The 60,963-nt window shown below is 47.6% G+C and overlaps 5 protein-coding genes across 6 annotated transcripts in view; all 5 read right to left on the minus strand.

Annotated features, from left to right (window-relative positions):
• The window catches only part of LOC129684853 (glutathione S-transferase Mu 2), a 5,511-nt gene extending 5,232 nt beyond the window's left edge, over positions 1-279 (minus strand). The window contains exon 1 of the mRNA XM_055618089.1: positions 130-279. Coding sequence (XP_055474064.1) covers positions 130-165 — 36 coding nt within the window. The 5' untranslated portion in view covers positions 166-279. The remainder of the gene's footprint in view (positions 1-129) is intronic.
• An 11,535-nt stretch (positions 280-11,814) lies between these two features.
• LOC129684852 (glutathione S-transferase Mu 7) lies at positions 11,815-17,022 on the minus strand. Of its 2 annotated transcripts, XM_055618087.1 has the most exons (8): positions 16,902-17,022; positions 16,620-16,695; positions 16,144-16,208; positions 15,778-15,859; positions 15,578-15,678; positions 14,480-14,575; positions 14,285-14,395; positions 11,815-12,446 (listed from the first exon to the last, which is right to left on the minus strand). In XM_055618087.1, exons 1-8 carry the CDS (start codon positions 16,935-16,937, stop codon positions 12,357-12,359), a joined length of 657 nt encoding a protein of 218 aa, XP_055474062.1. In that variant the 5' UTR covers positions 16,938-17,022; the 3' UTR covers positions 11,815-12,356. The 2 variants fall into 2 exon arrangements, with proteins under 2 accessions (XP_055474062.1, XP_055474063.1); XM_055618088.1 differs by lacking the exons at positions 16,144-16,208; positions 16,902-17,022 and having other exon boundaries at positions 16,620-16,689.
• Positions 17,023-26,790: 9,768 nt separating this feature from the next.
• LOC129684854 (glutathione S-transferase Mu 6) lies at positions 26,791-30,957 on the minus strand. The gene is made up of 8 exons (XM_055618090.1): positions 30,818-30,957; positions 30,475-30,550; positions 29,977-30,041; positions 29,655-29,736; positions 29,451-29,551; positions 29,221-29,316; positions 29,026-29,136; positions 26,791-27,296 (listed from the first exon to the last, which is right to left on the minus strand). Exons 1-8 carry the CDS (start codon positions 30,851-30,853, stop codon positions 27,207-27,209), a joined length of 657 nt encoding a protein of 218 aa, XP_055474065.1. The 5' UTR covers positions 30,854-30,957; the 3' UTR covers positions 26,791-27,206.
• Positions 30,958-38,086: 7,129 nt separating this feature from the next.
• LOC129684855 (glutathione S-transferase Mu 6-like) lies at positions 38,087-42,176 on the minus strand. Its single transcript, XM_055618091.1, has 4 exons — positions 42,056-42,176; positions 41,048-41,143; positions 40,853-40,963; positions 38,087-38,489 (listed from the first exon to the last, which is right to left on the minus strand). Exons 1-4 carry the CDS (start codon positions 42,101-42,103, stop codon positions 38,400-38,402), a joined length of 345 nt encoding a protein of 114 aa, XP_055474066.1. The 5' UTR covers positions 42,104-42,176; the 3' UTR covers positions 38,087-38,399.
• A 4,863-nt stretch (positions 42,177-47,039) lies between these two features.
• Positions 47,040-51,184, minus strand: LOC129684856 (glutathione S-transferase Mu 3). The gene is made up of 7 exons (XM_055618092.1): positions 51,160-51,184; positions 50,492-50,556; positions 50,129-50,210; positions 49,961-50,061; positions 48,661-48,756; positions 48,466-48,576; positions 47,040-47,129 (listed from the first exon to the last, which is right to left on the minus strand). Exons 1-7 carry the CDS (start codon positions 51,167-51,169, stop codon positions 47,040-47,042), a joined length of 555 nt encoding a protein of 184 aa, XP_055474067.1. The 5' UTR covers positions 51,170-51,184.
• Positions 51,185-60,963: the final 9,779 nt, after the last annotated feature.

The following is a 60,963-nucleotide window of genomic DNA, read 5'->3' on the forward strand; positions in this document are numbered from 1 at the left end:
AGAGAGAGAGAGAGAGAGAGAGAGAGAGAGAGAGAGAGAGAGAGAGACAGGGACAGAGAGAGTCTCAAACACCCTGAGCACACCCGCCCCTGGTCCCCAGCGCTCTCGGCTGACAGAACCCTCTCTCACCCCACGGATGTCCCAGTAACCCAGCGTCATAGGCATGGTGCTGGTGCTGTTTGGCTTAAGCGGAGCTAGATAAACTGTAACTGTGCTCCGGCGCCCAAGGACAGAAGCAGAGGGACTGGTAGTAAATCCAGTCCTCCTTGGCCCCGCCTCCTTCCCGTCCGCCCCTCCCCTGATAGGGTAGGCTCTCGCCCAGGTCTTCCGTCAGCTTCCAACCCTGAACCACTCCGCCCAGAAGACGGAGACCAATCTAAGTAGCCTTGGCTGCATGGCCCCGGGAGTAAAGTTTGGATCCGACCCCTAAAGCTTGTTGGGTGGCTCTGCATGCCCCGTCCCTGCCTGCCGGCGCAGATGGTGCCTCCTCCTTCTCCCCCATCCCCCGAAGATGTCAGTGCCTTTAGAGAGAGGCCAGATGTTGGAAATGCAACGATCCCTCCTTCGTTCCCCGCTTCTTATCACTCAGCCTGTTGCTAGCCTAAAACAGGACACCCCCAAGGAAGAGTTTAGTCCTATTGTTGGAAAGGCAGGAAGGATCCTGGCCAATTTGGAAAAAAAAAAAATGGTGCTTACAGGAACAATAAAACGGACCTATCGAAGGACAAAGAGCAGACAGTATCGAGTGGTTTCGGTGTTTATTATTTGGCTGTGTTTGCGACTCTGGACACTGAGGGCACTGCGAACCTGAGAGACAACCCCACCCACGGCCACCCCCAGCTCCCCGGAGGGCAGTAGGCTGCCATGGCTTCACCCTACCACCAAGAAGGGCTGGAAGTACAGAGCTCACAGCTGGAGCATGCTAGGGTGTGAAAGTATGTGTTCCAAGGGAACAGACACCTCTCCTGCTCCCAACAGACAAGAGGATGCTGTCAAGAGTGGATCTTTAAAGAACTGTACAGGACACAGGGGACCCAGAACCAGATCTTCAGCTGTCAGGGTTGCCAACACCCATCTATGTCTGGGCATGATAGGGAGAATCAAGTAGCTTTCAAACCACCCTTCAATGTGGGCCTTGTGGTACAACCTCCGAGAGGACAATGTCCTATGGAGAATACTGTCCTACCTGCCAGCCTACTTCCTCCAAGGCAAGGCTGCTTCAAAATCAAGAGGTGTGTGATTCATTGAGCTTTGCCCCTATTGAAGGAAATGGCAAGATACAAGGAAGAATGGGAAACAGGTGACCCAGACCCCGCAAATGAAAGGCTGCTGCAATGCGGAAAGGGTATTTGGAGAATTAACACCGGTTAGGACGTCAGCGTGAGGTGTAAAGTGGGCCTGGGTCAGGCTGAAGCTATCTCAGCGCTAAGGACAGAGGAACAGCCTACTCGGTGGATCTTTGCGAAGCTTGAAGCTCTGACACCATTTCATGGCGCTAGCGCGATTGATTAGCAGAATGCCACTAGCGTGGCAAATGCTGCTTATGTCTAGACACAGCCAGTCCTCCAAATTCAGGTCTCTAAAATGCACCTGAGTTACAGGAGGAGGATAATGCCTCAAAGTAAATTCTCACATAGCTTTCCCCAGACCAGCCATCAGCGCGTGTACACACGTATATGCATGAGTCTCTGAACCATTGTTAAGGATAATTCGGGACAGAGAATTTTTTTGTCAACCTGACAAAAGCTAGAGTTGTCTGAGAAGGGGGAACCACAACTGAGAAAACACCTCCATGAAATTGGCCAATAGGCAAGGCTGTGGGCAGTCTTGATTCATGATTGATGGGGGAGGCCCTGGGGCTGGTGGACTTGGGTGCTAGGAAGCAGCACTCCCCCACAGCCTCTGTGTCAACTCCTGCCTCCAAGTTCCTGTCCTGTTTGAGTCCCTGCCCTGACTTCACTCAGTGAGGGGACTGTAGCGTGGAAATGTAAGCTAAAATGTAAACCCTTTCCTCACGGAGCTGCTTCCCGGAGTCATGGTGTTTCATCACAGCAATAGAAACCCTAAGTAAGACAGGCCATATAGGAGCAGGGAAATATGAAATTTCTGGCTCTAGCTGAGAAAATAATTCTTAAGAAAAACTTTCATACAAATTAAAATGATAATCTTAAAAATATAAGACAAAGATCTGGAGAGATGGCTCAGTAGTTAAGAGTACTTGCTGCCCTTAGAGGTTCAATTCTCAGCACCTACATGGAGGCTCACAACCATCTGTAATTACAGTTCCGGGTGATCTGCAATACTCTCTTCTGACAGGCAAAACACCCATAATCCTAAAATAAATTTAAAATATGTTGAACAAATCCTGGAACATTACTGTTTATCCACCTGGCCTTTCCTTACTGTATTAAAAAAAAAAAAAAAGTAGTTGTCAGCATCTTTCCAGAGACTGGGTCCCATGCATAGCATTGTTCTTCTGTAGACCAGCGATTCAGGAAACACGGGGCACAGTATCCTGTTTCCATACTCTCTGAAGAACGGAGAGGAAGGCAGGGGCAGCAGGAGAGGAGAAGCCAGGCTGGCCAGGACAAGGTCTCTAAAGAGCTGAGAAAGGGGACTTAGACCCTTCTGGGGAGAGAGCTATGCTGAAGGAAGGGAAGGTTTGGGCTGGCCAGGCTCTCAAAGCAGTGTTCCCAAATACCATCACCCCCCTGAATGACCCTATACTCTGAAAAGTAATAGGAGGCGGTTAGACCAGGGACCCAGAGAACAGGTCTGAAACAAGAGGTCATAGTCAATAGTGAGCTCACAGGAATTCATCCGCAGTTGCCAGCCCCTGTGGATCTCCATGTGTTTGGTGCACAGTGTGGACATGGCTAGTTGTTCAGAGAGACTCACAGGACCATCTTTTTTTTTTTTTTTTCTGGGTAGAATGTGTCTAGGACCTATAGAGTGACCTTGGGACTGGACGTCCTAGTTCCTTCTAGATCCATAGCTAAATATTCTAACATTCTCAAGGCAAACTCACAGAAATTTCAAATAAATTAGGTCATAATTTAAGGTTTTAACATACAAATTGTTAGATATAAATAATGACAACATGAACATGTCTCCTCTGGAAATTCCTTTCCTGTCTTTGAAATATCATTTATTTAAACTTAGAAAATCAAAAACACAAAACAACGTTTTCTTAAATCTAAAAGCAAAAGTATAAATCTCATCTCTAAGATGCTGTCAAATTGAAATTCAGTAAAAGAAATTCCCCACATGCTTCAGATATTTTATGTGTCTGAGCATTTTGCTCCTGTGAATGCCTGTACTCACGTGTATGAAGTGCCCGCAGAGGCCAGAAGAGGGCCACAGATCCTTTGGGACTGAAGTTACAAATGACTGTGCACCAATATGTGGATGCTGGGAACTGAACCCAGATGGTCTAGAAGAGCAGCTAGTGCTCCTAATAGCTGAACCACCCCTCCGGCCACAAAACAAGAAACTCTTACCAATACACTTCTTAAAGGCATAGCTGAGTTTCTAAAAACATAAGCTAAATCAAGAAAGCATTAGTCTAACAACCTAATCACACAATTTTAGAAACGGTCATTTGGCCTGTCTATGCCCATATGCAGCAAGTCCAGGGGATTCTTTTTGGAGATGCCCTTCACAAACCAAGGCCACAGGATAGCCAGAGAACCCTCACTGCTGGCTAGTTAGGAGTCTAACTTGAATAAATACACTGTGATATGGCTCTCTAAATACACCCCTCCTCTGTGTATATCTTAGAAATGTAGGACTTTGTACCTTAGTCTAGAGATCCATTTGTCTGGCCGCTCCTTCACAGATTTATTGTTCACTGTCTAAAAGTACAAAAAGATAAAGCTTTAGTAATTTCTTTTGTGAAGATTCCCAAGTCCATGTAGATTCAATGAGACGTATGTGTTTTTCTCTTATATTACTTGGGATCCTAGAACTAATGGCCCCAGATGAGAATTGTCACTTGGTACCCTGTGTGTGTGTCTCACTCTGGCTGACTAGAACAGGGCTCAGCCCACCCCTAACTCCCACAGTAGAGGGCTGCTGCAGCTGAGATCCTGGGCCTCAGACAAAAGGCTGACAAAGGATGAGGCCACTGCTGGGTCTTTCTTCATTGCCTCCTGTGAGAAGTGCAGACAGAGGAAAAGATCAGCTTGTAGCTGTCTTTCTAAGCCCACTGTGCGCACTGGCCTGCAGGCTGGCAAGTTCACGGTTCCTGTTACATCAGCATTTGTTTAGACAAAAATTTGCTGTGGATCCCTGAAACAAAACAGAACAAAGAACAACAAAAAGTTGAGACCACCCCCCCTCTTGTGTTACATCCTAAGAGTTTGGTTTTATGAGCAAAGAAAACACCCTCTCCAAATTCTGCTTTCTGAGTGCACAAGTGTTCACCTGGATCTCGGCAGACAGCTGAGAGTCTGGGAGGCCTGGCGAACTGAGCAAGGCTCGGTGTCCTGCCATGCCAAACTTAAGGAGGCTATGCCAAAGAGTTTTCTCATCCTCTGTTGTCTGGCCATTTCTGGCAAACTCTCTTCACTGTATCACCTCCCCAGGGTCACAGGTGAACAGGTCTGTGGCTGGAAGCTACTGTATTTTTGTAGGGGATTGAAGGTACCACGCATACAGGCAAATGCCACCTGTAATCTCCTGTGGCAACAAAGGTCTTTTATTGTTTCAGTCAGTCCTCAAGAGTGAATTTTGTATCCTAGCTGTGACACTCTGTACCTTCTTTGGAACTAGCTCTGGCCGACTAATCAGTTCCTGCGGAAACAGCCCTGTTTACAGCCCATTTCTGCTAGCTTTATCTTGGATTCTGATACACGTTGGCAATTTTTCTTTGTATTTAGTGATTGCTCCTAACACACTGCAAATGTAATGAAAATTTATCAGCAAAATATTGGGCAGTATGATACAGAGAGGTGGCTCTTTGTCTGCCCTTTGCTCTGAGAAGTGGAGAGGCAAGGATCTCTGGGTACTTTTCTCAAACAAATCTTACCATGGTTTAAAAATGTTTTTAAAAACAGGCCATAAATGCCTCCTTAGTATGGGAGAACATTTCTGTCTCATAAAAATGTATCATAAACCCCTTTCTCAATGAATTCCCTTGGGCTCAAGAGAGAGAGAGAAAAAAATGTTTTGACTATTTTAAATTGTTTGGGTGGCTCTTGAATTTGGGGTATGATCTTCTCCCAGCATCCCTCAGTCCCTACCTGTGATTGGTACACTCTGACCTCTGCCCTGAACTTCCAGCCCAAGGGTTGGGCTTCCTCTGACACAGAGGCTCTTTATTACAGTAATCCAGACATTTTGGTTTCTCTCCCCGCCCCACCCCCGGGCTTTCCCTCTCTCTTCTCTCTCTACGTGGGCACTTTCTCTCTCTGCCCCCCCACCCCCAACCCCCTGCGTGACTCCATTGGCACCAGCCAATCCCAATCGAGGTCATGTAGCCACCGTAGGAATTCCCCTGTCTGGCTTTAAAAGAGGCCTTCAATTCTCCTCCTGCCCTCTGCCATGTTGTGAAGGTGGTGCCCCCAGCATGACGGACTTCTGCCCTTTGTGGTTTGCATGCTGCTTGAATCTGGGGTCATTTTTTTCAGCATATTCTGGACACTAACACCAGTAGTGGCTGGGAGAGCGAATTGAAAGAGAGAGAAATGCTTTTCTTTTTTCTCCTGAGTTTTAAAAGATTTGTTTATGTATTAAATATCCAGGTTTAGGGGTTGGAAAGATAACTGAGTTTGCAGTTATCTGAAACACGAGGACCTGGGTCTGAATCCTTATGACCTACAAAGATTTGAATGACTGCAGACCTTTATGAGCCAAATCCTATTGGATGACCTCTGCTTGTTTAAATTGTGTGAATTAGTTCAGCAGGTCCCGTGGCTAAGACTGTACAAGAACACACGAGCCACCACCAATAAGAGTGAGGTGAAACTCATCCTGGGCCTGGCTCAGACGCAAGGGTGAGCAGGAACGCAGGCATCTCTTCATTCTACTAACGAGCTGGTTAGTAGTAATGTTTTTGCTAGAGTTGTTTAGCAACTTTTGGAAAGCAGTTGTTAATTGCCTGTTGGCCAGTAACCCAGCTGTGCTGGGCCACCGGAAGGTTTCTAAGACACCGACAAGTGTATCTAGAGGCAGTGTAGAAAATTTAACGTTTATTGCATTTCACCAATAGAGAGGCTAAAAGATCAACATAAAAACAGGAAGGCGTTCAGTGGTGGCCCGGCTTACAGTGAGCATCTGTGAAGGGCATTTGAACCAACGGCATTGTTTAGACGTACTGGAAGGACTCGTGGGACAGTCAGACCAAGAACACATGTTCTCTCTGCCACGCCCCTTTTGTTACAAACTTGGGGGTACAGTGTGTACCCCACGAAGCCAGATTCAGCCACCTGTCCTCAAGAAATCCAAACAAGCAGATTAATAGTAAAAAGCAGAAAAATAGAACAACAACATTAATTCAACGTTCCCACATTGGGTAAAAGGACAGAGACCCAGCAACTCCTTCAAGTTCATTTTGGGGGTCCTGAAATGAGATTAAAGCTTAAATAGAGGAACAGGGATGTAATCATCTAAGCAGTATCCGCTACGGTGTGACCCCACCTGCCGCTGACTCATCTCTCGACCAGGACCAAGCATGGCAAATGGGGTGCGGACAGGTTTTGTCCTTTTCCTTCCCCTCCTCGTTACTAAACCGTTAGATTGCATTCCTAAAGCTGGCTCCCAAGGTCCATCCCTTATTTGACCACTAGCTCATTCCTGAAACTGATGTCCAAGGTCCAACTATCAAGACACTAAGGTCCAGCAATCAAAATTCATTATTTGGCTACACTGGCTAACCTGTCCAATGAGGATTTACCAGTTCACCCTAACACAGATTTTCCCTTCTTCCCCTTAAAAAGCACTCTGTAGAGCCACCTGCTGCCTGCTGTCTGCCTTTGTCTGATGCAGAGACAGCAGCTCCCACCTTGTCCCTCCAGGGCAATAAATCTGCTTTGTGCTGAGAACTTGGTGTCTGTATGCATGCTGAGCCGGCTCTGAGGCCTTCCCAACTACTACCGTCTGCAATTCAGCCTCATCCTGCAAGATGGTCCTATACATTGTTAGAAATGTGAGAAATCTTTTTTCTGGGAATCAAGCTCCCACTCTGTCTGGCCAAGGCTTCAGCATTTTCCTTCTCTCAGCAGGAGATTCCTGGAGAAAATTCCAGTTTCTGGGAGTCCATTGTTTCAGTAGTCTGAGAACCAGATTGGGGGATGCAAGTGTCTTGTTAGAATTTATCCATTTCTTCCAGGCCAGTTCTAACTTTATCATAGATTCCCATGGGGAGAGGAGTTTTAAGGGTGACACTGTTAGCTTGCTCTGTCCTTGTGTGACCAGCATTCCAAGGAACAGCTGATTTCACACACGCACAGGAGACAAGAGTCTAGATTACACCGGTTTGCCCCAGTTCCCAGTTTGCCTGAGAGGGAGTCAGTGGCCCTCCAGATAGTCCGTTATCTGAGCATCCTGGCCTTGGCCCACTTTCAATAAAGAACACGGTGTTTGATGCCCTTCTCTCTTCACTCATCGTGCGTCATCAGCTAGAAACGTTTTTGTCTTGCATGAAGATTTCTCATGTGTCTGTGGTAGGGAATTGTTAACTGGGGGTCTCCTATGCCATTAGCCTCTAGGGTGGCCTGGAGCTTCTATCACTGATGGAAGTCAAGAACATCAAAACAGTCAGCACCGCAGAGCGTTCGATCCAGTTCCGCACAAGAGGACCCCGTACGGAGTATGCTGCCTAGAAGAGATTGTGGAAGAGACTGTAGAAGCATCAAGGGCTGTGAGCTTCCCCGGCTGTTAAGTACTAAAACCTGGCAGCTCTTAATTCATTCCTTCAGCCAACACATTGCTGCCCAGTACCTTGGAATATGCTTTTTACAAAGTGCAGGAATTGTACCAGATAGTAATATATGAGAAAAGTTTATTCCACCTGAGAAACTAGAGGGCATCCAGAGAGTGACAGGGATTTCTTATAACCTGGCTGCTGGTGCTGAAGTGGAAATATATGCTGTGAGTGCAGCACAGGAAAGCTTGTTTTAAAGATAACGGAATCTTAGTTAGCCCTCCTCCAGGCCAGGTGTGCATGCAAAGCCAAAGAATGAGCCTTTCCTGAAAATGGCTTCAAAGTGTGATGTTTACAAACACAAAAAGATAAAATTTATTTGTCAAGAAAAAGATCCTATAAAAGAAAATCATAAAACAAAAAGATTGAAGCCCTTGGGTGCCTTCACTTTCTCTGCTATTTGTATTGCGTGGTTTACTTTATAGATGAGAACATTTTGTCAAGGTATGACGTGATCTAGTAGTTTCTGTTCCCTGTTCTTTATTATAGCGCGTACATTTCATTTCATCTTACACATCACACACACATAACACATAATGTATTGTGTATGAAATAGAAAATTTAAAGAAATGTGTATATCACCCATGTTCCTCTTCCTTAGATTTTGGTTAAAGCTGGCAGTACTGAGTGATAGTAATTTCTTATCTTTGGGAAGAAAAAAATACATATTTCTCCTGATAGAAAACAAATGTTAAATATGTGATGGAGTTAAACTCAGATATTGAAATTAAAACGGTCAGTGTCTGTTCACCTACTGAAGTAAAATGAAATGATCTGTGTGTGTGGTGTGTTTAATGTTTAATGTTTAGATTGGCTAAGCCCTGGGGAAATGTTGGATAAACAGTTTTACACAGAGAGGGTCATGGGCCTTGATCCATCAAGTGGAAACAAGTATAAGCAGTAACAATTAACCAAGAATGACGGGGGAAGACATCAAAGAATCATTATAAACTTCAAAGGTAGCATGAAGTGGAACGATGGACTCCAAGTGCCTTGGTGACACTTGAAAGGGGCCACATGTCTTCCTGGGCACACTGTGGATGTAGTCATAGGACAGGCACTTCATCTCCTACTCCACCACACAACTGATCTTTCCCTGTGCCCCAGACTGTATCCTTTGGGGATCATTAAAAATATGGGGAGGAAGACAATATATTTAAAGGCAACCATACTGGTGTAATGAAAGCTAAAAGGTTAGCGGTGCCCAGTAGCATGAAAAGGATTTGGAAAACTGTACTTCACCTACAGGAAGGAATACAAGAAAACAGTGAAGTCTCATATATGCATATGTAAGCAGAATGCTGATATGTCTCACTTTAAAAAAAATTACACCACAGGGACTAGAGAATGGTTTATTGGATAAAGTGCTTGGTATGCAAGCATGGCAACCTGGGTTCAGATCCCTAGTATCCACTTCTATAAGGCAGGCGTGGCCTGGGCTCTTGTAATCCCAGGGCTGGAAGACAGAGAGAAGAGGAGCCTAGAAGTTCACCCACCAGCCAATGCAGCCAACCAGAGCTTCAGAGTCATATCTCAAAACTTAAGGTGGGCAACAACAAGGAGAAGCTCCCAGTGTTAACCTCTAGCCTCCACAAGTTCACACACAAGCACTTGTACCTAAACAGACAAGTGTGCACACATCACACACACACATACACAACACCTCTCTCTCTTTCTGTCTCTGTCTATCTGTCTCTCTCTCTCTCTCTCACACACACACACACAGAGAGAGAGAGAGAGAGAGAGAGAGAGAGATTGAGAGAACAGCTTATGGTCTTGTCTTTTAGCTCTGTGTGTGCTAGGCAAATACTCTACCAATGAGCCACACAGCCAGCCCCAATGTGTTTTAAGGAAAACATTAAAGAAAGAATGAGCAGAACCTGTAGGGAGCAGAGGAAGCTCTGAGTGAGCAAAGCCCTGAATGAATGTGTATTTTCACATGGGCATAACTATGTTGGGGACTACAAGACTTTAGACCCATGGGACTAGTGGCAGAGCCATTACTCATACCCAGTCTCAAGAGGAATGGCAAAGCTTTTCTTGGGAGTCTAAGTATGTGTCTTTATGAACACTTGACCAACCGCAGCGTCCTCCTCCTCCTGGGCGTTCACAGCCTGAGGCAGCTTGATTACAGAGACCCCTCACATAGAATAGCTCACCCCCAACCCCTGTGTTCTACCTGAAAAACACACTGAGGATCCAGGTTGTAGTGTTGGTAGAACTCCACCCAATCCCAGCTGCTCTGTATGTGTCTGTTCTTTCTTTATTCCCTCGCTGCCCCTAGCTAGGGTCCTGGGACTCAAGCCACACTGATCCCAGCAAGAACATCTGTGCACATGAGACTTACCTGATTAAATCAGACATTATTAAAAGTCAAGAGAATCTGAAGTGATGTCGCTAAACAGTCGTTCAAGTTCCTGCTATGTTTAGGGCATTTTTTCTTTTCTTTTTCTTTTGGTGTTTTGAGACGGGGTTTCTCTGTGTTGCCTTGGCTGTCCTGGACTTGCTTTGTAGACCAGGCTAGCCTCAAACTCACAGGGATCCATCTGCCTCTGCCTCCCTGAGCGCTAAGATTACAGGCATGCATCACCATGCCTTGATGTTCAGAGCATTTTCTAGGTTAACACACTAGTGAACAAGAAGATATCGAAATACATGCCATTTTGTCATGGGCATCTATGGACAGAAGCACAGAATACATGTGACCAGCAAGGTTATGCAATAATGCATGTTTGCCACCGATGTGTAACTCACATGCAATGAAGGTGTACCTCTTAAGCATATATCTGTAAGTCTGATATCTGTATTCTTCATGTAGTTACCATCTAAATCTGGATAAGGAATAATCCTTAGCACTCCAACAAGTTTCTGTCAGTAAATGACCCTGCCAAAGTCAAAGCATTTGACCCAATCATGCTTCCCATTTACAGGGGAATGATGAAGAATGCAATTTCGGCATGTCCGAATCGTTATCAACATTAGTCAACATTATGTCACCAAGACTCATTCACACTGTGATGTAGAGAATCATCCCTATATTAAATTATAATATACCGTTTCATTATACGATAATGGCTTTATGGTAATAAACTACATTTTAGTTACTCATTTTCTGCTGATGGAACTGAAAACTGAGCTGTTTCCCACATTCTCTCAAAAGTCTTTAATGGCTTTTGGAAGACAAAAGCGCTCATTCTTGTTGGGAGACAGTCCTGGGTGAGAGGTCACCAACTGTCCAACACTAGCTGATATTGTCAGCATTCCAAAGTGTTTACACACCCAGCAATACACAAGTTCCATTCCTTCATAAATTACCAGCTATTGTCAGCCTGTTGGATCCTAGCCATTCGAGAGGGCCTGTGCTGGGATATTCCCATGTCCCCAGTGACTCTGCTAGTTAATGGTGCTGCTTGGATATTCACTTACAGGAAATGCCCATTCAATCCTTGATGAGTTTTGCAAGTTATCTTTCTGGATATACTGTTTTTGGATAAGTGGTCTTTGCTGAGTAGCCATGTTCTCCCAGCCGAGCCTGGCCTGAACCCATAAACCAGCTCATTCTGGAACCCTAGCTGCGAATCACTGAGATCTGGAAGCTCCTAGAGCCTTCTCTTTGGTGTAGTTTCAAATCGCTTCAGGAGTCCGTGATGCAAATAAAGAGCCGTGAAGGAGGAATGTGAGAGGACAACGTTTTATGCTAACAATGTCTATAAAAGGCTGTGAAGGACCACATGACAGATCGCCCCACTGGATTTTGACTTAAAGACCTCAGAAGGATCAAAGTGACAGCCTTCAGTATGGAAGGTCATCGACAGGGGGTTTCGAATCCCTTAAAATCAAGTTTCTCACAAGTTGTTGGTTGGTGTGACGGAATACCAAACAAACAAACCTAGGTGGGGAATGGTTTATTCTGGTTCATGGCTCAGGAGATACAGTTCAAAGTGGCAGGGAAGGCAGGTGGCAGGACTGAGTCATAGATGTAGTGATAAGTGCTGATGTCATGGCACACCTTGTTCAGATCTTCTCAGGGAACAGAGCAAGCACAAGAGGGGCTTGGCTACAGTGGCCAAAGTCTATGATCCTAGCAATCTACTATCTCTAGACACCACCTGCCAGAAAGCCCACAATTTCCCAAAATAGCAGTTGGGAACCAAGTATCTAGACACAGGAGCCTGTAACGGGTGCTTTAGCTTTAGAAGGCTACTTTGCTAATGGAAAGTGGTCACTGGAGGCTTTAAAGAGCCTGTGTGGGGCAAAGATTGGAAAAGAAAAAAAAAAGAGCAGGTGAAGCTTGGGATCTGCTGCAACAGGATGGAAAGAAGGAAGGAGGAAAAGAGGCTCTGGGGCTGCAGAGGTTCTGATTGCTTCCGTGGGCTACTGGCAAACCAAGGAGATCTGAAATCTTTATCATACATTCCACCCTGTCAAGGCCCTACTTGCTGCCCCAAATGGCCATCTTTGTGAACACAGGTCTTGGGAGGAAGCGACTGGTCTTCATGTAGTCAGAGATCTTCTTCAGGCCCTGTGAGTGAGGAAAGAGCAGGGGCTCAAATCAGTGGCTTCGCTGGACTCAGCAATCCCTCTCTAGAAACAGCTTTTCCTGTAGGCTCTAGGACTCGAGGTCTAGAGAGGGAACTCTTCAGTTTCCTATAAAGACTGTGCTCCAGGCTTTGTACCCACAATAAACTATGATATGCTCAGAAAACTCAGTTGATCCTCCAAGATCAGGCTCACTGTGCCTACATGTCAGCAAAGAGGCTGAGCTCCTGAGCGATTGGGTAGCTTCCTCCTGCTCACACAGCTAGTCCATGGAACAGGAACAGGAGTCAGCCTGAACCTAGGGCTCCCATTCTGTGCCCTCTTCCCTCCAGTCTTCCCACAAGAGAGCTTGTCACTGCTTGCCTTGACAGACATGATCCTTTCTTACAGGGAACTTGTTTTTGCTGGTTCACACAGAAACTACTTGTAAGAGGACAAGGACATCTAGAACAGGCCAGTGCAGCCGAACAGAGAGCCCACCCCTGAGCCAGTGGCCTGGCAAACCTTACACGAAATGCACAAGGGGAGGAGGGGCAGCTTGGAAATCCTGAGCCAGCTCTAATAGCTCTCCTGAAGGTAGAGGCCCAACCTGGTCTGTGTGGAGCCTCAGACCGATCTCACTGAGCCCCCAAGCTGTCTCCTATCAGCCCTGCTACAAAGCACCGTGCCAAGAGACACTAGGAGCGTTTTGTTCCATCTTGCCAGGAGAGCCTGCTCATATACTCTCCACAGTGTTCAGAGACCTTGAGCGGACTCTAACCAAGGAGTCAGGTGCAGCAGGCTGCAGGCTCTCAGCTCCTCCATCCTTCCCTCCCATGGCCACAGCCAGCTCTGGTACACTCCAAGGCCACTGTGTCATTGCCAGAAGCAGAGCTGGTGAAACTAGCTGAGAAGATGTACTGCTTGATATAGGGGGAAGATTCCAGGCTACAAACCTGCTATGCTAATGCCTGCAGTCCCCAAGTCTCTGAGAGAATATTCTGTGGGTATGAAGTAGACTCTGGGGACAGGGGCATGACCAGCATGTGCACTGAGGGCTGAGCCACAACCCCCAGCACCCAGGTGATACTACGCCTGCTATGCCCACTGCTCTCTGCTAAGCTCAGTCTCTGAATGGAGTTCTTTCCATGTCTCTTTGGGCCTGACATTGAGCCTCACAGAGGAGAAGGCCAGTGAATTGGAGTGAAAATAAGTATATGAATACATTGTAGAAATGGCGTCATGGAGACAAGAGAGGAAAAGAAAGGGAAGAAAGGCCCCCACACCGTACAACGCTTTAGGCTAAAACCTTGAACAGGGCCAGCATACACTCTTAAATCTGGCACCAAAAACATCCCTGGGGTTTGGCACGTTCCAAAGATCGAGTGTGAGTATTGTTTACACGTGGCTATTTCACACAAATCCTGCCTTGCCCCCTCCTCTTAATGCCTGTGGCGTACACACTATGGCCAAGTTCTGCCTTTTCTGCAGCATTCTGGACTGAGTGAGCCAGACAGCACAAGGCCTGATGGCCTTAGAAGCCAGACACTCATGGGGAGCTGGGCACAACCTCTGCTAATCAGTGACTTACCCTCTGTGGTCCGTTCCCTTATCTATCCAATGAGACTCATAATTCAATCTGCCCTGTATGTTAGTTGTAATGATAAGTTTTACCCATTAGATAAGGATGCTGAGCATGTCCTGCAGGAAAGCAAGCATTCAGTAAATGATGTTTTTGCTGTTTTTAGTTTTAGTTCCAGAACTAAGGACCTATCAAGCAAATGGCGGAGGTGGAGGGGGCGAGAATGGCCATCAAAGAAGAAAAGGGATTCAGAGCATCACCTCAAAGCGAGCTATGAAGTCCTTCAGGTTTGGGAATGCTTCCAGACACTTGGGTTCAAATAACTGGTTTCTCTCAAGCACATCATAAGCAATGAAATCCACAAAGGTGATCTGCAGGAAGCAGAGGGTGAAGGTGCTGGAATCTGGTAACCTGAGAAGGATGGCAACTCCTCCTTCCCATCCCCTCCCCTTTACCTTGTCCCCTGCAAACCATGGCTGCTTGCCCAGGAACTCAGAGTAGAGTCTCATCATCCCAGGGAGTTGCTCCAGGTACCCTGGCTTCAGCTTCTCCTACAGCAGAAAACACTGTGACCAAGAAGGGGCCTGGGTTAATCCAGACTTTGATTTATTATGTCACTATTGATTAGAGTCCTACAGGTATCAGATCCTACATCAGAGGTGATAAGATGCCACCCAGGAACACACTGTCCCTGAGACTCACCACAGATGTTCAGAACAATTCTTATGGGCCACGCTCAGGACTGTGTGAGCAGGCTGTGCACTCACTTGTTATGTGAGTCAAAGAAGCAAGGCACTGTGGGGAAAAAAAGCTGAAGGGCAGGACTGTGGTGCAATTTCACAAAAGGTGAAGGGAATTTGAGAGGGGAGAAGGAAACCAGGGGAGGGGAGGGTTGATCGGCCATGAATTGCCTATTGGGAACATGGACATAAGACTATGAGCATCTGAACATGGCTCTGGAAATCTGGTTGGGAGGAGTCCCCAGGCGATGGCTCCCTTCTGTTTCCGGGTTGCATTACCTTTTCTCATGCTTTGAATGTGTACTATAGAAGCAGTACTGATTGAAGCCGAATGGAAGGCATAACCCAGGGCAGGATTGGACAGTCAGAGCTGAGATATTCTAAACACAGTCTTTACTCCCCAGATACTGATGCTTGACTGTGGAACTTTTACTCTGGTTGTTAAAAGCAGTGCAGTTCATTGGGAGTTTCATTTGACAAGACTCTGAGGTTTGAGGGTTACTCTGTTGGCAGATAGTGTGTGTGTGTGTATGTGTGTGTGTGTGTGTGTGTGTGTGTGCATGGAGGGGTTGGTTTTATTTTGGTGTTTTTTTATTTTGAGACAGTATCTGGCTATGTAACCAGGAAGGCCTTAACCTTAGTCGTTCTGTCTCTGCCTCCAAACTGTGCCACCGTGACTCAGCTGGCAGTTCAGAACACCATTTATAGGTGAGCGACACCAGGAAGCTGAGATGTTAAAGACGCAGAGCAGACGAGAAGACAAGGGTACAGGCTCTGGCTCCCCCACCTCATCCAGGCCTGAATAGGACTCACAAAGTCAGCATTATAGCAAAGCCTCGCCAGCACCATGCGGTTGTCTATAAGCTGATTCTCCAGAATATCCACACGGATCCTCTCCTCCTCTGTCTCTCCACCTTGGACAAACACAGCACAGACACACTCTCAACATGCCACCCCGGCTAAGCCCAAGGGGGGTGGCCACCATCCCCCACCCTGCAGCCAGCCCCACTCACACAGGTTGTGCTTGCGGCCAAGGTAGCGCAGGATGGCGTTGCTCTGGGTGATCTTGTGTGACCCGTCAATTAAGTAGGGCAGCTGGGAGGACAAGCAGGGATGGTCAGATGGGATACGAGGTCCCAGAATTCCCTCCTTGGGTGATGACAGACGTGGGGCCTGGCACTCAGTGTGCGTGGCAGAGAAAACCTTCTGTGAAGACGCTGCCCACTGAATGGAAGAGCTGGAATACAGCCCATCCCAGAACGATGGTATGTACAACCAGGAATGAGCACATAAAAGCACAAGGACTAATCCCAGACCTTCTCATCTGTGTTAACTAGGGGACCATCACCTTCTCCAAACCTCCCCTTCCCTGCACCTACATTAGGGAAGTCCAGGCCCAGCTTGAATTTCTCATTCAACCATTGGCTTTGGTCAAAGTCAGGAGCTGTGGTGGACAAGATAGTGTGAAATCAAAGGACCCCTTTCCCAAGACCCTCCCGAGGAGTCAAAGACAAAGCTCTCTGAGGCAGTAGACCCTCAAGCTGACCCAGGCAAGCACACTGCAAGGTTTCAGAGATGAAGATGTTTGTAAGGGCGGTGGGCTCCTTCATCGCTAAAGCTTACAACGGATTTAGCCAATTGCCAAGGAAATGGAATCCAGTTATAAATACGGAGGCCTCTCAAATCTTTCCTTAGTATCTTCCGTTGGTAAATTAAACCACGCCTAAGGGCTCTGGAAGGGGCATAGTCTATATCCAACAAGAAGGTGAGCTGAGCAGTGGGGTGGCTGGGCGCGGGTGGCTGGGCACCAGTGGACAGGAGTGGACAGGGATCTGACTAGGAAAGATGCAGTCACCGTCCCCCATGGAGTATCTCTTCTCCTCATAGCTTGAGTCCGTGTACTCCAGGAGCAGGCGGATGGCATGGGCCAGCTGTGAGAGAAGACTAGAGATGGTGAGGTTCTTCACCCACTCCAGATGAGTCCTCATTCCTGGCCATGCATGGTCACGAGCATCTGGACACACACGCACACGCACACGCACCCCTGCAAGACAACCTCCTCCTCCTCAAACTCGTCCACTGCGTGCGTCTTTGCCCCTCCTCCAAGTCCTACCCAGCGTTCGGACCCCTCACTCACTCCACGGATGTCCCAGTAACCCAGGGTCATGGGCATGGTGTCGTGGTCTGAGAGGGCTCAGTGTCGATCCGGCCTCGACTTTCCGACTTTCCGACTTTCCCGAGGGCTGCCAGCAACGGAGGGACTGGTCTTCAGACCGCCCTTCCCCACCCCCAACTCGACCAATCCCGAAGTCCAGGAATGGGCCAGGCCCGCCCCAGCAGAAATTGAGCCAAGGCAGCCTGAGCTTGGCTGGCCGCCAAAAGCGGAAGGCTGGGCTGGGCTTGCCTGCCTCTTGTTAGTGGCCCCGCTCCCTTTCCGCGGTAGGGCTGCTGTTCTCTACCGAGAGTTCTCTACCTAGTCTAGATGTCAGCAGCACTGCCCAGTGATGACAATTCAGAAGGCCTGGGACCTTGACAAATGTGTACTGAGGGGAAAATTATCTCTTATATTGTGAATACATGAAAAACGAAGAGCTAGAGAACAAGATAGTGTAAATATGTTCATGCATGCAAGATAAGTCTTTCTGATGAAATTTACTTCAATTAGGTGTATTGAAGTGTGTGTGTATGTGTGTGTGTGTGTGCGCGCGCGCGCGCACGCGCGTGTCCTGAATCACATGATAAATGTGTCTCTTCTTTCTCAGTTTTTTATTTTGATATATTAGACTTTGAGAAAATTCACAAAAGAAGAAGTACACACGGATCACCCGTGTAGTACAGCTGCTTCCGTGTCCAGGTGCCCTTTCCAACCTCCTTCCTACACAGCCCGCCTTTCCCCTCTCCCCTTCTTCCCTCATGCCACCTTTGACTCTCCCCAGCACGAATGCAAAGGCTTATAACCAAGATGCCGTTTTCTTTCTCTTCAGCACTGTCCTGGGGGTGAGTAAGATCCTGAAGGAACTGCGATTTATAATCATCTCTGTTGTTCATGTGGACCTGTAATTTATGACAATTGATGGAACCCATTTCTCTTTACAAAGCCTTAAAAACCTTTCCCCTAATTCTTGAGTAACACATGTTCTGGTTTTTTGTTTTGTTTTGTTTTTCTTTTTCTTTTTTGAGGTGGCTTCAGAGGCTGGCCTTGGAACTCTGTGTGTGTAATCAAGGCTGGCTGTGAATTAGCTTCAGTTTTCCTGCCTCAGCTCCTAAGTGCTGAGATTAAGAGCATGGGGCACCATGCCTGTCTCTCTTAGGAGGTACCATCAACTCACTCAGATCTTTATTTTTTAAACATATTTTATGTTGGTTGGTTTAAAATGTACCTGAAGGTGAGAAAAGCTTCCCTAGTTTGAGATAATCATTGTACTGATATATTGTTTTAGACCTGATTTTCATTAACTTGAAAATCTCAGTAACACAGTGGAATGGACAAGATCCCAGCCACAAAGGGTGCCCTTCATGTTCTAGAGACCTTGCGAAGGTGCCTCCTCGGGGGGGTATCCTTCTTAGTCCTCTAGAATCCTTATGAACCAGGCACTGTTAGGGCCTCCGGGCCGTCCTTAGAGGCAATGGTGGGAGCTGGTACGCATGACAGCCAAAGCAAGTGTGACTCAAGCTTTATGGGAACTAGAGAGGGCCATGCAGGGACCTCCCTGGGGAATACTGCAGATAGCATATGTCTCTGTGACGCACGTGTTGGTGGTGCAGAGCCAGCCTCTAGAGAGGATAAGAGCGGATCCACTGGCTTCTCAGCACAGCACAGCCACTGTCAGACAGGACGGTCAGGCAAGCCTTGGGGACAGTCACTTCAGGAGGCCACTTTGTTGAAGGAAAAGAAGAAGCTGGGGCTTTAAAAAGGCAAGAATGGGACAGGGATCAGGGAGAAAAAAATGGGCAGGTGAGACCTTGGAGACAGGAAGAGGAATGAAAAAGGATAGAGAAAGAGAAGCTGGTGCCAGGGCAGCAGGGGAGTGGCTGCTACTGAGCACACACCCCCCACACACACACACATACTACAAGAGAAACGAGTTCTCACTCCCACCTTTTGTCCTGTCCAGGCCCTAACAGTTCGCCCCACGTGTCCATTTTAGTGGTTATCTTTGTGAGCACGGGTCTGGGAGAAGCAGCTGCACAGGCAGGGATCTGCTCCAGGCCCTGTGAGGGAGGAGAAGGCAGAAAGGAGCTCAAGGCCATGTCCCCACTGGACCTCTTAGTTCTACTCCATGAACAGCCTCTCCCTGTGGGCTCTAGAGCAAGCTCTCTGGAAAGTGAATTCTTCAATTTCCTGTGAAGAAGGGGAGACTGCATGAGAGGGGGATGTTTTACACCCTAATAGTCATAAAATAACCCTAGGATCTGTCTGACCATGCCTAGTTATCAGCAAAGAGGTAGTCCAGAGCAGTTAGGTAGCTTCCTCCTGCTAGTCCATGGAACAGGGACATGAGTCAGCCTGGCCTTAGGGCTCTCATTCTGTGCCCTCTATGCCCAGTCCCCTCCTGTCTTCTCACAGGAGAGCCTGTCACTCCTTGTCTTCAGAAATGTGACCCTTTTTCCCAGGGAACATCCTCCTTGCTGGTTCACACAGAAACTACTTGTAAGAGGACAAGGACATCCAGAACAGGCTATGCAGCAGAGCAGAGAGCCCAGATGTGGGCCAGAGGCCTCGCAAACCCTGCATGAAATGCACAAGGGGAGGAGGGGCAGCTTGGAAATGCTGAGCCAGCTCTAATAGCTCTCCTGAAAGTAGAGGCCCAACCCGGTCTGTGTGGAGCCTCAGACCGATCTCACTGAGCCCCCAAGCTGCCTCCTATCCATCCCTGCTACAAAGCACCGTGCCAAGACACACTAGGTGTGTTTTGTTCCATCTTGCCAGGAGAGCCTGCTCAGATACTCTCTACAGTGTTCAGAGACCTTGGGCAGCCTGTAATCAAGGAGTCAGGTGCAGCAGACCTTGGGCTGCAGCCCTCAGCTCTCTAGTTCGTTCCTGTGATAGCTATAGCCTCGCCAATGTTTGCACAACAGAACCAGAGCCAAAGAGAATCTGAGAAAGTGGGGCATTTGTTGGAGAGAATACTGCATACCTGTTATGCTGATGCATCCACTCTCTGACTCTCTAACACAGCAGATTCTGTACATATCAAGAAGACTCTGGAAGACCCATGGCTAGCTGTGACATGAAGGTTCCCAGTAGCCAGCCAGTTTGATGTCATGACTTGTGTGCCTCTTGCTCTCTGCTGTACTTAGTCACTGGATGGAGGGTCATCTTTGCATGTCTTTGTGCTTCGTACAAAGAGGATTACTGAGTATCAATGAAAATAAGTATATAGCCCCATTTCACAGATATAAAACAAAACACGCAGAGAATGAAGGAAGAAAGTCTTGAGAGGGAATGCAAGTGCCCGCATTTAATTCCAGGATTTCAATCTTCTAATCTTGCAGGGGGCTGGAGAGACAGTTCAGTGGTTAGTGATTGCTATGCAGTCTGAGGACCTGAGTTCTCATCCCAGTATCCAAGTAGCAGGTTTAGCATAGTTTCATGCCCACCTGTAACCATAGCATTGAGGAATGGAGCATGGCTGGAGCTTGCTGGCTAAAAGCACATCTTGAAAACATGAGCTGATCTGCTACCACATTCAAGTAGAGACCCTGCCTCAAAGGAATACAGTGGAAAGTGCTAGAGGACCCCCAATGTCCTCCGTCCCCTCATACACTCACTCACACACATACATACACACACGCTTCCAACTGGGTCTCCTACATGTCTCCTCAAATCTAGCACCAACTATGTCCTTGGGTCTCAGTGTTTCTCCATTAAGTCAGTACAGTATTCTGCAGAGGGAATATGAATACTGTCTGTGACACTTCACCTCCAGCCTTTATCTCCACTTCCTAAAGCCATGCCTAACATGTTCGCCCCCTGCCAAGGATCCTGGACTGGGAAACACAACCTGTGCAATGACCTGAGGCCTTTCCTTTGGTTCAAAACAGTAGTCACTGCCTGCTAGCCTCAAAACTCAGAGACCAACAGGGAAGTCCCACACAGCCATCACTAGGACTAGGTCCTTAATCAGGTGACTGAATCTCTACAGTTGGCTTCTGTATCTGTCCAATGAGATTGGTAATTCCATCTGCCTTGTGGAAATGTTCTTATGATTCATTGGAACCAAAGACATAGGACGTGAGCACAGGTCCTGGAATAAAGCGCTCAGTAGTGGTAGTTATTTTTCATTTCAACTCCATGTTTAGGAACAAACTGTGGGGAGAGATTCAGAGGAAAAAAAAAAACATTCATTTGAGAAGAAATGCAGTCCTCTAGTGACAGGGAATGCACACAGAAGTATAGAAGAAAGGAATATGTGATAACATCCATCAGAAGGAAGAACAGCAGCATAGGTAATCTGAAGACCAAGAGGAGGGCTAGCAACTGTATCCTTGGACACAGTACCTCCACACACTTTCATCTCACCTTTTCCTCGGCTTCTGCCAACCATAGCTGTTTCCAGAACCTGGAAGAAGAGTCCTCATCATCTCAGTGAGGCGCTCTAAGTACACTGGCTTCCTTTCACCTAAAGCAGAACATTACTGTCACCATCCTCAGATACAAGCTGCCAAGCAGAGGCGAGCACACGTTACAGCTCTGCGCTTGCCCCAGTCTGGCCAGGGGGAGCAGCCATCTTCCCCAAGACTAGAAAATGGCAAGTGTCCAAACCTCACTGTAATAACAGCGTTTATGGGGCTCCTCTTGGTTCCAGACCCCATGTGGCAGGGTCCACATGAAGATGATCTCCAAATATGTCACGACTTCACATGCCAACAGCAACCTACGGGTGCATACAGGCACTTGGCGAGTCTGGATGCCAACACTGGGTGAAATAAAACCTAAAAGGGCTTGTTGGAGCTCAAAAGTCAAAATTCAGTTTGATGGGGATGCAGAAGAAGAAATAAATACTATTGATTTGAGGAGATACTGAGGCTAAAACTGAGACGGGAGAGAGTTCTAGACACAGACCCTACTCTCTGAGGTCCACTCTGGGTGAGTCCACTCTGTCCTGACATTGACGGGCTCTGAATAATAGTGTTCTCTTGATACAGTGGGATGTGATCAGGGACTTTGAGGCAGCATTTGGAATGAACAGGATTGTGAGTAGTACGAATGACTTCGGAGGAGAAATGGAGCCTGTGTGGATGGGAATTCCAGAGTCCTGACTCATGGTCCAAACCATACCTGGCCCTGTCAAGCAGGAATGAGAAGATTCACACAGTCTGGGATGTGGCGGACCTCCTGTAGCAGATCTGGGATGTGACCACCCGAGTTGTCTCTTTAAAATGTCACCCTGCCACCACCTAGAACCACCTGAGCAGGGAGGCCCACTGAAGGAATTGTCTTGATTGTTTTAAATGATGTAGAAAGACTTATCAGGTTCAAGAGAGGGGATGGAGAAAGTAAGATCATCCCCCTCTGCTGGCCTGTTCTTCTGTGGTGTTTTGAATAAGAATGGTCCCAGCTGATGGAACTGTTTGGGAAGGATTAGGAGATGTGTGGCCTTGTTGGAGGAAGTACGGTTTTGTTGGAGGGACTGGCTTTGAGGGTTCCAAAGCCTACACCATTCCCTTTAGCTTTCTCTCTGCCTCATGCTTGCAGATAAACTAAGCACTCAGCTATTGCTCCACTGCCATGCTTGCCTGCCTGTCTGCCTGCTGCCATTCTCCCAGCCGTGCTGATCATGCAGTCACGCTCCAACACTGGAATCCCCAATGAACTGTTTCTTCTATAAGTGGCTTTGGTCTTAGTGTTTATTACAGCAAAAGTAGCAAAACACCTCTCCTCTTGCCATTGAGTTAATTTACCCTGCTGCTGCTGCTGATGATGATGATGATGATGATGATGATGATTTCTTTGTTGATGTCAGAACCAGCATTTCCAGGCTTCCAACAGTGACTGAGGACCTGCTGCTCTGTAGGAGCCTTCCCAATCTTTGATGACACCGCATTGGAACTGCTCAGGTGCGTAGGACCATGAACTGAACAACTCCAGGATTCTCAGACTCTCAGGTGTGAGACAATTGTTTTACTGTTTCAGCTCAATCTCACACTCCCACGTGCGTAGCCCACACAATGATAGAAGACATTTCATTCCTTACCTTCAGATAAACCCAAGGCTTGGCCATCGTCCCCTACAACCTGCAGTCAGCCCCATTCACACATACTGTGCTTGATACAATGGTAGCACAAGATGGCACCATTTTAGGTAATCTTGTGACTGCCAAACTGCACCTCAGCAATGAGATGTGTCTGGCCTCTGCCTCACCTGCAGAGGGGAATTTCCTGCCTCTGTTTGGGCTTGTTTTTCTCTCTCCTTCCCATACTTGAGATAAGTTCATCCAAGGACAGGAGTGTCAGACAAAGCACAGAGAGAGACAAGGTCCCTCTCACAAGGGCCCTTCCAGATAGCATAGCCCTAACAGAGGAGTACAAGTAACAACTGCCCTATCACAAATTGGCTAGGCCCTTTGTTCTTCCAGAAGCCCTTATCCAGAAATAGCCTTGGAACTTTTCAAAGAGAAATACAAAAAACGCACAATCTCTCTTAGTTTAGTTAGGTGGTATCAGCTGACCTTGAACCCATTTTCTTCTGTCACACCACTCTCCCTGTCCAGTTGTCCTCACGTGGGACCTTAAAAGAACAAGCCTGGGACTTCAGAACCCACTCTGTTGTGCTTCCTCCCTTCCTTCATGTGTTGATAAGGTTCTTGCCTGAAGGATAATCTGACTCAACACTTCTCCCTCCAGCCCCTTTCTCCTTTCAAACCCTAAAACCCAGCAAAGAGGAAGCACCCTAGGGAAGGGAGGGGCCACAGGTGGAAGGAGGCTGAGGCCCTGAAAGACTCCATGGAGCAGAGCTGCCCAGACCCCTGGACTCTTCCCATACGAGAAGATGGACTGGGGACAGGTCCTTGCAGATGTACACTCTCAGGCCTCTTCATGTCATGCTCTCTGCTTCTTATCCACCAAGAAGTGAAACAAGTCCCTGCTTTACCCCTGACTATTGTGGGTTATTAATATTTACTATTGATTTATTTTTTAGTTAATCAGCGGTTATTCCTAAACCAACTGTATAACCAAACCACCACTCAGAGACTGGGATTTATTTAATTAACCTAGAGCACAATGCTGGGCAATTACTCCATCCTAAACCTCCAAGCCCGCATAGTTTCCTACCATTTACATTTCACCCATTATGCTTGCTTTTAGTCATGTCTTAGGTCTGGTTCATCCCCCCTTGGGGTTCCAAGTCCACTCCTGCCAATCTCTGCTCCTCCTTCCTGCTTCCTGTCTACCCCCTCTGGACCAGGATGTCCCACCCTATTCTCTCCATTGCTCATCATTGAGGCTGGTTGTTTAATTGATAATGTAGAGAACAAATGGTGGCATGTTTACACAAACTTGAGACACGGGATGCTTATACAGGTGGTGCTTAGAATAAACATCACAATGCAATGTCTTATTGAAACCAGATAGTAGGGTAGAGAAATCAGCATTTGAATGAACAAGGGTAAATTGTATACATTCCACAAGAACGTTATACCAACATCTGATAATCATAATATTCTGCCTAAGCATATGGCCCCCCATGTGTGTGTATATATATATATATATGTAACACATATGTATATGTGTGTTCATGAATTTCAAATTACGTTGAGTATGTATCCAGAAAAGGAATTGATATGTCACATAGTAATTATCCCCCTCCTCCTTCTTTTAAGGAACTAATTTCTAACAGTCTAATTTTCACAATCGCTGTAGCATGTCATATTCCTAGGAACAAGGCAAAAGCCTTCACAGTTACTCCATGTAATCACCGGGTCTGCCATCATCTCCTACTTGGGAGTGGCTAACCTCATATGTGTGTCGCATATCTTCATGCTATGTTTCTCCAATGATTAGTGATTTTGAGCAACTTTTATGTGCTTATTAACAATTGTACGTCCCCTCTCGAAAAATGTCTATTCGAGTCCTTTGCCCAGGTTTGAGTTTTTCGGTCTTTGTGGCAATAACCTGTGCATACAGATATGTTCAACAGAACACAGCCAGACGGATTCATTATGTGGAGTTTGACATCCAGCAGAGGTATTAAAAAGAACCAGGAAAGGATGGGGAGATGACCACGTCTATAAAATGTTTGTATGCCATGAAAGCACAAGGACGTGAATTCAGTCCTTTGCACGGGTCAAGCCACCTGCTGTGATGTGAATTTATAATCCCACTGCTGGGGAAATGAACATTCTCTGAATTTACACTGTAGACAGCTTTAGCCAAACAGTGGAAGCCAGGTTCAGTGAGAGATCTTGTCTCAGGTTCAATGAGAGATCTTGTCTCAAAAAGTAAGAGAGAGAGAACTTGAGGAAAATAACCTGATTATCAACTGCTGACCTCCACATAAAGGCACACACAACTTTCTCTCTCTGTCTCTCTGTCTTCTTTCTCTTTCTCACACACACACACACACACACACACACACACACACACACACACACACTTACTCATAATGTTAGGAACTATTGACCATCCATGGAAAGTATTTTTTCAGCTTCTGATATAGAGTGATAATAATATTAGTCTGGTTTAACATTTCTATCTACTCAACATTTGCATAATTCTATTAACTTATCTTTTTTCCTGACGTTGCATCTGTGTTTAAGTTAGTGTTTAATAAAGGCTGGCTTAAAAGATTTTGATCTTGGCAGATTAATAAATATTTCTCTTCAATGAACTCTCCATCTTACAATCTTCAGCATTTAATTAATCTCTTATTTCACAGTGACACTCACATCTGCCTATGAGTGCTTATTTCATAACTGCTGTCACAAGCAGCAGCTGAAATGGCATGTGGACAATGCTGTCCTCCAACTCGTTTGTAGTTACAGGTAGGTTGCAGGAAGTACTTGACAAAAGCCAGAATCCACAATCTGGCTGCCATCGAGGATCCTGCTTATCGGCTGCTTCTTCAGTGAATTCATCTGCTTTGTGGGTGATCCAATGGCACCTCTAATCACACATTCTCACTCTGGGACCTAGGGAAGGAGACCTGACCGTGCTCAAGGTCAGCTGCAGCATCATAAGTGCTTACGTGAGAAAGGGCCTGTGGGTTAGGCTTCAACACCTCTACATGAAAAACTTCCTGTACATTATTCTATGCCTCCTTGGGAACCATGAGTTCTTACTCCAAGCATTGGCGTAAGCATACCTGAAAGAAAACTCGCACAATTTCCTAAACATTAACGGCACACCAGACACTGTCATACATATCAACAAGGCCAGGATCCTTCCTCAATGAACTGATGATTTAATTTGTTAAAGATTTCCACAACACGATCACCAACTGCAGGGAATATTTATAGTGAAACATCTTGGAAAGAGAGACCGTGAGGGCAGATGCTGGACCTGGAACCTGCTCAGCCGCTGCCCATCAGCCTGGCACCTCTCTGGAGCAAGACTCCCAGGTGTATTGAAGCACTGAACACTGCAGGGTGACGAATGAGGAACGCTGGTATGGAAGGAGCACCCTCCTATAAGAATCCCAAGTGAACACCATCAGGGGACATCATGATCTCTCTTCTTAAGAAAAGATTTATCTATGTATGTATATGTGTCTGCTTGCCTATGTTCAAGGGCACCAAGTATATTGTGAGGGCATCAGATTCCTTAGAGCTGGGGTTATGGCCATTGTGAGCCACCATGTAGGTGGGGGGAACAGGTCCTATGCAAGAACAGGAAGCGCTCTTAATGGATTAATTATTTTTCCAACCCCATGTGTTTGGTCTTACATTCTACCTGCCTTAGAGCCCGCCTCCCACCGCCATATTCCCATCATCTAGCCATATTTGTGACTAACAGAACAAAGACCACCCAGCCACATCAATTCAGTCACTCCTGAGAATCACAGGCAATAAGACAGGACACAGAGCAAGTGTGGCTCATACTTTATTAACGACCAAACAAGGCCAGGCCACCCCGCTCTGGAGACTGAGCCTGCATCCTAGGCAGTGTGGATCTTTGGGAAACAGTGGGGAATAAGGCATCAGCTGAGCTGCTTAAAGCATAGTGAAAGGTTGTCTGGTTAGAAACATGTCAGAAAGAAATAAGGGAAGAAAAGGACTTTGCTGAGGACAGGGAGCTGAAATTAGGACGCTTGAGTGACAAGAGGCAGTGTAAAAGGGGGAGAAAAGGAGCCCTTGTAGAGGGGAAAGTCATGGAAAGACAGAAACAAATGGGAAGACTGATGTAGAGAAGTTGCTGGAGGCTAACTGTGGCACAGTCAGTGTCCAGGGTGACGGGTGCACTGACTGACAGATCTTCCCTACCAGTACTGGCAGTGCACGATCTACTTGTTGCCCCACATGGCCTGTTTTAAGTACACAGGACTTGGGAGGAAGCGGCTGGTCTTCATATAGGCAGAGATCTTCGGCAGGCCCTGCAGGTGAGAAGGAGAAACCAGGACCTCAGGTCTGCAAACCCACTCTGGGAACAGCCAAGAGACCTTAAGATTCAGGCGCAGAAAATCCACCCAGCCACCCTGCAAAATCAGTCCCACCATCACCAGCTTTAAGCACGGATGCTGAGGTACCCAGAGGTTAAGAAACTTCCTCATCCTCCCATGCCTAAGAGGGTCAGCCCAGCTCTGTGGCTCTGTGCTCCACCCACTCTGCCCTCTGTGCACTCCTCTCCTGCCTCCTGTAGGGGGCACTGTCACTCCTGGCTGCACTGACATGCCCACAATGAAAGGAATCAAGGATCCAGAAACCAAAAGAGCTGAGGACTTGTGTGTGTGGCCTGGAAGAGAGCCCAGGTCCCACCCAGTGATTCAGCAAATCCTGAGTATAAGTGGAAAAGGCTGAGGGGACCACAAAGCAAGGCATGGCCAGCTCCAACTGTTCACCTGAAGCTAAAACTTCTCCACCTGAGCCCTGAGCACAAGCTCCCTGAGCCCCACCAACCTCTGTGTCTAGCTCTGGTACAGTAGAGTGTGCTAGAGGACACCTCAGCCAAGAGTGCATAGGTCAGGCCTAAAGATCAATAAAAGCCGGAGCTACCAGCCCCCAAAGTCACACCCATCAGTGCTGGACCGTGGGCCTCTGCACTCCACAAGTGCTTCTAGTGCCCTCCCCAGGCAGGCCAGCTCCTGCACGCTCCCAAGGCCATTCCACGTGGACCAGAACCACAGTGATGAGAACTAACTAAAAAAGAAATACATCCCTTCATGAGGAATGGGGAAGGAGAAACACTTCCCAGCTGAGATCGGTTTCTATGCTAATGCCTCCGATATACAAATCTGAAAATAATACATCTTGGGTCAAGCCAGGGGGTTCAGCGTGGCCCGTGATTAACTGTGAAGTGAGGGCCAGGCATCCGCTAATCTCACAGGCCTCTCACAGTCTATTGTGCCTGTGGCTACCAGCTTCACTCGGTCCCAGGATGAAGGGACATTTTTGCATGTCCTGCTGAGCCGGATACTGTGCCACACACAGAGGAAAATTCCCCCTCCCCCCAAAAAAAATCTGAATAAAAATAAAAGTATGACCTCATTTCATAAAGAGAGGGAGGGAAGAGCACACCCACCAACAGAACCCAAGCTAAAGTCTTCCACAGGAACAGCCCTGGGTCACAGGACATCCCAGGTCAGCGACACAACTGACACCACCAATCACATACGACCACCGTGTATGTCTTGGTCCTGCACATCAGTCTGCCTTCGTCTCAGACTAATGTTTGCGGGAACAAACACAGTTCTTCACATGTTCCTCATACCACAGGTCCTGGGCAGGAGACCCAGGCAATCCAGAGGCCTGACTGACTTTTTGGCACAAATCAGAAAGAGACAATGAATGCTGCCTTTAGAAGCGAAAAGCAGTCAGGAGCCTAGAACAGCCTCTAATGGTGACTTTGGGCAAGCAGCTTACCCGCCACAGTCTCAGGTTCCTTACCTTTCCAGTGAGACAACTAATCTAACCACATTGCCACCTGTTGCAATGATAAATTGACACAGATAATAAATCCCCAAGTTTAAGAGGCTGAGCACAGTTCCTGGCAGAAAGCCAGCGCTCAGCAGGTCCTTGTTACCCTTCTTTTAACCCTAGGGAAGAGGGAAGCATCCTGGGAAAAGGGAAGGGAAGGACATCCAAGAGGAAGCAGGATCAGAGCACCTCAAAGCGGGCCACAAAGTCCTTCAGGTTTGCGAAAGCGTCCAGGCATGTGGGCTCAAACATTCGGTGCTGGTCAAGGACATCATAGACTAGGAAATCCGCAAAGGTGATCTGCAGGAAGTGAGGGTCAGTGGGATGGGATCTGGTGACCTGGGAAGAATGGCAACTCCTCCCCCTACCTATTGCCCTCTTTACCTTGTCCCCTGTAAACCATGGCCGCTTCCCTAGGAACTCAGAGTAGAGCTTCAACTGATCTGGGAGGCCCTTCAAGAACTCTGGCTTCCGTTTCTCCTGAGATTGAAAACAGTTGTCACAACCCTCACACAAGCCCTCTGGGTTCAAATTCCAAAGAGGACAAGTATGGGTATGAACACGGGCCTTTAACTCCTCCTGCAAACCCTGTCTGTCATACAGTGGGGACTCACAAACTCGGGGCTGTAGCAGAGTGTGCCCATCTGAATGCGGCTGTCCATGGCCTGTTTCTCCAAAATGTCCACACGGATCCTCTCCTCCTCTGTCTCCCCACCTGCAGGACACACAGCACAGACTCACCCTCAGCCTCCCGCCCCAGCCAAGCCAAGCCAAGAGGGATGGCTTCTGCCCCCATCCCTGCAGCCAGCCCCACTCACACAGGTTGTGCTTGCGGGCGAGGTAGCGCAGGATGGCGTTGCTCTGGGTGATCTTGTGTGACCCGTCAATTAAGTAGGGCAGCTGGGAGGACAAGCAGTGACAGTGAGAGGGTACACCTTCCTCCCTTTCATGGGTCGGGGACAGACATGGGGCCTGGCACAGGTGCACACTGAATGGACACAGCCCATCACAGAAACACTGTGCAACCAGCAGGGATGGGAGCAGGAGAGCAGAGACACTGATCCCAAACCCCCTCAGCCAGGTAAGGAGATGAGGTGAGACCACCACGCCTTCCCCAGACCTCCCCTTCCTTGCACCTACATTGGGAAAGTTCAGGTTCAGCTTGAGTTTGTCATTCATCCACTGGCTTCGGTCATAGTCAGGAGCTGCGGTAGACAAGACGATGGGAAAAGAAGGCACCGAGTCTAAAACCTCCTTCCCCAGAACCCTCCCAAGAAGTCAGGGGCAGGACCCCTTGTGCAGGCAATATGCGGAGTGACCCAGGAAGTCTTTCATCCCAAAGCTGTACACTTGAATCATGTTTTCATGGCTATAGGCCTTTCATGACTGAGGCTACAAAAGCACTAAGCCAGTACGGGGCAGACCTCCCCAATTACAGTCAGAAAAGGGCCAGATTCCCACAACCAAGATTCTATGCTGAAAAACAAGGCTGCACCCTCAAGGAGGTTTCTGTAAGGGAATAGCCCTGCGTTCATCTGGAGGAGATCTGCAGAGCTGAGGAACAGAGAACCAGGCAGAAGCGGCTGGGCACCGGTAGACAGAAGTTGGGGAAGAGCCTGAGCAGAAGAATGTCATTACCATCCCCCATGGAGTATCGCTTCTCCTCATAGCTCGTGTCTGTGTATTCCAGGAGCAGGCGGATGGCGTGACCCAGCTGTGAGAGGTGGCCGGTAACAAAAGTCACAGTTAGTGAGGTCCTCCGTGTGTGGCTTCACCTCCTCTAGGAACGCCTCCCCACCTTTTATGAAAAAGAAAGGTGGGGGAGAGGGAGAAACGCAAGGAGGCAAGGAGCGAGGTTGGACTGGGCAGAGTCGCTCTGACACAGATGGGTACAGAGAGGGGCTCAAGGAAAACCTGTTGGGAATCTTCCTGGAACCCAGCCTTGTGCCCTTCCCTCCTAGCAGCCCAGCCTTCCACTCACTCCACGGATATCCCAATAACCCAGGATCACGGGCATGATAACTACTCCAGCCTTGGAGACCGCAGTCAGGCCACTGTGGGAGAAGACTCCACTTTGAGATAGCAGTACTCAGAATGGTGGGACTGAGAGCAGCTAGCCAGCAGCTCTGCCCCGCCCCTAGAGGAGCCTACTACCGAACCATAAAGCCCCACCCACAGTGACTTTGGAGAGTAAAAGCCAATCCAGCCCCAGGAGCTATAACTGGGAGGCTGGCCTGAGCTTTCAGATACCAGTGATTGGCACGTCTGCCCCCTGCTGGATCCTCAGGAAGATGGCAGTATCCCAGATAATGGCCTGTTTTGTTCTGCCCATCTCCTTTCCTTGTAGGTTGATTTTTACACCTAGACTGTGGCAATCTGTCATTTAGGGAGGCTCAGCTCTCAACATATGGATAAAAAGGAATTCTCTTTTTTTTTTTTAACTTTTTTTATTTTTTTATTAAATACACTTTATTCATTTTGTATCCCCCCATAAGCCCCTACCTCCTCCCCTCCCGATCCCACCCTCCCTCCCCTTTCTGCATGCATGCCCCTCCCCAAGTCCACTGATAGGGGAGGTCCTCCTCTCTTTCCTTCTGATCTTAGTCTATCAGTTCTCATCAAAAGTGGCTGCATTGTCCTCTTCTGTGGCCTGGTAAGGCTGCTCCCCCTTCAGGGGGAGGTGATCAAAGAGCAGGCCAATCAGATTATGTCAGAGGCAGTCCCTCTTTCCATTACTAGGTAACCCACTTGGACACTGAATTCTCTTAACCTGACAGTCTAGTCTTGTTCCCATCACTGGAAGAAATGACTATGCCAGTCGGACCAACTTCACACTTTATTGTTCATACAACCTGGAGGTACAGGAGCAGTGAAATGAGAATGACCCGGGAGAGGGCCGAATAGAAGAGGAAACAGTCTCTGTGTTTCTTTTAGGGACCTTGGGTCTTATGGCTGTGACAAACCCCACGACCAAGGCAACTTACGGAAGAGAGCATGTAATGAGGCTTTACAGTGTCAGAGGGTGAGTCCATGGCCATTATGGCAAGGGGCACGGCAGCAGACAAGCAAGCAGGCAGGCAGGCAGGCATGGTGCTGTGGCAGGAGCTGAGAGCTTACATCTGATCCTGGACTTGCTTTGCAGACCAGGCTGGCCTCGAACTCACAGAGATCCGCCTGCCTCTGCCTCCCTGAGTGCTGGGATTACAGACATGTACCCAGCTACATTTTTGATGAGCCGGGCCAAAGAAGTATCATCTAAAACCACAACAACGAACAGCAGCAGGGGCCAGTAAAAGGGCACATGCTGAGTGAATGAATTAAAAAGGTCAGTAGTTACTTTTCTGAGTGAATGAATTAAAAAGGTCAGTAGTTACTTTTGGCTAGAAAGTCTAAAATGTATGTTTTAAAATATTTATGATAATTTTTTAAAGCTTTAAAAGAATGAAATCATTCCACTTATGGAATGATTTCAGCACTTTGTAAACAGTAACAACCCATCCATTAAGATACAGTGAGCTAAGCTGAGCGTGGTGGCACACGCCTGTAATCCCAGCACTCGGGGAGGCAGAGGCAGGCAGATCTCTGTGAATTCGAAGCCAGCCTGGTCTATAAGGTGAGCCCACGACAGCCAAGGCTATCCGGAAAAGCCCTGTTTTAAAAAGCAAGACAGACAGACAGATAGACAGACAGACTCCTACCACCATGGACAGCACTCCTAACTCAACAGGAAGGACCAGGAGGGTCTGGACACCTCTCCTGATGCTAAGGAGCAACAGAACACTGTCCAGAGAGGACCTCGAAGGACTCTGCAGAGGAGGACCCAAGTGCCTGAGTCAAACTCTCAACTGTATAGCTCACTGGTTTCAGCCCTGGCCCAAGCTCCTGACTTATGTGTCCAGGCGTGAGAGGGTGACTCAGATGTCCTTCAAGTCATTGTGGCACCTGTGGTTGAAACTCACAGACAAAATCCTACCAATGCTGCTCAAGAGCCAAGGCTCTCTTTTTCCGGTTCTTAGCATCAGTGATAAAGGAGTTTAAAAAAAGACTCAAGAGGGCAGGGGGATGGCTCACGTGACAAGTGTTTGCCAGATCAACATTAGGATCTCAGTGCTAAGCCATGTGGAAAAGTTTGTCATGCTGGCGGGCCCAGAGCTGGGGAGGTGAAGGCACAAACCTCCAGCAGGGTTCCTGGCTGCCAGTCTAGCTGACTCAGCAGACTCCAGGTTCAGTGAGAGAGATGTCCCCAAAAACTAAATACAAAGTGATCGATGAAGATGCCAAATGTCAGCCTGTAACCGGCACATAAATGTGTACACATGTGTAGACACAGGGACACATATGTACAACTCGGGGGCTCAGGGACAGGGAGCCAAAATTCATCTCAGTGGGGAGGCAGAGTAATGAGCAAGCACTTGATAATTTCCATGAAGTTGGGGAGTAATCGAGGCTAAGAGGCAGAAGGGAGAGGAGCAGAGGCCCTCTGGCTGCCCATGAGCCTTCTATCAGAAAACTCGCTAATGGATTTGAACAGGCAGGACCAAGGCAACAGGTGAGCAGAGGTAAAGTCAAGGGTTCCATGTCTCTCCTTTATCCTGAACTACTACTCTTCCTCATCCACTGAGCCTGTTTATTCCAGGGGCACAGAGATGATCTGACCCAGCTGGAACAAAGCCCACGGCACAGGTCACAGGCAGTAGAGAGTTCTAGACACAGACTCTGCTCTCTAGGAGCTGAGGGCCCACTCCGGGGAGAAGCCACTCTATCCTGACATTGATGGCTTCTGAGTAATAGTGTTCACTTAATACCGTAGGGTGTTATGAGCTACACGGGCGGCAGCCTGTGGGATTGGAGAGCAAGTTGTTTCAACAAGCTCGGAGCAGACTTAGAGCCTGGGTGGACAATCCAAACCCTGTCCAGCAGGGGGCGTGACATGACACAGAAAGTCAGGGCTGAGCAGTTTCTCACCACCTGACTAGAGGTAGCCTTAGCGTGGTTCTTCAGAATGTCTTCCTATCCACGTGCAGCCCACACAGTGACTGATGCTCAGTATTTTCCCCCTGATGAGTTCAAGTGATGGCTTCTAACAAGCCCCACACCCACCTTGCAGCCAGCCCCCCGACACATTGAGCCAAGGACCAATGCTGCACGGGATGACATCACTCTAGGTGATCTTGAGCCTGAGTATGGCATTCTGCGCCTCACCAGTGAGATGTGACTGGCCTTGACAGGTGCCCATGTGCCCCACCTGCATGATGGGAACTTCCTGCCTTGGCCTGCTTTCTTTCTCTCCTTCCCATAATCGAGACAAAGCTTCTTCTAAGGATGGGGGAGTGGGCAGGGAACTTGTCTTCCCCTCCCTGGTAAAAGGCCCTCAGTGAAGGACTGCATATAGGACAAGGGGCCACTGTCCTATCATGAACTAATAGGCCCTTTGTGCTTCCAGAAGCCTTATCCAGAAGTGTCCTTAGGCCTTTCCAAACACTTGTTCGAGCCAGGAACTCAAGAAAACACAGTGTCTCTTAGTCTAGGTCATATCAGCCGACCTTGGATGCAGTTCCTTGAGATGTAGCCCTTCCTCTCTACTCCCCTCACAAGGGATCTTAAAGGAACAGGCTCTGCCTTCCCTAGAGGGGCCTCAAGCGTCCTTCTTCTTCAGACCCTATTGTGTTGGGCTGCCATACTGCCAATGGTTAACAAAACTCTTGCCTACAGGTCAACTAGACTCAGTGCCCCCTTCTCCTCTGGAACCTGAAAACCTAACAAAGGGGAAGCACCCTAAAGAAGGAGGCAGGGACCCTGAAAGACTCCGTGAACCAGAGATGCTCAGTCTCCTGGACTCTCTCCATGAGATTAACTGTTCTCTAGACCGATGTCTCTGAGTTGAATCCTCATCCACCGACACGATAAATAGAAGGAAACTAGGCCAAGAAGTGTAATGAACAGTGAGTGGTGACAGACTGATGGAGCCAACTCCAGTGCAAACAGTTTCCTATTGTTTTGAAGAAAGCCTGTTCCCTCTCCCATTCTAGAGAGCAAGAGGCACACTGAATGGAGGTGCCCACTACAGCAAATATTTTTTTGTTGCCTATGTCCGAAGTACACATCTTATGCAATGTCCAGCTGAGACCCTCAGTTGGATGTCTTTATCTCTTCTGGGCACACTGATCAGAGATCTTTTTTTTATCTGTAGTTGCCTTCTTTATTTTGTCCTCTCCAGGATATAAGGATGAAGTTTCTCTCGATTCCTTTCTCTTATATCCACACTTAAAAATTTAAATCTAATGTAGCATTTGGCTTTACAGTAGTTTGCCCTTGAAATGGGAGCATCTGAATTGGGGCCGGGGACTGTATAACCACGTACTGTTCCTTACTTTCTTTCTTATTTATTCTCTCTATTTACTGTGGTAAGCTCTGTAACACCACCTGTGACCTTGTGTCCTTTCCGTATGGCCACAGGCACTGATGTCAGCAGCTGTCTCCACCCATCCTGTGACTCTTTCCCTGTTGTGAAGCTGGAGGTTTTGTCAGTTGCCCTTTCTGTCAGCCTCTGGAAACCATCTCTGTGACTATCTGCCTTCCTCACGTGTTACAGCTCAAATATGGAATACCCTCACTCCCACAGGATCGTATTCTGATCCCTTGAATAGCTGGTGACTCTGTCGTGGGAGGTGATAGCACATTGAGGAGAATGAGACAAAGCTTCAAGAGCTAGATGCCTGGTGATGGTTCCTCACAGACATGCAGTCTGCAAACCCTTCCTGTCACACTCTGCCTCTTCACCAAGAAGTGGAAAACAGCCTTTGCCATATGTCCTGGCTGCTATGATATTCTGCCATGTGTTTACATGGGGCCAAGGGACTATGATCCCAACTTCAATGTAAAATCGTTGCTTTTTTTTTAAAGCCCGTTTTAATGGCACAAGTTTCATCTTAGTTTTCTCATGGGTAAAAGTAGTCCTCCTCTTTAACACTGAAAAATATTCTTCTGTGTTTCTACACTGCATTTTCTATTTATATTCATTTGTAAATGGATTCTCAACAGTGATTCTTTGCACATGGACGTACAGATACGTATTTCAACAGCCCGTGTTGGTGCACACCTGTAATTCTTAGGACTCAGAAGGCCTAGGCAAGAAGATTACTAGTCTTGGCCAGCCTGGGCTACCTAAGCAATTCCAGGCCAGCTTGAGAGCTAAATAGAGAAATATTGTCTTAAGAAGCCAATGTAGTTATTTAAACCTATTATATATGGTACATATATATTGCATATTATATATGCATATGTGTTATATATCTGTGAATTTTGAGTTATTTTGAGTATGTGCATAAAAAGGAATTGGCACACAACATGAGTAATTCTATTATGTATTTATGAGAAACAGCCTAATTTCCACAGTAGATGCAGTGTTTCACATTCCCAGAGACAAAACCAAAACCTTCCAATTGCCTTGCACAATCATTACCCGTCATTATTTACTGACAGAGACTAATCATATGTGTGAGGCAGATATTCGATGTGGTTTTGCTTTACAGTTCTCTAATGATAAATGATTTTAAAGCGACTTTTTGCGTGCTTATGGACACTTGCATATCTTCTCAAGGAAAAGAAAAGTCTGTTTAGCCCTTGGCCCAAGTTTGAGTTGTTTGGTCTTCTCTTTGTTGCAGTGGGACATGGCCAGACCCCCTCACTGTTTGCTGTGTCTTGTCTAAGATTTCCGCAGAGAGCCAGCAGGGGAATCAGAAAAGACCAGGACGGGCTGGGGAGATGGCTCAGTCTGTAAAGCCCTTGCATATTGTGCAAGCCATCACGCAAGTGCAACCATCTGAGTTCAGTCCCCAGCACCTGTAGAAAAGCCAGGCTAGGAAGTGTGGGCTTGTTAATCTTAGTGCTGGGGAGATGGCAAAATCCAGGGACTTACTAGCCAGACAGTCTAGGCAAATGAGTGAGGTTCAGGCTCAGGATGAGACAAAAATCTCAAGAGAAAAAAAGGCCGAGGGTGGCTGAAGAAGGTACTGGATGATGTCAACCTGGTTTCCATTTGCACAAGCACGCATGTACACACACACACACACACACACACACACACGTTCTTTCGCTCTCCCTTAATATTTGTGTCTACCTACTGAACTCTCATAATATTCCTCTTTTCCTGTTACTTCATCTGTGTTTAAGTAAGTGTTTAACAAAGGTTGGCTTAAAATGATTTTGATCTTACCAGATTAATAAGTATTTCTCTTCGGTGAACTTTTATCTTACGAACTTTACCTTTTAATTAGTCACTTATTTCACAGTGGCCCTCACATCTGCCTATGAGTTCTTATTTCATAACTATTGTAACAGGCTGAAACTTGGCATACGGATAATGCCCAGCAGCACTGTCCTCCGACCTGTTCCCAGTTACGGGTAAGTCTCGAAAGAAGTGCTTGACATAGGCCAGAATCTGTGATCTGTCCTCCATCAAAGGACGGTTCTCTCAAGAGTCCAGCTGTTTTGACACAAAACACCCACAGCACACCTGGCTGCTGCAATCAGGCCCAGGAAAGTAGGCCCCACCCACCTCCAGCCACTCAGGAGCAGCTGCGGCCTCCTAATTGCTTAGAGAGGGCTAAGCAATTAGCCCTCTGGGTCAGACTACTCCACCATGGAAAATCTTTTGTATCTCGTTCTGTGCCTTCTGGGAGGAAACCAGGATTATTGCCACAGTGCTAATTCCCAGCAGTGGCAAAAGCATCCCTGAAAAAGAATGCTTAAAAAAAAAAAAGCAAATATTAATTTCCCGAACATTGACTGTTCTCCTGACACAGTCATTCATATTAGAGATCAAAAATTCAATGACTCCTGGATCCCTGAAAGGAGTTGGGTGAGAATACCCACAAGACCAGTCACAAAAGATGCAGATATTTCCTGAGAACAAAGAAGAACGTTCAGAACACTGAACATTGGGTTCAGGAAGGACTTCCGGTAAGGACAGATGTGGATCCTAGGGCCTCGCCAATGGAGAAGCACAAATATCATGTATACTGCAGGACAAATGAGGAGGCCTGGCATGAAAGGAGCCTCGTCCTGGAGGAATCCCATCATCGGAATCATCAGAGGACATCAAGGGCCATATTTGATGCCCCTGACTGAGGGCTCTCATCATAGTCTTAATACCCAGCTCTTCCGGTGAACACAAGAACGGACGCCACTCAACCAAGTCAATGTAGTCAGTCTTCAGGGTCACTGGCAATAAGACAAGATGCAGAGCATGTGCAGTTCAGACTTTACTAGGGGCTCAGATGACCCTGATCGCTCAGGCAATTGGGGGGGGGGGGCGAGGGTTATAAGGTCAATTAAGCTGCTCAAGCATACCGCCATCTGCTAGGAAACAGGACAGAAACAACTAAGAGAAGGAAAGAACCAAAGAAGTGAAGAGCTGGACTTATGGAAGGTTTGCTGTAAATAGTGGGTGGAGGGGAGACAGCGACCCTGAGAGAGGAGGAAGTGGAAGGAGAAGACTGATGCAGAGGGGAAAGCAGGAGCCAAGTGCGGTTCAAAGTCCAGGACTGCAGGTGCACTCTCGGCTACTTGTTGCCCCACATGGCCTGTTTTAAGTACACAGGACTTGGGAGGAAGCGGCTGGTCTTCATATAGGCAGAGATCTTCGGCAGGCCCTGCAGGTGAGAAGGAGAAACCAGGACCTCAGGTCTGCAAACCCACTCTGGGAACAGCCAAGAGACCTTAAGATTCAGGCGCAGAAAATCCACCCAGCCACCCTGCAAAATCAGTCCCACCATCACCAGCTTTAAGCACGGATGCTGAGGTACCCAGAGGTTAAGAAACTTCCTCATCCTCCCAGGCCTAAGAGGGTCAGCCCAGCTCTGTGGCTCTGTGCTCCACCCACTCTGCCCTCTGTGCACTCCTCTCCTGCCTCCTGTAGGGGGCACTGTCACTCCTGGCTGCACTGACATGCCCACAATGAAAGGAATCAAGGATCCAGAAACCAAAAGAGCTGAGGACTTGTGTGTGTGGCCTGGAAGAGAGCCCAGGTCCCACCCAGTGATTCAGCAAATCCTGAGTATAAGTGGAAAAGGCTGAAGGGACCACAGAGCAAGGCATGGCCAGCTCCAACTGTTCACCTGAAGCTAAAACTTCTCCACCTGAGCCCTGAGCACAAGCTCCCTGAGCCCCACCAACCTCTGTGTCTAGCTCTGGTACAGTAGAGTGTGCTAGAGGACACCTCAGCCAAGAGTGCATAGGTCAGGCCTAAAGATCAATAAAAGCCGGAGCTACCAGCCCCCAAAGTCACACCCATCAGTGCTGGACCGTGGGCCTCTGCACTCCACAAGTGCTTCTAGTGCCCTCCCCAGGCAGGCCAGCTCCTGCACGCTCCCAAGGCCATTCCATGTGGACCAGAAGCATAATGATGAGAACTCACAGAGAATGGATTCCTTTATGGAGAGTCAAGAAGAAGAACTTCCAAGCTACCATTGTTGTTACACTAATACCGCCAACACCTAAACCTAAGAAAATAATAGTCTTGTTGGTGTCAAAGCAAATAGCTCTACACGGCCCATGATTAACCATGAGGTGAGGGCCTGGCAACCAACAATAACACATACTTCCCACAGTCTGTTGTGACTACTGCTCTTAGCTTCACTCACTCCTAGGATGAAGGGCCATTTTTAAATGTCCTGCCAGGCCTCACACAGAAAGGAAAATTCCAGGGAATATGAATTAAACATTAAAGTAAGAGCTCATTTCACAGAGAAACACATACAGGAGATTAGAAGGAAGAGAGGGAGGAAAGAGCACACCCATCAACAAAACTCAAGGTGAAGTCTTCTGAGGGATGCACCCAGCCGGTGGTGGCACTGGCCTTTAATCCCAGCACACAGGAGGCAGAGGCAGGTAGTTCTCTGAGTTCATGGAAGAGCAAGTTTCAGCACAGCCAGGGCTATACAGAGACACCCTGTCCCCACAAACACAACAACAAAACAAAACAAAATCTTCTACAGTAACTCCACATAGGTGCTCAATCTAAAACCAGCTAGAGCCCTGAGTCATGGTGCTTCCCTAGTCAGGAACATGGATACACCATTCTACAGATCCGCTATGGCCACTGAGTAGTCTTAGTCTTGCACATCAGTCTGCCTTTGTCTCAACCTAATGGTTGTGGGAATAGACAAATTCTTCACATGTTCCTCATACCACAGGTCCTGGGCAGGAAACCCAGGTGTACAAGGGCCTGATTTTCCTTTTTTCACAAATCAGAAGGAGACACTGAATGCTGTGTGTTGAGCTCTACTGAACCAAGGCATCCCCCAAGCCCATGAGGTATGAAGAAGGAACTCAGCTCTTTCTCTAAGACCAGGGCTATGCTTGGCACAGCTGCTAATGGTCTAGGGCCAGGGCCTTGGGGACTCTGTGGCTTCCAATCCTGAGAACCCAGCTCTTCCCACTGTTCAGAGCTATCGTTATCAGTCCAAGGCCACTGTGTGCTCAGACTGCAATGTTCTTGAGATATTCTGTTCCCCTTTGGCAACACTGCTTGCTTAGCTTTCAGCTGGTTGTATCCCATTTTTCTCCTGGATACAGTATATAAGAGGCTATATGTCTTACTAAGTTTCCTTGGCATAAGACATAACTTGTACCAGACCTACCAACCTTAGCTTACTGTCTCTATTTTCTATCTTTCTCATCTCCTGGCCACTTCCCACTTAGGACCTTGTCACTGAAGAACAACCTGCTGGTTCAGGTCAGCTGCCTTTAGAAGTCAGAGGTAGGCAGGAGCCAGAACAGCGTGTACTGGTGACCTTGAGCAAGCAGCTTTCTCTCCACCATCTTTAGTTCCTGATCTGTCCAGTGGGTCAGCTAAATCTAACCATTGCCTGCCTGTTGCAATGATGCTAAGTGGCAGAGCACAGGTCCTGGTAGGAGGCCTGTACTCAGTAGGTCCTTGTTACTCTTCCTTTAACCCTCAGAAACATCCTGGGAAAAGAAGCATATTCAAGAGGAAACAAGATCAGGGTATCACCTCAAAGCGGGCCACAAAGCCCTTCAGGTTTGCAAAAGCGTCCAGGCATGTGGGCTCAAACATTCGGTGCTGGTCAAGGACATCATAGACACGGAAATCTGCAAAGGTGATCTGCAGGAAGTGAGGGTCAGTGGGATGGTATCCAGTGACCTGGGAAGAATGGCAACTCCTCCCCCTACCTATTGCCCTCTTTACCTTGTCCCCTGCAAACCATGGCCACTTCCCTAGGAACTCAGAGTAAAGCATCAACTGTTCTGGGAGGCCCTTCAAGAACTCTGGCTTCAGTTTCTCCTGGGAGAGCAAACAGCTGTCACCATCCTTAAACACAGGAGCTATGGAGAAAGGCTGACCTCTTAGGGCCGTGCAGAATAGTCACTTCCTTTATAATACTGGGCCTGGGTATGTGTGCAGCTTTCTAAACAACAAATCATTGTAGCAATCAGACTCCTACTTGGTAGCAGAGTTCACTCAGATTGGAAGTTAGATGAGAATGCCACACTGTCCCTGAATCTGTCACCACCAACATCCCAACCAGGCATGGTGTACTACACCCAAGACTACTTTTAGGTAACTTACAGGTTCTACACCCAGAAGTCCAGTGGAACCGAAGAAGCAAAATAGGTAGCAGTCTCTAGAGAAGAGACAAAATTATTCCCAAGGGATGACACAAGATCAGGGTCAATATCTGAGCAGCGTGAGCAAAGCTGAACCATGTTTGAGGTTGAAAGGGCCAAAGGTCCTCAGGCTGAGCGTGAGCTGCATACTGGAAGAGGTCCTGGTCATTGCTTCTACCAGGGACACAGCTCTGGGAAAACTGTTGGGTAGATCTCTGAATAGATTAGGCTTATTTTCTTCCAGTTTGAATCTGTGCATCCAAGGAGCAGGGAGATGTCTGACCAGCCAGGTAAGATGGCGCATGGCAGTGGTCAAGCCCAAAGTTAGAGAGAATTCTGAATACAAGAATTTATTATATAGGAAGCAAATGCCCATCCATGGCTGTCACAACCATACCAAAGATTTCTAGGCATTGATACACAGTGCTTAAGACTTGGGGGTTAGGAAGGTGAATGTGTTCCCTGGATAAGAAAGCTTAGAGATTCAAAATGGGTGGGTTCAAATCCCACATAGGACATGTGTGGATATGAACACAAGCCTTTAACTCCTCCTGCAAGCCCCTGCCTGTTCCACACAGTTAGGACTCACAAAGTCAGGGCTGTAACAGACACTGCTCATCTGCATGCGGGTGTCCATAAGCTGGCTCTCCAAAATGTCCACACAGATCCTCTCCTCCTCTGTCTACCCACCTGCAGCACATATAGCACAGACTCACCCTCGGCCTCCCGCCCCAGCCAGGCCAGGCCAAGAGGGATGGCTTTGTGTCCCTTCCCTGCAGGCAGCCCCTTGGAGACTGGGCAGGCGGGCTTCAGTCAGGATGGACTTCACTTTCAGATACCAGAGCACAGGGGGCAGCGTCTGCTTGCATGCTGTTCTTGAGTCCTCCTGCCCCACTCCCAAATGGGCCAACCCTCAAGGCCTGAAGCCCAGCTTACCTGGACAGTGGGGAGGAGCTCCTGTCCAAACTTACCATCTCCTGAGGCAAGTCTGAGTATTCAGACACCGAAGGCAGTGATTGGCACACCTGCTCTAGTGGCTCCCTGCCTACAACCCCTCCCCCCTGCTGGGTCCTCAGGAAGTTGGAAGTGCCCCCTGGAGACTGGCCAAATAGGCAGACAACAAGGCGGTTCTTCTTCTTTTTTTTTTTTTTTTTTTTCATTGCTGACCTCAATTTTCATACCTAGACGGTGAGAATCTGTCATCCAAGAAAGCTCACCCGTCAATATAAGGGCCGAAAAGGCATGCCCCTGAGCTGAGAGTTTAATCAAGCATGCATCACTGCTTCCAGGACTCTTCTAGTCTGAAAGCTATCAAAACATCACTGTCCTTGCAGTCTAGAGTTCTGGGGATAAGAAGTGACATGGGAATGACACGTTGGTTGGAATGAAAAAAAGAGACAGGGAAATAAAAAGGAAAGGAAAGGACATGGCTGCTCCTAGGTATGATTGAGGAGAACGTTTATTTTAAATACATGGGAGAGCGTAGCCAGAGGCAGACACATCTGGGAGAATTCAGAGTGGTCATGACCCTGAACCATGTGGGGAGGGAGGAGGGAACCAAGAACAACAATCAGGAGGCCAAAGGTTCAAAAATCTGGATTATATAGGGAAGAGCCTCTCGGGGAAGGGCGGCCCAGCCCCTGGGCTGGAGAGTTCAAGGTATATATGCCAATCATACATATCCTGTGGCAGATACGGACTGAGGGAAGCTGGTAGAACCTGGAGGCCAGGTCAGCTTTGATATGTTAAATGGGGACTTCAGCGTCTTGTTCCAGGTTTGAAACTTAAAAATGAGCATATAAATTAATCAGTGTGTTGGCCATATTTGTGAGCTCAGTCCAAGGCCTGTGGACCTCAGGCTTTCCCACTGCACTGACAGCAGTCTGTTGGCAAAACCTCACGCTCAGCAGCACAGCAGAAGGCTCCACAGAGCTTGCAGCCAGAGCTGATAGGGTGGTAGAGCATATGATCACGGAAACAGACTGCTTCCAAGAGACTAGAGATTCCTGTTCAAAGGGGACCCAGCAGTGTCTGCATAGGATCTAGGGAGCTCAATGGCCAGACTCTCAGCTGTCCAGCTCCCCGGCATCAACCCTAGCACAGGCTCCTGGTTCATGTGTGTCTGGGAATGGGATGGTGGTTCAAAGGCCCTTCAAGTCATTGCAACCTGGAACTTGAGGTTAAATCTCAAATACTATATCCCACCAATGTTACTTGAGAGCCGCAGTTCCCTTGTTCAGGTTTTTAGTATTTGTCTTAGTTGGTGTTTTCTTGCTGTGGAAAGACACCATGACCACAGCAACCCTTATAAAAGAAAGCATTTAATTGGGGCTTGCCTACAGTTTCAGAGGTTTAGTTCATTATCTTCATGGTAGGGAGCATGTCAGCATGCAGGCAGACATGGTGGCTGAGAGTTCTACATCTGGATCTGAAGGCAGCAGGAAGAGAGGGCCGCTGGACTTGGGAGAATGGGGAAATGGCTCTGTTGGTAAAGACTTGTCAGATATTTCAGTTAGGGTTCCTCTTGCTGTGAAAAAAGACATGACCAATAACAACTTGAGGAAGAAAGGGTTTACTGCACACAGAAACCAGGAGGCAGAAACTGAAACAGAAGTCATACACAGAGAAACGCTGCTCATAAGCTTGGTTTTTATGGCTTTCTCAGTCTGATTTCTTATACCACTCAGGATCATCTGCCCAGGGGTGGCAGAGCATGCGCTCAAGGAAACAGAAAACCTTTCCCCTCCCTGTCCCTTCCAGTGAGCTGGGTGCTTCTACATCAATCATGAAATGCCCTACAAACTTGTCTACAGGCAATCTGATGGAGGCATTTTCTCAATTGAGGTTCCTCTTCCCAAATAACTCTAGCTTGTGTCAAGTTGGCAAAAACCTAACCAGCACATCAAACACTAGTTTGATTCTCCAGAAACCACATTAAAAAAGTAAAATGTGGTGGTGGGGGCATCCAAAATCCTATCGCTAGGGAGTTGGAGGCAGGGGGCTCCCAGAGGCTTCCTGAATGGTCAGTCTAGCTGAAGCAGTGAGCTCCAAGTCCAGGTACTAAAATTAAGGTGGAGAGTAATTAAGGAGGACACCAGATATATCAGACCCTGGTCTCCACACACATGTGAACACATATGCATATACTCTGTACACACACACACACACACACACACACACACACACACACACACAAGACTCAGTGAAGGAATAACTGTATAATTCTGTAACCGCAGTTCTTGGGAGGTAGAAGCAGGAGGATCAGGAGTTCAATGCCATCCTTTGCTACATAACAATTTGAGGCCAGCCTGAACTTAGCAATTTAGGCTAAAAAAATACATAAGTGAAAATGGACTCAGAAGGATCATCTCATTAAGAATTAGAGAGAAAAACAGCAGGTCAGGGAAGCAGTACATGCCAGCAGCTGCCGGGAGGGAGAAATGGAAAATGAAGAATGAGTCACGCTTTTTGAGTTAGTGTCCAAGGAAGCAGATAGACACAGCAATGGAGGCTTGGAAGCAGCCATATGAGATGAGAAATGCCTTCAAAGAAGGAGAGTCAGGGGAAACACACAGAGAATTGGCTACGATCTGAAGAATAAATAGAAAGGGGAGAAAGGAAAAGTCCACCTTTTGAATTAGAATTCAGAAGAGCAGTAGGCTTAGCACATCTGTAAGCAGTTACTTCAAGGGAGGGTTTCTGGATTATGTGAATGTGTTACCTCATTTATGGGGTAATTATTCGTCTTAACATGTCTTCAGGTGTACCAGCTTTCTTGAAGAAGGAGTCTCCTAGCCAGGCCATTGACAAGCCCAGTTAAGTAACTCTTTAAGTAGGAGGCAATAGTATGTATTTGTAACCTTGTGTTTTGGATAATTCAAAATGTCATGTCTATACCCAGGACCAGGGGTAAAACTCAGATTCTATATTTGACCAGGAAGAAATACTTTCCCTTAATGGGTCTCAGCAAAGCCCTGGTGCCCTCATCTTCCTTCCTCTCATTTGGTGTTTGAATTTTTAAGGAAGCAATCTCGATGTTACCTTTTCTTAAAGAGAAATAGGAAGGCGGGAAACTGATTATGACGTTTTGTTTGTCTTCACACAGCTTTTATATATATATATATATATATATATATATATATATATATATATTTTTTTTTTTTTTTTTGTTTTAATCACAGGTCATTCACTTTGTATCCCATCTGTAGTCCCCTCCCTCTTTCCCTCCTAATTCCACCCTCCCTTCCTCATCTCCTCCCTGCCCCCTTCCAAGCCTGCTACTGCCAGTCTAGCTGCCTAATACCAAGAACAGGAGTTAGGTGAACTCAAAGCTAGGTGATGTGTGAGTTCCTCCTGTTAGCCAAAGCACCCGTCATCTCCTGGCATTCTTCTCTCATGCTTTAGCTGGCACTTTCCCAGGGTTTCCTGTCCACTCAGGACTGATTACAGCACAGGCTGTGGGGGCTCTCTCACCATCAACAGGTGAGGGGGTGCAAATTTCAGGATGCTTTTCCCATTAGAAATAATATACACATATTCACAGAATCCAAGGTAATATGCCTGCACAGTCTGTTGATCCTGTCTCATGGGTCCTGGCTGACCTTGGAGGTCAAGGGCCAAAATAGTAGCTGTTCTTATTGACTCTCTTATCCTTATTGGTAGAGATCTTACAATTACTTTTGTTGAAAACCCAGAAGAACAACATTGACAAACTTGTAATTCAAAAATTCATGCAATGTTTTGATAGAGTTCTAAAAAAAAACCTATTTGTTTGAAATTTTTGTTAAGACTTAGTTTTCCTCGTTATATTGTTGAAAAAAAATTTAGTAGACCAATAGACCAATATCCTAGAAAAACTCTATTGCTTTAAAGATAATTTCAATATTAATATTAGCATATTGAACTTTGATAATAAATAACCTTTAGTAGTTAACTGCCTTTAGTCAGAAAACACATGTAACATCAAACACATTCTCTGTAAACAAGAAAAAACAGAAGAGGAAAGTCCCAGCATGCTAAAGAGGTTCCAGGCAAATATACTTCATCCTCTAGTGAGCTCTGCTGAAAGGGTCTCAGGTTAGAACCAAGATATTTCAAAGCTCTTCTGGTTCCTCTAGGTACTCCAGAGCCTGGCACGACAGGCTCAGAGCTCAGACTGCTTGGTAAGTCCAAAGCAAAAGGAATAAGACACAACACACAGCAAGTGGGTTTCGGGCTTTATTGGAGATGAGACAGGCCGGGGCAGCTCCTCCATCAGGAACGGGCTGACATTGAGACAGTATTGACCTTTAGGGTGATTCTAAGAAGCGTGAGTTCAGGGCAGACCTCAAACCACAGAAAAGGACTGTGACATTGGGTTAGGGCACAAATGGAGAGGGGGTTGTGATGAAAGAAGGTGGAGAATGAAGACTGCATGGGCTTGCCTAGGTCAGGGCTGGCTGACAACGCTGGAGATGGGAGTGAGAGAGAAGTGAGAATACGGAGGTGGCAGAGCAGAAGACCAGTGGCCCCCAAGGCTTGGGGAATCCCCAGTGTGGACAGATCCTCCCTGTGAGTGCCAGCATGGCAGGGGCCTAATCCGTGCCCCACCTGGCTAGCTTAGTAAACACAGGTGTTGGGAGGAAGCAACTACTCTTCATGTAGGTAGAGATCCTCTTCAGGCCCTGCAAATTGGGAAGGACACAGCAGGAGCTCAGCCCTGCAGCCCCACTAGACTGAGCAGCCCCACACCAGGGATAACATTTCTCAAAGACTCGAGCTCTGGACCACAGCACAGCCAGCTTAGCTCCTGGCCCTAGCTAGAGAATGCTTCAGGTTCCTATAATGGGAGCTAAGACCCTGGGAAGGCACTGGACCAAGACCCATTACCAGAAGTCTGAGATCCAGAGAAGTTAGTCAACTTCCCTTCTCACTCAGGTATCCATTAAGACAGAGGTGAAATCAGCTTGGCTCTGAGGCTGCCATTCTCCCTCTCCCTTATCCTCCTCCATTTTCCTCATCCTCTTCCTCTCCCTTGTCCTCTTCTATTGTCTCCCTCTCCCATGCCTCTCCCTCTCCACTTCCACTCCGTCACTGTTTCCCTCCCTCTCTCTTCCCTATGAACAGACATTTCACTGGGAAGCATTTTCTGGCTTGTATTTACACAGAGGAGGGATCTAACAGGATGAAAGAACGGGGAAAGCAGGTGGAACCCAGTGACTCATCAAATCCTCAATGAAATCAAACAAGAGAACAGGCCTCAAGGGAAAGCTGAACGGGATTCTAATCCATTTCCTGTGAGCAGAACTGACAGTTCGCTTGGTTGCCAAGTGTAACCTCATTGCACTCTGGCTGTCCTTGTCTCCCTGTCTAATACAGGCACCACCCCCACAGGACCATATGTCATGCGATAAGCCATTCACCAAGCTGCAGAATACACAGACGATTCTAGAGGTCGCGAAGACATCTGCCACCAACTGTACACAAGCTGGGCTAAGGTGCCCCTTCAGCCACCCACCCTAAAGCCATGCTATCTTCTGCACAGTCCCCAGGATACCCAGTCTGGGCCAGAACCACAGCTGATGAGAACTAGCAGGGAAAGAGCACCCTTGATGGGGAGAGATCATCAAGGTCAACAGATATAGAAAGAAATGTCCTTGGCTCAATGTCTCTGATTCCCAGATTCATGTACATATCCCAAGACTGTTGTGTGGTGCGATCCAGGCTGGGCTAAACAGCCCAGGGTAATATCACACACATCTCACAGTCTGGGTTTCTAGAGCTCTCTGCTGATTCAGTCCCAAGATGGCGGCATTATGCATGACGTGCCCAATATCCTCCCTTCCCCCACAATCATCACCACACTTGTGGATATTGAAGTGATAAATGTTGCCAGATACGGTTTACAGAAATCTGGAAAAAAAAATAATCCTAGTTGTTTTTCCTTTAGTCTCAGGACTAGAAAAGCATCATGCAATGAGGAACGAGACAACCCGAGAGGAAGCGGGATCAGGGCATCACCTCAAAGCGGGCCAGGAAGTCCTTCAGGTTTGGGAAGGCATCCAGGCACTTGGGCTCAAACATACGATACTGGTCAAGGATGTCATAAGCAAGAAAGTCCACATAGGTGACCTGCAGGAAGCCCAGGTGAGTGTACTGGAATCTGGCAACCTGGGAAGAATGGCAACCTCATTGCTTCCATCTCCCCACCTTTACCTTGTTCCCTGCAAACCATGGCCGCTTGCCCAGGAACTCAGAGTAGATTTTCATCTTGTCAGGGATGGCCTTCAAGAACTCTGGCTTCTGCTTCTCCTGAGGCAGAAAAGGGCTGTCAGCCCCCTTAGTCATGGGCTCCCCAACTAGTCATGGGCTAGGCTCGTGAGTGTGGCCACCATTTTTTACTTTTATTTTTTAGTAGCTGGACATCATCTATCAGCAGTGACTTGGAGACAGACAGGAATGCTACACTGTCCATAGATCTGTCACCACTGGTACTCAGGAGCTGGAGTCACACCCAGATCTTCTATGCACGTCATCATGCATGTTGTGGTTTCAGAGATCCAGAAACAAAGGACTCAAAGAACCCAGGAGAAGACAAAGTTAGACTGGTTTTGGGAGTGAGTGCATAAGAACAGTTTAGATATTTGAAGAGCATGCATCAGATTTGAGTGATGAACATTGAAAGGAAGAATTGTCAAGGGTCCTCTGACTGCCCCTGAGCTGCCTACAAAGAAGATGTCCTGACCTTTAGTGATGCTAAAGACAGAACTCTTGGGAAGTGCTTGGTGTATGGGCGAAGCCATTGCACATGCCACTCCCAAGCCTCTGCCTCTTCTCTTCATAATGTGTTTGTAGGAGAGGGCGTGTATGGCTGTGCCTACCTGTGTGTGCATCCATGCAAGGTAAAGGCTGCTGTCCAGTGTCTTCCTCGGTCTCTCTCCACCTTATGTTTTTGTGACAGTGTCTCTCACTGAGCCTGCAGCACTCAGACTAGCTGCACTTGCTGGCCAGCAAGCACAGTAATCCTCCTGTCTTCTTTCTCATGCTGCTACAAGACACTCTCTGGTTTGTGTTTTCTATCTGGGTACCTGGGGTCCATCATCGAGTCCTCATGGCTTGCACGTCAAAGACTTTTGCCCTCTGAGCCATCTCCCCCTCCTCTATTTCACCCTTTGGGTCTGTGTTTTAAGGATTGTTAGTGAGAACACCAGATCAAAATGACACATGGAAATGGGCAAAGGACAGGCATAACAGGCATTAAATGTTTAGGATCAGACTGTTCACTCTACAGAATCTGAACCATATCTAGAAGGTTAGGTGAGCAGCGACAGATTCACGGTGTTGACGTGAGAGGCTGCTGGGGTAATGAGGCCGTTCTGCTGGCAAGACAGGAAAGCCTGCAGATCAGTAAGTAACTCAGTTCATCAAGGAAGGAGGATGCAAGTCTGAATGCAGGTCAGAGTGCAAGGCTAACTCCTGCTGCAAACCCCGTCTGCTCCACCCACTGGCAACTCACAAAGTCCGGGCTGCAGCAGACTATCATGAGTTGTATGTGGGTGTCCATGACCTGGTTTTCCAAAGTATCCACACGGATCCTCTCCTCCTCTGTCTCCCCACCTGCAGCACACACAGCACAGACTCACCCTCAGCATCCTGCCCCAGCCAAGCAGCCAGCCCCACTCACACAGGTTGTGTTTGCGGCCAAGGTAGCGCAGGATGGCGTTGCTCTGGGTGATCTTGTGTGACCCGTCAATTAAGTAGGGCAGCTGCGAGGACAAGCAGAAATGCTCAGATGGGATATGGAGTCTTTGCATCCCTTCTCAGGGTGAGGACAGGCTGGCTGTGGCACGAAGTGTGTCTGCCACAGGATGCCCTCTCTGAGCACAGGGCACAATGAATGAATGAGCTGGGACACAGCCCATCACAGAAACTGCAACCAGCCGGAATGGGAGCAGGAGAGCGGAAACACCGATCCCAAACTCCTCAGCCAGGCAACACGAGGTGAGATCACCATGCCTTTTCCAAACCTCCCCTTCCTTGTACCTACATTGGGAATGTCCAGGCCAAGATTGAATTTCTCCCTCAGCCACTGGCTTCTGTCAAAGTTGGGGGCTGTCGTGGACAAGATGATGTAAAAAAAAAAAAAAATCAGTCCAGTGTCTAACACTCCTTCCTCAGGGACCCACCCAAGGACTCAGGAGCAAGATACCCTGAGGCAGAGGATCTGCAACCTCTCACACTACTTCACTCTCAAGATGGAGGAGAGAGATGCACAACTGGTATTATTACAACTGGTACTAAGGGGAGCCTGGACCCAACAGGACCACAGTAATGAACCCAGCCCAATTCAAAATCCAGTTAACCAGGAGCTCCACTCTCAATGTTCTTTTTGCTTTGTTGTTGTTTGACACAAAGTCTCTCAAGTATGTAAACTCTGGCTGCTCTGAAATTAGATATGCATACCTGGCCAACCTCAAACTCACAAAGATCCACCTGCCTCTACCTCCTTAGTGCTGGGATTAAAGGCAAGCTCTGCCCCATACTGGGTCCTTCTCAGTGTGTAGAAAACCAACATGCAGCAGCCTCAAGAGGTTGCTGGAAGGAACAGGCTCCAGCTCCATTGTGGATGGTCCGCAGGGCTAGGAATAAGAGCCTAGGCATGGTGTGATGGCATCACTGGGGAAAGGAGGTGTCTGACAGAGAAGGTGTCATTACCATCCCCCATCACGTATCTCTTCTCCTCATAGCTTGAGTCTGTGTATTCCAGGAGCAGGCGGATGGGGTGAGTCAGCTGGGAGAGAAGGCCGTAGAGGTTAGAGATGTGCTGGACCCTTACTGGATGACTTCATTTTCTCAGCTCAGTCCCCTCACAGGCCACCGACACAGCCACCCCGAGGTGCACACACAGATGCACACAACTCACGCATGCACTCTCCCCAGTTTGTGAACCCCAGATTGCTCAAGGAAGTATCCCTCTGCTAAAGACAGCCCAGGCAGCTCTGAACTTCCCGCCTAAGTCCTAGTCCCACCCTTCAGGCAGAGCCCTCTCTCAGTCCTCGGGACATTCCAGTATCCCAGTGTCAAAGGCATGGTGCTGGTGCTCAGGTCTTCCCAGACTGGCTTCAGGAAGGCTGAACAGGGGACTTTAAGGAGGCACCAAGGGAAAGGTGGGAGGGGCCTTGTGAACGGTCTCACCCTCAATGACCTAACCCCACTCAGGCACAGCCTTTCCCTCCAAGTGTGCTCAGGGACTCTGAAGCCAAAGCCAAAGGGCCACAGCCTGCACCCTGGGAGGGACAGGGGTAAGACTCCATGCAGCCTCAGTCCTGGGATTCTGGTCAGGGCACCAGGAAGGATCCCCCAGAACAGTCAGAGCCTTGAGTTCTCCTTTAGTGCCTTCCTGCCACCTTACCCTACTGGGTGCCCCAAAAGCTGAAAGCACCTCTTTTCTTTCCTTGCAGAACTTAGGTTTTCACCCCTAGACCTTAGAAATCTGTCCTTCAGAGATGCCCAGCTCTCAACAGAATATAAAGCTCATAATTTGAAAGTTTAATCCAGCCCCTATTGTTGCTTCCAGAACAGCCCATTTGACATCTGCCAGGCAGGCATTATCCACCACGACTTTAAATTATCCTCCTAGATTTGTAGGATACTCCATGTCCTACAGGAACGACCCCAGGGCAGGGTCAATTGGAAAACAAATAGTCTCGGTATCCTCCTTTAGGAAATTCTGGGGACCCCATCATGCTAATCAAGATAGTGACCATATATACTAGTCAGGATTTTCGGCTAAGTTTGTGAACTAATTCCATGAATCAGACACTAGAGCACAAGAAATCTGAGCTACCCCCATGGCAGTGGAGGGCAGCTGGCTTGCAGAACTTCCCATGGACCAGCACAGTACAAGACAGCAAAGAGCTCCCAGCTGGGGTGTGCCATAGAGTGGGACAGCATGTGTCCCAAGAGGCTTGCTTGCAGGGACAACAGGATGCTGTGCACACGGGGTCCTGTAACACTGCACAGGACACAAGGAACCCAAAGCTGGACCCTCAGCTGTCCAGATCCCTGACCCTGGCTCCTGCCACAGGTCTGTCTGGATGACAGGGTGGCTCAAACACCCTTTCACGTTATCCTGGGATATAGGTCCTGTGGTGGAACCTTCATAAGGACACTGTCCTACCAGGAACACTGTCCCACCTGTCTGCTTTCTTCCTTGCAGGCAAGAGAGCAAGAGACTCTTTCAAAACCACAAGCCTGTGGTTGATTGTCCTGAGGATGACATTACCTTGTTTACAGAAACTTATCAGAAATAATGAAAAACAAATGATGGGAGTGGAGATGAAAATGGGTTTGCAAGTGAAAGGGCAAGCCTGCGGCTCTGGAAAAAGCACATTTTGGGATGACGTCACCCTTTCCTAGGTCTACGGGATATAAGGACAACCTATCAATGAAGTTTTGCCTTGAGGAGGGTGAGGTGTGCAGTGAGGGTGCAGGGGACAGACAGAGGCCATCTCTTCCTGTGACTTTAGAGCAGCCACATGATCTGCAGATGTGTGTGAGATGCAAGCAAACAGACCATGTCACTGGGGCTCACAGTGCCTGTGGCAAATGCTGCCTTAGCTTTGGACATGTCCGCCTGCCCGTTTCAGGGTCGTGAATGTCCAAGCTCAGAAACCTGAGACCCTAAGGACAATGTCCACTGTTAACTTTTCCCATAGAATGGCCACACTATTCACACATGCACTTAATGTTCAGATTCTCTGAACTCTTATATCTGAGCTCTTTAATCATTTGTGATTCTAAGGGTTATTATATATGTCAAGCTCAGAAAAATAAAATTTCTGGATTTATCTGAAAAGCTGAGTTTTAAATACTAACATCAATTAGAACAATAAGTTTGAAAGACAGTGAAACAACATTAAAACAATGTTTACATGGAAACAGAAATTGTAGCATAATATTCATCTAGTATATTTTTCATTTATTAAACAGTGAGCCCTTAGCAAGGAACCCCATGGATAAGGAGGCCCTTCATGCTGACTGTGAATTAGTTGCTAAGAACCACAAGTTCTCTGGGAATTGAAAGGAAATATTTTTCAAGTCTGGAACACATCAGTGTATTTTCATGCACTATGGGGAGGGGAGAAGGAGGAGTAGAAGATAAGGACTCAGAGGAACTGGAAAGAGAGGCGAGAGACCCAGAACCCTTCAGAGGACAGAATAGCTCTACAGGAGAGGGAAAGGGCTGGGATAGCAAGCCCTCAATGCAGGGTCCCCAGAGTCTAAGAGCATCATCCCTTTAGATGAGAGAGGTCTCTGAAAGGCAACAGGGAGCAGTGGGGAATGGGGACATGGATATTAGGGTCCTGAAGCTAGGAGCTATAGCCAGCACTGTCCTGGAGGACTAATTCCCAGTGTTGATCACTGGTCCTCTGGTGTTTCTGTGCTCTGTCACAAGTTCACAGCGTAGCCAGTCCTGCTGGCTTAAAATGACATTATGCAGGAACAAATCTAAATATATTTGGAGATAATATGGCTTATAGCCTGAAGAGTGACATCTGAAGTGGATCCCATATTCCTTCCAGCCCAATGGGTGGCATTTAGCACGGTCAATGACAATTCACAGAAGTCTACATATAAAGGCTTCAGAATCTTTTTTTTTTAAAGATTTATTTATTTTATATATATGAGTGCTCTGTTTGCATGCACACCAAAAGAGGGAATCAGATTCTATTACAGATGGTTGTGAGCCACATGTGGTTGCTGGGAATTGAACTCAGGACCTCTGGAAGGGCAGCTAGTGCTCTTAACCACTGAACCATCTCTCCAGCCCCTTCAGAATCTTTAAAACACTCCAGGAGAAGTAAGTGCCAACAATGAACTAAGTGCTCTCTGCCCCAAGGGAACTCTCTTGCATGCTGTCTAGGGAAACTCAGGAAAAAGAAGATATATATGATCTCATTTCTGTAAGAAATAATGAAACGAGTATCACCATGCCCCAGACTCGGCCAGCTCAGAACAGAGGCAGAGAATGTCCCACAGCCCTGTGACAGCAAGAACTGGGCAGAGGGCTGGGCGTGCACAAGCAGAGGAAGGGAGCTGGTACTGCCCGTCACCACTGAGCAGAGACAGGAACTCAATCTTCAGGTTGCGCTTTCATCAGAGACCAGGCAATCTGCGGTGATGGCGGCTTGAAACAAAAACTGTCTTCACACCTTGTCTCCACCCAGTGGGCTTTTATTGCATTAGGTACTAGCTTCAGGGAAGCAGCTGTGTGGCATGGATGAGGCCCTGTGAATAACCCTCATGCCTTGTATTTTTCCTCATTCTCTTATCATTGGAACCCACGCCCTTTCTAAATGGTGAGTGCAGTTAGTGTCTGCCTGTATTTGCTTTGTTCCCCCTAGACAACATCTGCACTAGGGAATTAGCTCACAGCAAACAAACCATGTGCCAGGAATGCCTGCAGATTCCATTCTATGATATGAAACATCAAGTGCCCCTATCTTGCCATCCTGGCATCCCCACTAGGAGTTATCAGACCCGCATCTATAAAACTCTGTTTACTACGAAAGACATCTACTTCTGTGCATGCAGTCGATCATCAGCACAGCTTCTTTTGGGGAAGGAGATTTTCCAGCATCGTGGAGCACATCAGCACACACCATACACAACGGTAAACGGCTAATGCTGAAATGAATGAAGAGCAAGAAAGCTAGGCGAGCTTTTCCCAAGGCCTTTGGGGTCAGAGGGCCAGGAGGTAAGAGGTCAGATCAGAGCTGCAGTAACAGCCTCTCTTCATAATTTCAGAGCCAGTTGCAAGAACCGCTGCAATCTTCTATGAGGTGCGATCACCTTCCTGCACAGTGTGGAAATGGCACATTCCCTGGCAGTTGAGATACCAGTGGCAACACCCCACCCCAAGAAGGAAGACTATAGAGTTAAGCTCAGCAACTGGGGAGCATGGATGATACCCTAAGTGCAAGTGTAGACACGTCAAGACAGAAAATGAGCTAGAGAGACGCGCAGTGAGAGACTGGAACCAAGGAAGGAAAGAAAAGAGAATGGAGGGTGGAAAAAGAGGGTATGGAGGGAAGGGCTGACAGAGGGAGGAGGGGAGGGGGAGAGAGAGATGAAGAGAAGGGAGAGAGAGAGGGAGGAAGGGGGGAGAAAAAAAACAGAAAAAGCTTTATTTAAACACATTAACATTTCAAGATGGGAGAATAGCAACACAGTTCCATGTTAAAAGCTTTGTGGAAAACATACTAAGAAGAAAAATACCCAGATTTCCACCAAGACTCATGAGAACCCAGTAATCCTATCACAAAGTACGAACAAAATCGATAGAGCATTATTCCAACAAGAAAAATACAGAAGGAAATTCCAGAGGTGATGGGGATGGGGCTCAGCTGGCAGAGTGCTAGCCGCACATGTGCAAAACCCAGAGTTCCATCCCATGCACCCCATAATCCAAGTATGGAGGCGCTCACGTCATCTGAGCATTTAAAAGGTGGAGGCTGGCAGATCAGTAGTACAAAGCCATCCTCAGCCATGTAGTGAGTTTACGGCTGGCTACCTGAGACATGAGGTCCTGCTTCAAATAGGAGGAAATGGAAAGGATAAGCTCATAAATATCAGGAGGTAGAAAAGAGACCTAAATCTGTGCAAATGATTTTAAATCTGGATATTCATTTCTTCCATGTACATACGTTAATGCTACAATGAACAGGGTCACCTGCCAATACAAAAACATGTAGACTGACATATTAAGACCCAAATGAAATAATAATGCATAATAAATTGTGGAACAAAAAATATTTGGTTTTCAGATAGATGGAATTTCAAAAACTCTTAAATTCCACCAATTCTCATGATCTACTTTGAGGTCTGGCAAAAAATGTCCACCTGGGAGGCAGAACAGTGACAGTGGCTGTAAGTCACTGCTCTTTCTCTGTCTGAGTCCCTCCGAGGCATCACAGAGAAGATGGTGCCTTGGTTGAAATTGCTTCTGTGCTCAGACATGGCAAGAGAAGCAGGGAGAATGATGGAGTAGAGAAGGGGAGGAGCATGTGGACAAAAGAGCTGGGGAGTGAAGGGAAGACAAGACCCTGTGGAAGGTGTGTGTATTCACTAGAAATCACAATAGAGACGCAGACACTCACTCAGCAAGCCTGCACAATTGGTCAGGAGGGAATCTGAGGTCCAGAAGGCCCAAGCAACTTCCTTCTCATATAGCTAGTCAGTGGGACAGGGCCTGAGTCAGGCTGGCTCTGCAGTGCCATCCTGTGAGGATCCTGAGGCCTGCCCTCCTACAGTGGACCCCATCCCTCTCTGTCTTCATAGACACGTTCCTGGTTCAGAGCTAAGCTCCTCCTAGCCTAGCTTTGAAAGCAACCAGAATTTCCAGCAGGACAAAGGAGTCCCACAGGTCAGTGCAGCATAGAAGAGATCTTACTCAAAGACCCACCAAAGACAGGATGAAACAGGACACTGGGGGAATGATCCAGGAAGAAAGCCTCATCAGGGTTGTTATGAAGCCCCTGAGAGCAGAAAGTCCAAGTGACCCCACTTGGTGCCTGAGGTCAACCTCACTGAGCCAAAGCTGACCTCATCTCTGGGCCTGATAACCACATGTGCTATTGACCTTCTATCAGGACAGTGTCATACAGCTGAAAGAATCCAAAGATGCCGGTTACTTCCTGCTCCCCAAAGTCCAGGTGCACCCAGTGTCCAGTCAACGCTCAACTGCTCCTTCCTGCCTCTGTACTCTTTCTCTCACCACAGCCATGCCAGCTCTTGCACAGTCCCCAAGGCTGTTAGCCTGGACCAGAACCAGCGCTGATGAGAACCAGATGAGAAAATGTGGAACTTGATGGGTATAAGGCAGAAAAATAAATTCCAGGCTGAAATGTTTGTTTCCCAAACTCCTCCAACTCCAAACTCTCTAATAAAGTAGATTTTGTAGGTGTCAAAAAAGTAGATTCTTACTGACCCATGATATCTGTGAGAGGAGGGCTAGCCTGGGCTCCCCAGCACCCAATAACCACCACATGCACGTGAGAGTCTAGGATCTCTCTGTACCTTTCTCTGTCTCTGTCTGTATCTCTGTCTCAGTCTCTCTCTCTCTCTCTCTTTCTCTCTCTCCCTGCTACTCTCAGTCTCAGGATGAGGACATCTCTACCTGTCCCACTGTGCCTGACACCATGCCTCAAATTGAGGCATGTGAGATGAGAATGTGTCCAATTTCACAGAGAATTCCTGTGGTACATGGGCATGTCTATCTCAGTCAGGCGTCTGTTACTTAGACAAAGTAGCAGAGAAGATCAGCCTAAACAAGGAAATATTTATCCTGCCTCATGGTCTCAGGGGTTCAGTCCATGATCTCTTGGCTTCATGATGGGGAAGAACGTTGTGACAAGGAGTGGGTTCTGGAGAAAAGCTGCTCAACACTTTTCATGATGCCAGGAAGCAAAGGGAGATGAAAGGGAAAGTTGGTAATATACCCCTCAGCCAGTCCTATCCTAATACCTACTCCACCCTTCTAGGGACCCCCACCTTGGGTTTCTACCACCTCCCTATAGCTTTTTATTGATTCTGCAACTATACTACTTCATGGATGGGTGATGGATTCATGTGCCGATCAATCCCACAAAGACTCACTATTACTCAGGGGCCACGCCTCTATTCAATACATAAGCCTCTGAAGGACAGTTCAGATCCACACTCTAACAGGAAAAGATGAGTGAAAAGAAACTCCCCTACCACAAGATGTTCGAGATGTAGTCCTTGAGAAAGGACACCAGGTGCTTTCTCAGACCCAGAACCAACCACAGTCAGGGAATTCAGTGCTTCCCAGTGGGGCTCAGGCTGCATAGGGTTCTCTGAAGATCCTCTGTCTCCAAGAACATTTAGTAGTCAATTTCCTCATCCTTGTGACAAAAACAGCTCGCATAGGCAACACATGATAAGACAGAATATTAAAAATATTTTGTATGACTTTACCTGTTTATTTGGTTTTGGTTTATGTTCGTTTTTAAGAGGAAGAAAGGAACACCCATGTGTCAGAACACACACATGACAGTCAGAGTAACTTGGAGGAATCCTGGGAGTTGACCTCAGGTCATCAGGCTTGGCAGCAAGCACCTTTACCCCTGGACCATAGCACTGAACACATGAGGATTAGTTTGGCTCACAGATCCAGAAGGATTTCAGTTCATCTCTTCAGGGATGGCACAGCAGCAAGAGCAGCTCCCTTTCCTTTTAACTTGTGCCTGGAAAGCAATGGCCACTCCTCAGAATCTGGAACATCTTCAGTTTTCAGAGAGGGTTTCCATATACTCTGGCTTCAGGTTCTCCTGAGGCCAAAAGTAGCTGTCATCACTCTTGTGTACAAGCTCTGTGGCAGAGAGGATGGCTGGCAGGGCTGTGCAGGCCCCACTGGGTAGGATGAGCAGCCACCCTCCTGAGCCTGGGCTTGGCTTACAGTAGAAACTGCAAGTTAACAATCTGCACTGACTGGACCTCAGGGGAAGCCGAGGTCTACAGAAGTGATGGGAAACCAGACAGGGAGAGAGTACTGTCAGCCTGCCATGGGGTACACATCTGTAATGCCAGCACTCATTATCTTTCAGAACTTGAATCATATCTCTCCAGACCCCTCTGCCTTTTAAAGTTTCAGCTGCAGAATATGCCGTTATTCCGGTGTGACTGGGTGCTTTTCTCTGGCCTCTTTCAATAAGAGTGTGGGGAACTCATGATGATAGAGTCTCAACAAGAGCACAGCTGGAAAGATGGCTCTGTGCTTAGGACTCTGGCTGCTGTTGCAGAGGATCAGAGTTTGGGTTCTCATGACCCACATGGGGTGACTCAGACTCACCTGTAAGTCCGGGTCCAGGCTGTCTGGCCACTGAGAGCACTCTCAGGAATGCATGCTTGCCCTCACACCCAGGAACACGACACATTAAAAAGTCTCCAAGTTTCTATTTAATTTAACTATAAACTCTGAAGAAAGAAGAAGAGCAAGAACAACATCACCAACCCACTGTTCCCGAGTGCGTTGCCACTGACGTGAACTCTCTTCTGATGGTTGAACAAGGAGGCTGTGGACACATGACTCCATCCCGCAGGGGACAGACTGGCAAAGCAAGGAACTGAAACTGCTCCTAAGGACCAACAGCTTTCCCCAGTAGTAGCTCAGAAGAGTGATATAAGAACTGTTTTGTTTTGTTTTTTATAAATTTGTATAAAATTGATGAGTGACTGGAACGTACAGATGGAAGGAGGTCAGACTGTGGTGGCACAAGCCTTTAATCCTGGTGGAGGCAGAGCCAAATGGATCTCTGAGGTTGAAACCAGCCTGCAGGGTGAGTTTCAGGACAGCCAGAGCTGCACAGAGAAAACTCTCTCAAAAAATAAAACAAAACAAAAAGATGGAAAGAGAGGAATAACAGTCCTCTTGACCCTGAGATCAGCATTACAAAACCAGTAGAGAGAACTGCAAAGCTAAGAATGTCTCAGAACTGCCACTTAGGAAACCTGCTGGCTCGATTGAACCAAGAAACACTTACACAGAGCTCAGAAACCCTTACATAAAAATCATAACCCAGGGATCTTTGACAATCCACCCTGGAGTGGGTTTGGGTTTTGGTTTGAGACAGAGATTCTCTGCATAACCTTGGCTGTCCTGGACTCTTTGTAGACCAGGTTGCCTTGAATTCACAGAGATCTTCCTGCCTCTGACTCCCCAAGGGCTGTGATTAAAGGTGTGTACCACCATGCCCAGATTCCATCCTAGACTCTTGTTCTCATTGATTGAGCCTGTCTAACCCAGAAATCCACAGATAGCATGAACCAGCTTTGCTGAAGCCCTAAGCACAGGCCAAGGCCAGAGGTAGAGAGAGTTCAGGATAGACTTTACTCCACTCTGGAACAGATAAGCACTGACTTGAGACAGGTGGCCCTGATAACAGTGCTCACTTGATACAGGAGTTTGGAAGGTTGGTGGCACCAGCACCTGGGGAGTGACCCGGATTGTAAGTAGCTATAAGGAGTTCAAAGGGAAAACAGGCCTGGGTTCATGGGAACCCAAGACCCTGGTCCAGCTTGATTCATCCCAGTTCAGGGAACAGGATGACTCTGAAAGGATGGACAGCAGATTCTGCCCACCAAGTGCAGGTGGCTTCAGAACGTCCAAATGAATCTTCTCTTCTGCCCATGTCCACCCCACACAGTGACATTCACTTAGCCCTTCACTGAATCAGGTTCACGAGGGCGGCCACTACCCCTCAACTTTTCCCCTGGGCTAGTTTATCACACAGACATGAAGCTTGTAGGTGACATAACACAGAATGACATTAATCTCTGTGAACTTGTACCTAACGATAGCCACACACTGACTTTCTGCAATGGTGAGTATCCAGACAGATTGGGTGACCCCCTGCTTCGGCTGCATATTTGCTTCCTAGGCTAAGGGGTGTGTGTGTGTGTGTGTGTGTGTGTGTGTGTGTGTGTGTGTGTGTG

Source organism: Psammomys obesus, unplaced genomic scaffold (genome assembly GCF_907164565.1).
Source record: "Psammomys obesus unplaced genomic scaffold, mPsaObe1.curated_primary_1811, whole genome shotgun sequence".
Lineage (NCBI taxonomy): Eukaryota > Metazoa > Chordata > Mammalia > Rodentia > Muridae > Psammomys > Psammomys obesus.

Bases quoted from the DNA above. Each gene is read 5' to 3' on its own strand.
- LOC129684856 (XM_055618092.1), bottom strand. The intron at 50,211-50,491 runs GTAGGTACAAGG...TTGTCCTCGCAG, and splicing joins TTGGCCTGGACATTCCCAAT to CTGCCCTACTTAATTGACGG. The intron at 48,577-48,660 runs GTAAAGGTGGGG...GGCTTCCTGCAG, and splicing joins CATGGTTTGCAGGGAACAAG to GTCACCTATGTGGACTTTCT.
- LOC129684852 (XM_055618087.1), bottom strand. From the start codon at position 16,937: ATGCCCATGACCCTGGGTTACTGGGACATCCGTGGA. The intron at 16,696-16,901 runs GTGAGTGAGGGG...CTTCTCTCACAG, and splicing joins GTTACTGGGACATCCGTGGA to CTGGCCCATGCCATCCGCCT. The intron at 15,679-15,777 runs GTGAGTGGGGCT...TGTTTGTCCAAG, and splicing joins TGGCCGCAAGCACAACCTGT to GTGGAGAGACAGAGGAGGAG.
- LOC129684855 (XM_055618091.1), bottom strand. From the start codon at position 42,103: ATGGACACCCGCATGCAGATGAGCAGTGTCTGTTACAGCCCTGACTTT. The intron at 40,964-41,047 runs GTAAAGAGGGCA...CACTTCCTGCAG, and splicing joins CATGGTTTGCAGGGGACAAG to ATCACCTTTGCAGATTTCCG. The intron at 38,490-40,852 runs GTGATACCCTGA...TCTCACCTGCAG, and splicing joins GCTTTGTGGCCCGCTTTGAG to GGCCTGCCGAAGATCTCTGC.
- LOC129684854 (XM_055618090.1), bottom strand. From the start codon at position 30,853: ATGCCCGTGATCCTGGGTTATTGGGATATCCGTGGA. The intron at 30,551-30,817 runs GTGAGTGGAAGG...CACCTCTCACAG, and splicing joins GTTATTGGGATATCCGTGGA to CTGGGTCACGCCATCCGCCT. The intron at 29,317-29,450 runs GTGAGTCCCCAC...TTTCAATCTCAG, and splicing joins TCTGCTACAGCCCCGAGTTT to GAGAAACGGAAGCCAGAGTT.